We start from the raw sequence: 60,948 nt of genomic DNA, 5'->3' as shown, positions 1-60,948 counted from the left end.
TCATAGTTCATGAGAATAAAACCCCCATTTATTTGCATTGAACTATGCAAACCTGCTACATAAAGTATATACATTCAAGTTTTAAGATTTCTTTTTAGTGTATAATGTGTAGTTTTGCATGTGTTCAATCTCAAGAGTAGAAACGCTGGAACAAAGTGTTTGGATTTCTTGCAGACCCCTTGTCTCACTCCTGCACCTCACTCAGTTCATGTCAGTGGAGCATATGCAGAGTCACAGCCAACTTATGGTGAATTTCTTCTTCTAACTCTTTGACTTGAAGCTCGTGACTTCGTCTCGGTTGTTGGTTTCGGTCTCAGAATCTTCAACGTCAGCGTAAGCACCATCCTCGGATTCTGCCTTGACTTTCCCTAAAGTATCAAGTCGGAGAAAAGTGGTTGTTTCCTGAGCAGCACTGTTAGCTGCCTCTCGATCATTCGCCTTGCTCGGACCCAAATCTTGCTCTCTGTCAGTTTCTTCCTCTGATTCCTCCTCATCTTCCTCAGCCTCATCTTCTCCATCGGCTGACTCTCCCTGGTTTGCTCTCCAGTCTGGATTGGGTATCTCACTTTCCTCCTCCTCTTCTTCGAAGGCATGGACGCTGTCTTCATCATTATCTCCATTTGGCATGTTAGCACTTTCACACTGTGATATATTTGTCTGTCCGTCATTATCTTCGTCAACATCTTCCGCTGGTTCGTTTTCTTCATTCTTCTCTGATATTTCCTCCACATCCTCATCTGGCTTCAGCTCCACTACATCATCAGCTTCTTGATGCTCTGCAGCAATGTCACCTTCTTCTTGTGTTTGTTCGACTTCGTCAGGATTATTCTCTATAACCTCCTCATCTTCTTCTCCAGTAATTTGATGTCTGCCGTCAGATTCATCCTCAGTGTTGTCTGCGGTTTCTCCAACCTCAGAGGCACCGTCTGCTCCAGATTCTTCTCCGGCGTCACCTTCAGCAATCTCATTTCCCACTTCAGTTTCTCCCAAGTCTTCCTGTGCTGTTTCTCGTTCTTCAGTCTCATTTCCTGTTGTTGCAGCCTCTGTGTCATCTTCACCTCCAGACTCCTCTCCACTTCCAGCCGATCCCTCCCTTTCATTTTCAGCCTCTTCAGACTCCTCACCTTCTACTAGTTTCTCATCATCTTCTTCTTCACCTTGTTCTTCTTCTTTAACGATGTCTTCGGTGACACTGTTTTCTGCATTTGTTTGAGATGCTTCCGTCTCTTGAGGCTCTTCAGCCGATGCCTCTTCAACTTGTTCTGCATCACTTGAATTCTCATTTTCATCCGAAGCCACTTCATCCTCTTCTCCAGTCTTGTCTTCTCGTGCCGTTTCATCAACTGTTGAAGAATCCTCTTCTCTTTCGGTGTCTTGTGCATCTGTTGTTGCATCATTTACTGATTCATGATCATCCTCCTCCTCCTCCTCGCCGCTAGCAGCAGTTTCCTCCACATCTTCTGTTGTCCCTGCTTCTTCATTGTCACATTCATGATCAGTTGCATCTGCCTCATCTGCTGCATTTTCCTCTTCAGCTTCAGTGGCCACAGCAGCTTCTTCTTTCATTTCACCATCTTTTTCTCCTTCGGTATCATTTGCATCTGTTGTTGCATTGTTCGATTCATCAGCTTCCTCATCATCATGCTCTTCTACAAGTTCTTCTCCGTCTTTGCCAGCTTCAGCTGTGTTTTCAATTTCCTGTGAAGTCTCATCGGCCTTGTCCTCCTCTTCCTCCTTCTCCTCCTCCTCCTCCTCCTCGCCACTAGCAGCAGTTTCCTCCACATCTTCTGTTGTCCCTGCTTCCTCGTTGTCAGATTCATGATCGGTTGCGTCTGCCTCATCTGCTGCATTTTCCTCTTCAGCTTCAGTGTCCACAGCAGCTTCGTCTTTCATTTCACCATCTTTTTCTCCTTCGGTATCATTTGCATCTGTTGTTGCATTGTTCGATTCATCGTTCTCCTCCTCTGATTCCTCCTCTCTTGTAGATTCAGCATCAGCTTCAACATCATCACGCTCTTCTTCAAGTTCTTCCCCGTCTTTCTCAGCTTCAGCTGTGTTTTCCATTTCCTGTGAAGTCTCATCATTGCTTATGGAATCATCCTTGTCCTCCTCCTCCTCCTCCTCCTCCTCCTCCTCCTCCTCCTCCTCCTCCTCCTCCTCCTCCTCCTCCTCGCCACTAGCAGCAGTTTCCTCCACATGTTCTGTTGTCCCTGCTTCCTCATTGTCAGATTCATGATCAGTTGCATCTGCCTCATCTGCTGCATTTTCCTCTTCAGCTTCAGTGGCCACAGCAGCTTCTTCCTTCATTTCTTTTTCTCCTTCGGTATCATTTGCATCTGTTGTTGCATTGTTCGATTCATCGTTCTCCTCCTCTGATTCCTCCTCTCTTGTAGATTCAGCATCAGCTTCAACATCATCATGCTCTTCTTCAAGTTCTTCTCCGTCTTTGCCAGCTTCAGCTGTGCTATCAATTTCCTGTGAAGTCTCATCATCATCCTCCTCCTCCTCCTCCTCCTCGCCGCTTGCAGCAGTTTCCTCCACATCTTCTGTTGTCCCTGCTTCTTCGCTGTCAGATTCATGATCCGTTGCATCTTCCACATCTGCTGCATTTTCCTCTTCAGCTTCAGTGGCCACAGCAGTTCCTTCCTTAATTTCTTTTTCTCCTTCCGTATCATTTGCATCCGTTGTTGCATTGTTCGATTCATGATCGTCTGTGGCTGATTCATCGTTCTCTTCCTCTGATTCACTTTCAACTTTGGAGCTTTCCTCTCTTGCAGATTCAGCATCAGCTTCTGCATCATCCTGCTCTTCTTCAAGTTCTCCTGCATCTTCAGTTGTTTGGCCAGCTTCAGCTTCAATTTCCTGTGAAGTGTCGTCATCATTTGTGGGGGCATCCGTGCCCTCTGCAGAATCCTCTTCACTGCTGGCAGCAGTTTCCTCCACATCTTCTGTTGTCCCTGCTTCCTCAGTTGTATCTGCTACATCTGTTTCCTCTTCAGCTGCGGTGGTTTCGGCAGCTTCTTCTGCCATTTCATCTTGTTCTGCAGATATCTCATCTTCAGATGCTACTTTTTCAGCAGCGTCAGACTCATCTCCACTGGTGGCTGGAATCTCTTCTTCCTCCGCTGCATCATCATTGTCAGATTCGTGTACAGTTGTTGCTGCAACATCAGCCTCCTCTTCTGCGCTGTTATCCTCAGCTTCATCCTCACTTTTGACAGCACTATCTGTTTCAACAGCACTTTCATCTTCGGCAGCTGTTGCTTCATCATTGTCTGTAGCTTCATCTTCGTCGTTTGTGCCAGCAGTCTCTTGTCCATCATCAACTATCTCACCCTCAGTGGCCACATCTTTGCCGGTGTCATCTTCAGATGTTGCAGCCACATCAGACTCTTCTGCAGGATTTTCATCTTCGACCTCTGCGAGCTCTTCCTTTGATTCATCTTCACTTGTGACCTCTGCCTCTTTTTCTGTCGCCGACTCATCTTCAGTTGCTGCCTCTTCATCTGCTTCCTTTGAAATTTCGTCACCTGCAGCATCATTCTCGTCTGTGGTTTCATCGTCATTCGTGTTGGCGTCTCCGGCAGAATCTTCAACATCACTGGTGACAGGAGTCTCTTCTCCATCGTCAACCATCCCTGGTTCCACAGCTTCTTCTTTGTCAGACTCATTTTCACATGTGGCCGTTGCATGACTTTCTTCTGCTTGAATTTCATCTTCAGTAGTCTCTACCTTTGAATCATCTTCACTGGTGATTTCTTTTTCCACAGCCGGCTCATCTTCGGTTTCTGCATCTTCAGTTGGTTCTTTTGATAAATCACTAACAGCAGCTGTGTCACTGCTCTCATCTGCAGACTCATCTGCACTGGTGGAAGCAAACTTTTCTTCATCACTTTTTGTTTCCTCCTCCAAATCCTCATCTTTTTCCTCTCCTGCATTTTCGTCTTCGGCTGTGGTGGCTTCGGCAGCCTCTTCCTCAACTTCATCCTCACTTGTAGCAGCAATCTCCTTTTCTACCACAAGCTCGTCTTCTGATGATGCTTCTATAGTTGGTTCCTTTAGCAGATCATCATCCGTGGCTTCATTCTTATTCATCTCAGGATCATCATCACCACTAGTGGCAGCAGTCTCTTCCAAGTCTTCAACTGCCTCTTCCTCCACAGCCTCTTCTTTGTCAGATTCATGTTCGTCTGTTTCTGACACATTGGCTGCATCTTTATCTTCTGTTGTAAAGGCTTCAACAATCTCTTCATTTTCTTCGGCAGTCACGTCTTCAGTTTCTGCTTCATTGTTTTCATCTGCCGAACCGTGTTCACTTACGGACGCAAGATCTTCTGCATCATCACTCGCCCCCTCTTCCACGGACTCCTGTTTATCAGACTCATGTTCATTTGCGGATGCCACATCATCAGCTGCATTTTCATCTTCAGCCTCTTCTTTTAGTTCATCTTCACTGGTGGCAGCAACCTCCTCTTCATCGTCAGAGGTCACCTTTGCCTCATCTTTGTCAGATGCATGCTCAGCAGTCTCTTCTGTCGTAATTGGATCTTCAGCATTCTCATCAGCACCTTCATCTTCACCTGAGACAGCAATCTCGCTTTCTGCAGCCAACTCGTCTTCTCTTGTTTCCTCTTCGTCGGGTTCTTTTGATGATTCGTCAGCTGAGGCCGTGATACAGTTCTCATCTGCAGATTCGTGGGCTTTGTTGTCAGGGATCTCCTCTTCATCATCGACTATCCCCTCTTCAACAGCCTCATGCTCAGAAGTCTCCTCTGCTGCAGTCTTATCTTCAGCAGTCTCTTCAGTGCCATCATCTTCACCCGTGACAGCAGCGTTACTTTCTGCAGCCATCTCGTCTTCCATTGCTATCTCTTCATCTGGTACTTCTGATAATTCTTCAGCTGTGGCTGTCTCACATTTCTCATCTGCAGATTCCTGAGTTTCAGTGGCAGGATCTTCTTCTTCATCATCGAGTGCCCCTTCTTCCACAGCCTCATCTTCGTCAGATGCATGCTCCACTGCAATTTTATCTCCAGTGGTCTCATCAGTGCCGTCATCTTCTCCTGCGACAGGAATCTCACTTTCTGCAGCCATGTCGTCTTCCAGTGTTTCCTCTTCGTCTGGTTCTTTTGTGAATTCGTCATTGTTCTCATCTACAGATTCATGTGTTGTGATGGCAGGGATCTCCTCATCATCGATGGTCCCCTCATCTTTAGCCTCATGTTCACTTGTAGCAGCTGCGGTGATCTCTGCTGCATATTCATCTTGAGCTGTAGTGGCGTCCACAGTCTCCTCTTGAAGTTCATCTTCATTAATGTCAGCAATCTCATCTTTAGATAATGATCCTTTTGCTGATTCATGGGCTGAGGCTGTGTCGTCGTTCATATCTGCAGATTCTTTGTCGGACTGGTGTTCAGACACATTTTCACCTGACTGGTGACACACGTGATCAGGTTCTTCCTCTTCTGCAACTGCAAGGTCTTCTTTGGCGTCAAGGAGTGCTTCATCCCCCTCCACTTCTCTTATAGCTTTGGCAATAACATTTTCTACAAGCGTCTGTGCTTCCTTTGAGTCAGTATCATAATCAGAGTGATTCGCACAGTTGATTGCCTGTTTGTTGCCAGGAGCATTGTTCTTCATCCCCAGAATCCTCTTCAGATCAAAGTCCATGAGAACAGGTGCGATATTCATGACTTCTGCAGGAAGTGGTGGCCTTAATGTTGTTTTTTTCTGAATGCACGTTTCACATGGACATTGATCATCACTCTCACTGCGCTGGTCACTGTACGATGTGCCTGTTGCTGAATCATCGCTTCTTTCTGCTTGCTGATCAACCGATTGTTTGAGCATAATCTTCAGCCTCCGTCTTCTCTCTTCCGCTTGTGTTGTCGAAGTACGTGACCTCGCCTCCTTAGGAGGTCTCGGCCGGCCTGCTCGACCTTGGATTTTTCTCAATTCTCTGTCTATACTGCTTTGGATTCTTCTTTGGACCTCTGTTCTAAGTTCGCTTATCATCATGTCAAGCTGTGCATTATCATCCAAGTTCCATCGGACTTTGAACTCTCTCATTGCATTGATATAATGCATCATGAACTGCTTCTCTATTCTATTTAATAAGGTCAGAACCCAAACAGGATCAGGGTCTTGAGAAAACCTCTTGGCTAACTCTGCTCTCTCCGTGAGGGGAGGACTACCAGAACTGGTGTCCTCTCGACAATCTGTTTCAGCTTCCTCAGGAACTTTTGGGCCACTGCTGTCATTTCCCGAACTCTTGCTTGAGGAGGGTGGTGTTTCAGGTAGTTCTCTTGGACTATCGTTATTTCTAATTGTGTCATCTGTTTCTGGATCGTCGTCCTTTGGTTTTTCCTCATATATTCCCTCTACGTCTCCCTCGGGTGTACTTTGTGGACATTTGTCTGCTTCCCCTTCACCGACTTCTTGTACTTTCCTTGCATTCGCACCGTCGCTACTCTTCCCAGAGCCCGTGGAGCCACTGTTGACATCCACGCCAGAGGAAGACGTATGATTGAACTCGTCATCCACAGAATGGTGGTCATCCTTCTTTGAAATATCTTCACTTTCTGGAGGATCACAAAGCCAAAGAGACTTAAGAATATTCATCAGCTCTTGGTATTGTAGATTCTTTTCATTTGCATGCTTTGGATCGTAGTCGATTAACTGTAACTTCACAAGGCAATCCAGAAGACCTTTGGCTGAAGTGCTCAGTTTGCGTCCGTACACTGGAGAAACTTCCGGTAAGCTGTTACATCTGTTGAGCTTTGGACTCAAAAGTACTTTCATCACCTGTACAGAAGAGTGGAATATTTTCGAGGCATCTTCACTTTGAGTGCAGTTCGTATTTGCATTTGGTGCCTCCGTGCTTGTTTGGCAGTCGTTTTTCATCCCTTCATTTGCATCGTTTGCATTCTCAGCCACGGAGTGATTATTGCTTTCACTATCCTCTATTCCGTTGATTCCCTCTGTGACACATTTCTGTCCATCACAGTCCTCACTTAGTTCCTCCATGTCATACATATCTCCATCTGTAGTTATTGATTTCAGCCATTCGTTGACGACCTGAGTCGGGGATGCATTTGGAAGGCTAGATGGCACCAGATCAAACTCATCGCTATCTGCGTTCTTCGGTCTGCCTTTGCTGCTTTTGTCACTTCTGTTGTCTGTGACACTCTTGGTACCAAAGGATTCTTTCTCTGGATGTTTGTTTCCATTGGATTTGTGTTCACTCTGACATGCGATAGGAGTTTTTGTGTCTGCCCTGCTTGACTTGCTTTTCTTAGATTGGCGACTCCTTTTATCGATTGTGTCTTGTTTTTCTTCCTCGTGAAAACCAGATGTACTCTTGTTTTCAGGATTTACAGCGTCCTCTTCAGGAACATCACCAGCTGTTGACATGTCCACTTCCTCTTTATTTTCATCATCTTCACCAGATCTTTGAGATTTCTTGGACAGATTTGACTTGACAGATAAAGAACTGTGGGTCCGACTTTTATCTTGTCTGACTTCAGATGTTGTTGAAATTTTTGAACGTGCTGAAACCCTTGACTTGGATGTGCTTAACTTTTCGGATTGATTCGATTTTCTAGACACAGGGCTGAGTGTTCTGTCCTCCTTTTCACTAGTATTTTCATCAGCGGTCACATCAGAGGCTCTGGATTTTCTTGATCTCACAGACAAAGCTGTCTTCTCTGACGTGGCACTCGAAGCTCTCTCCGATTTCTCTTCGACATTTTCTTCATTGGGAACATCAGGACTCTCAGCGGGGAGTAATTTGTTTGACTTTGAAGAATTATTAGATTTTGCTGATTTAGTTGACATGGCAGTATTTGTTCTTTCCTCAGCCTCTTCATCTTGTCTGGTCCTTTCACTGGAGGTCATGTTGGACATGTTGGACTTAATGGTTCTTGCAGAAATGTTTGACTTCATTGACAAAACACTTGGTGTCCTCTCTTTGGTGTGCGTTTCGGCTGCCTGTTCAGAAATGTTTGATTTCCTGGACCTCATAGACAGATCAGACCTTGATGATTTGATTGACATTGAACTTTCTGTTCCCTCGTCAGTGTCTTCGCAATCAGCCGCAGTTTTCTCAGCTGATATTTCGGGGGATTTATTTTCAGGGCTGTCGTCTTCGGTAGCACCATCTTCAGGAGGAACCTCAGAAGCTTTGGATTTCTTTGATGTGGCTGAAATGTTGGACTGTTTTGACTTTGCTGATTTGATGGAGTTATTGCTTGGAGCTCGCTCCATATTCTCCTCATGATTTTCTTCCCCTGGAGCGTTAGACGCTTTCGAGTTTCCAGACTTTGACTTGCTTGAAATATCGGACCGTGTTGATTTCACAGATCTGGCTGATTTAGTTGACACGGTACTTGCTGGTCTTTTCACAGTTTGCTCATCATTTGCACGATGTTCTTCTTCACATGCAGCACTTCTTGATGATACTGTTATATTTGATTTGACTGACATTTCGCTGGACGACCTCTCCTCACTTTCTTTGGCATTTTCTTCCTCATGATTGTCAGTGGAATCCAGACAAGCTTTTGCAGGTTTCACCGAAGTGTTTGACTTTGCTGACATTGCACTTTTGGCTCGCTTGACAATTTTTTCAGCATTATCAATGTTTTCTTTGAAAGTCACAGATTTCATAGTAATATTTGATCTGACCGACCTAGATGACAAGCAACTTGATCTTACAGACATGGCCGACTGTGTGGATATATCTGACATTGCGCTCTGTGGTCTCACTTGACTATCGTCTTCACTACTCACTTCATCAGAGTGACCAGAACTTTTGTCAGAACAAACTTCAGAGGCTTTTGCTTTTGCTGAAGCATTTGACTTTGCTGATTTAGCGCTAGGGGCTCTCTCAGTGGATGTAGCTGTGTCATCAACAGTAACACAAGAGGTGTGTGACTTAATCGATCTCTCGGATAAATGTGACTGAACTGATTTCGCTGACATGCTGCTTTCGGAAGCTTTTGATTTCTTCGATTTATTAGAAATATTGGACCTTGCCGATTTGACTGACATATTGCTTGAAGCTCTCTCGACTTGATCAGAATCAGGAGCGTTTTCTAATTTTACAGAAATAATTGACTTTGCAGACATTACACTCTCTGCTCTGTTCTGAACTTTTTCCTCATCATTGATCCCATCAGGAGTATTTTTATCAGGATCTTTAGAAGCATTCGATGTCATAGATACTGTAGAATTGTCAGCTGGAACATCAGCTGAGCGTTTTGACCTACTTGATCTTGCAGAAACATTTGACTTGACTGAATGAATTGACATGGAGCTCACTGATCTGCTTTTATTGGGCTTGTCTTCATTTACCTCTTCAGGAGTATCTGTATTGTTGTCAGAGGGAATGTCCGAGGCTTTTGATTGCTTGGATACTCCTGAAACATTTGACTTTGCAGACTTTGCAGATCTGACGGACATATTAGTTGGAGCTCGCTCTTCGTGATCAGATGTATTTTCTTCCGGTGGACCTTCCTGTGCTTTGGACTTGTTGGATTTGTTAGAAACACTTGACTTTACAGATTTAGCTGACATTGCACTCTGTGCTCTTTCTTGAGTTTCCTCTTCACCATCTTCTTCATCAGGACTGCCATTAGTTTGGGCAGAATGAACTTCAGAAGCATTTGATTTGACAGATTTTGAGGTAGCATGTGACTTTGCTGACTTAACCGACAAAGCACTTTGTGTTGATAAGACTGACATGCTGCTTGCTGTTCTTTCTTCCGTTTGCTCTTTGTCAGTTTCCTCATCAGATTGTTCTTTAGCGGGAGCATCGGTAGAACATTTAGACTTATTTGATCGAGAAGAAATATGCGACTGGGCTGACATTGAGCTAACTGCCCTCCCCTCACTGTCCCCTTCCACAGTTACCTCTTCAGTTTGGTCAACACCATCTTCCAAAGGAACTTGAGAAACAGTTGATCTTTTAGATGTCGCAGAAACATTAGACTTTGCTGATTTCATTGATTTAACAGAAATATTGCTTGGAGCTCTCTCTTCAGCTGGGCCATCCTGTTCGTTAGACATTGTGGATTTGGCTGACATTGCACTCTTTGCTCTGTCTTGAGGTTCCTCTTCATCGTCTTCATCATCAGGCATGCCATTAGTTATGGCAGAATGAGCTCCAGAAGCAGTTGATTTCATAGACTTCGTGGACGCATGTGACTTTGCAGATTTCGCTGACTTGCTGGAAACATGTGACCGGTTTGATTTGGCTGACATGCTGCTTGCTGCTCTTTCTTCAGTTTCCTCTTCTTCTTCAGCTGGACCTCGAGCAGAACTTTTTGAACGACTTGATCTTGCAGAAATGCACGACTGAGCTGACCGGACTGACACTGAGCTTGTCGCTCTCTCTTCCGCCTCCTCAGTTTCTTCGGAGACCTCGCCACAGTTTTCGGAAGGTGCTGCAGAACCTCTAGATTTCTTGGACCTTGCCGAAGCATTCGACTTTGCAGATTTAACAGATGTAGTTGACAGATTGCTCGGAGCCCTTTCTCCGTGCTCTGCATCATCTGCAGCCTTATCTCCGGCTGAAACATCACTGGGCTTCGACATGTTGGATTTGGCAGAAGTATTTGACCGTGTTGATTTGGCAGATTTGACCGACACATTTGACTTTGCTGATTTCACTGACAGGGCACTAGGTACTCTTTCTTCCTCATCCTCTCTACCTGAACCGTTTGATCTCGCTGAAATGTTTGACTTGGCTGATTTATCTGACATGCAGCTTGGTGATCTCTCAGTAGTTTCATGTGCAGCATCCCCTTCATCACAAACATCACCATTACATTTGGGAAGAGCCTGACTAGCTTTTGATTTTTTAGATGCTGCAGAGACATTTGACTTTGTTGATTTTGCCGACATCGCGCTTGTTGCTCTTCTTGTTTCCTCAGACTGATGTTTGGAGGCGTTTGACTTGATTGACATTGCAGACGATTTTGACTTGACTGATATTTCTGAACCGGCACAGGATGCTCTCTCCTCAGCATCATCACTTTCCTCAGCTGAAACACAGGAGCTTGGTCTTTCCTCTGCCTCATTGTTGCAGCTTGATGCACTTTCTTCGCTTTGCTCTACATCATTTTCTTCCTCAGGATCACTTTCTTTATCAGGAACTTTAGAAGATTTAGATTTGCAAGATTTTGCAGAAATGTTTGACTTCGCTGATTTTGCTGACTTGACTGACATTGTGCTTTGTGGTCTTCCTTCAGATACATTAGACTTAGCTGACATTGCACTAGTCGCTCTCACCGGGGGTTCATCTACATCCTCAGTATTTACTTCACTCATGTCCTCGCAGCCCTTTGACTTTCTAGATGCTGCAGATACATTTGACTTGACAGACCTCGCAGACGTTGCACTCGGCGCCCTCTCACTTCCCTCATTTTGAGCAGACACTGTGGATTTTTCAGATGTATTTGACCTTTCTGACATGCTGCTTTGGGCTCTGTGCTCATTTTCCTCTGAATTTACGTCTTCTTGTTCATCTGCATTTTTAAGACTTTCAGAGGTTCTAGATTTTCGGGACCTTGCCGATGCATTTGACTTCATGGATTTTACGGACATTGTACTTGGAGCTCTCTCCACGCTGTCCGCTTCCTCCTCCTCTTCGTCAGCTTTATTCGAGGACACACTAGGTGTTCTTCCATCTGCATTTTGCTCTTCCTCAGCATTTTGTTGAGCCTCTATTTCAGAGTGTTCAGATGTTTCTTCATCTTTGGGCTCAGATGCTTTCGAACGTGTAGATCTTGCCGAGGTATTTGATTTAGCTGACATGACACTTGGCACTCTGTCTTCATCTCCAAGATCCTCTTCAGCTTCCTCTTCTTCCTCAAGATTTTCATCATCATCTTTAGGTGGAGCTTCAGAAGTTTTAGATTTTGCAGAAACATTTGACTTCACTGACATTGCGCTTTGGGCTCTCTGTTCAGTTTCGTTCTCATTTTCTTCAGCTGTATTCTGAACGCTCTCCTCTGCAGATTCTTCTAATTTTGATTCAGCAGATTCCTCCTCCTCATGTTCTTCATCTGGTACAGGAGAGACTCCTGATCTCTTTGATTCATTTGAAGCTTTTGATTTGGAAGACATGGAACTCAATGCTCTTTCATCATCAGCAACCTCCTCTGATTTACATTCTTCATCTGCCACCTCTGACTGCAGTGATTTTTCAGACTTAGAGGATTTTACGGAAATGCTACTCGAAGGTCTTGCTCGTGTTTCTGTGTCATCGTGAGATTTGGACTTTGTTGAGGCATTCGATTGAACTGACATGGCACTTGTGGATCTTTTCTCCGCTACATCCTCTGACTCTGTACTCTGTTTGTCTTCAGACTTATTTGATTTAACAGACATGGCACTTGACTGATCTCTTTGCGTCTCACCTTCTTCCTCATCCTGGGCCTTGGTTTGTCCTTTTGTATCATTCTCTGATACTCCGCAATGACAAGTGTGTAAGGTTTTTGAGTTCCCTGATTTGTGAGAGGTCACTGATGAATTGGATGATAACTGCTGCGTTGGTGAGCCTTTATCTGACCCTGCAGCCTCAGTGGTCTCATCCATTGCAACTTTACTATTCTGAGAAGATCCTCTTGATGCACTTTGTGGGACATCATCAACCTCATCGTTTTCAGCCTCCTCGTGGTCTGTTAGTATTTGTGAAGAAGCACTAGGGGCAGATCCTGCTCGATCTTCTTGCTCTGAGGATTTGACCTGATCATTTGGGGAACCGTCAGCACACTCGTCACAGTTGTCTAATGTGGAGGATTGCACATTGCACTTTGGTGAGCAAGTGCCACTCCTGATGGTGCAGTACTCTACAGTTTCAGCTGCTTCAACGGTCTGGGTTTCCACCACTTGCTCTGCATGGTCCTCACTTGATCTAGACATAGTTTGCCTTTCAACCACCGTCTTTCTAGAGACCATCGTATGCGAGGATGCACTGGAGCTGGATGTTCGAATGCAGCGACCTGCTGGGATATTATTCCAGATGTCATAATCCTGACAGTGACTGTAGCAGTGAGTACATTGAGGTTCCTCTGCATGTCTCTGGTAACGCCTGGTGATGTAACCCTCATCTTGCTCAACAGCAGAGAGGTTTTCCGACTCTGAATAGCTTCTATCACTAACGTGTGCAAAATGTGAGTTATTGAGCCCTTGGAGCAGCTCAGACGCCCTGCCTGGCTTCTTTTTTACATGTGTTGACCAATGTAGTGTTTCGTCATTTTGGAGTCGGAAGCGCACTTTCATTTCCATAGACAAACTCCCGTCTTTATTGACGCGAACCTGTTTCTCTATATCGTCATGTCTCAGTCCATCACCGGTGGGGGGGCAGGAATCCATATTGTCTGGAGAATTAGTTCCATTTGGTAACGACTTTTCAGACGACACAGAGTGGCCGTTGGATCTGTTGTCAGATTCCAGGTTTGAATTGGTGACACTTGTCTTTGTTGGTCCTTGATTTGTCATTTAGTAAATGAAGGACAGGAATAGAGACAGAAAAAATACATAGAAACATAGAATTAGATGTCTTGTATTAGTATCGAGGAAATGTGTCAAAAAAGCTAAATCTTTTAAAGTAATCTTTTCTCCTACCCTCGTGTCCTTCAGTGCAGCCATGGGAGCCTGACTTCCCACTCAATTTCGGAAGTTTGTCATCAGATGTTTTCCTAAAATTCTCCATGATGGAAGGATGAGAAGGCTCACGTCCCACACAGACAAGGACGCTGGGGCACTGAATGAGACTCTGAACATTGTCGATCTGAAACAGAAGAACAGAAGAGTGGGTCTGTTTACTGAATGAACGGTAACAGTCTGAATGGTTACACACACGTTTGATTTGAAGCAGTTTGCATTAAATACCTTTGACGTGACATAAATTGAAGCAGTTTAGGGATTTTAAAAGGAAGATTGACGGCTGATATTGTTTTGATATAAACCCAACCTTTCACTATTTTTTCAGTTTTTATAAAGTTTTTCTTACAAAGACACTGCTACACTAACTTTTGAAAAATTACTTGTCAGCCTATCTGGGCGCAGTAGGTGGGAGCAAAAAGGATACAGAACAGTAAGGAAGTAAAAGAAACACCTACTATTTGCAATGTTCCTCATTATACAGGAGGTCTATTTTTCATGTCTTTCCTCAAAGGTGGACATTTGCCACCATATAGCTGAGTGCATATTTATGAAACTTGTCATACTGAGGATTAAATGCAGTATTGGTAAGGTGCCTGTCTTTCATGGTTTGAGCTTCTGTTGCCACTTTCTCACATCTCAAGAACTTCTTGAGATATCGGCAATTTCTTCAATTTTGGTGCAGACGTTCATTTGGAGTCATGGATGAACTGATGAAAATCTGGTGGTCAACGTTCAAGGTCACTGTCTTCTTACAAAACACGTTTTTTGGCCTTGTGAACACCCACATCTCAGAGAATTCTTTTGAATTTGGCACAAATGTTCACTTAGACTCACAGATTAACTGATTAGATTTTGGTGGGCAAAGGATAAGGATACAGTGGCCTCACAAAATATGTTTTTGGTCTCTTGAACTTGATATCTCAAGTCTGCCTTTAGGGAATTTCGTCATATTTCGGCCAGTTGTCTATTGGACCTTAAAGATTAATAGATTAGATTTCAGTGGTCAAAGGTCACAGTGACCTCATATTTTTGCGAATGCACCTGGAGGGACTGAAACTGCACCGGTTGGCAGATGAATACAACACAAGGCTGTAATTCCAGTTTAAAACTCAAATAACATCCATTATAATATGTTTTATATGTCTAATAATCAACTTTCAGTCTGTTGTTTCTCTTCCCAAAATAAAGCACTAACATACAAGGAACATGTGACATGTAGCCAGTATGTTCAAGGTATGGTCGAGGTATTGTCTCCTCATTTGTGCTGTTGAGGGCTCTAAATCCCTGATGAGGAAGGCTCTGAGTCAAGCAGTGAGTCAGGACAAGATAATCCAGGATGATCTCTCTGCAACTTCATCAGATGACGGCGCATTCTTTCTGCATTGTCACAAGCAGGAGCGGCGGGTATTGCTCAGTGCTAAAACAAGCTTGCAAGCTTGAATGTGTAAAATTTGTTGACTCAACGTGACAGCCGGGCAAACGCTGTGGTCTGAAAATTGTAACACAGCATAATCACGTTGCTTTATTTTTGCTTTAGGACAACTCCTACTCTTACAATATATATAATACAACAGCAACACAAAGTCTCTCTTAAGGTTATTAACGAAAGTGGATTACTGACATCATGCAGGTGGGAAACGAGTCTCTTTCAATGATCCTGCTGTCCTACTGTCCGTGTGTGTACTGACTTGTTTCCTTAAAATCTCCAAACATTGGCCTAATAAAAGTATCTCTGTATTTCGACTGAAACTCTAATAAAATAATATACTGTATCTTTACTGTGGGTGATTTTTACATTTTCAGACACTTTAAAAGGACACAGTTTAATATTATTACACTTTTTATGTCAAAAATTGATTGTTGGACATGTAGTTTTTTTATTCTATATATTAGAATTACAAGAAAGCATAGATAATCAAACATTAAACCAATATTTATGTATAATTTCTAACTTTATTCTATATGTGGTTTAGTAGTAAGAGTGTATAGGGCAAAATTGTATAAAATACTGCTATTTCTTTTTATTTTATTTATGTTAGTATGTGACACTTAACTAGAACACTAGTTTTTTCTTCTGACAGCTCTGAAACACATACAGAGTCAAATATTGAGAGTTTTGTTGATGTGATTTCGCCGTTGAGCGTTCGGTTTTGATGACGGTGCAGTTTTGAATTTTAAATCCACTGTTGCTAAAGGCAGATGAATGGCTTCACCGTGGGCTTTGTGTGACCACGGTGAAGATAATGAATTACCACAGTGGAAGACACATTTCTGAGACACCTCTGGTATCAAAGCAGGAGACTGGAGTTTCAACGTTGACCTGTTTCTCCTCCCTCAAAAATAGCTCTGATTTGACCAAGATTAATGGGATTCTGAGAGTATGTGTGTGTGTGTGTGAGAGGGAATATCCCTGTTTTATTCCCTCATGCACACACTCAAAATATTTGTCCCACTAGATTTACATTATAACAAAGTACCAAGTGGAAACTAAATGAAAAATGTGTATGTATGAGTATATTTTTTGCGTACATGTCTCAAGATGGCGTAGAAAACAGAAATTCCAGCAATGCTTTTGCACAGTTTTTAAAAATATGGTAACAGTAATCTATAAAAATACTTGAAAGTAACATACTTTTTAGGGTATTCTACTGCTAAATTATTTAGACAAACGGAACTCATAGTACTACTGTTCATTTCAGGTTCATCCTTCCTTTTCAGCTCATTAAACCACAAGGGAAGGTTTAAACTTCCCCTCTGAAAAAGAAGTTTCCTTTAGTTTACTGAATAAAATGTCATACAACCACAGCACTCCCAAACTCTGCAGGAAGAGAACATCAAAGTAAAAACAACACGCCAACATATCTTTATATAGTACTACTAGTTCCGGGTGTGAATGACCTCACCTTGCGGCCCTCCGGAGTGTAGAGCTTCCTGATGTGGTACTGCATGAGCTCAGAAACTTCCTCTAAGAAAAGCCCGAAGCTGCGTATACTCCTGTGGTGCAACGCGATGGTCTTCCTGACGGAGGGGTCGCTGTTCTTCACCAGTATCAGCCTCTTATTGTACCTGTGATGATGAATATGTCGGCCACGGCCTGAATGCGCCTCATCGGGCCTGGCTGGCCTCCCGAGGCCACACCGGTGTGCGTGGTGGTGATGCAGCGAGTGAGTTTGATACAAAGGTAAAACCTGCGTCTCTAGTGCCTCCAGGGCCTGGGCGTGTCTGTATTCAGAGCAAAGACAGCACACTTCCAGAGGTTCATGGTGGGCCACCATGCCATGTTGGGGGATCCTGGGGAGGCGGGTGCCCGACTTGTGGGAGCCTTCGCCTCCGACAGCGTTGAAGCACTGATAGCTGCGTTTGTGGGAGGACATCGTGAGAGGAAGCGGCTCTGCTCTCGACGAAGGATCTCACGTCAGCAGACGTAGGGGGAGGTGACAGGAGGTGGTCATGTTTCTCCTGGGCTGCCTAGGAGATGGTGGTGCACCGCACATCTGCATGGCTCCCATTCATCCCAGGCTGAAAGAAGGAAAAGAACAGAAAAGAAGGAGAAAGTTGTTACCTGGTGATATTCCAGCACAATTGATCGCTTAAATGTTTTAACTAGAAGGAGGTTCTGAGAGCGCATACATCCGACTGGCTGATCTCTCTCCAGATGGCTCTCTCCAGACTGTGGCGGCCTGCCATATGGTCATTTGTCCTGCTACAGTTTCATAACTAGACGCATACCTCCGCCAAGGCCCAACAGTCACCTTGAATTCAATCAAGCTGGACCAAATTTCACACACTCGTAGATATCAGTTGCGTAAATGTGCCTGATCTTTTTTCTCATGAAGATCCATTCATTATTCCCTAGTAAAATGTTTAAAATATTAAAAACGCCCTATATCGCTATGTGTAAGACAATGAAATCCTGGATCTGCCCCCTGATCCGGATCCACGCCTAAATTTAAAGCGTTCTTCCCTGACTCCACCACATCCTTCCACCGAGTTTCCTTGAAATCCGTTTGATTGTTTCTGTGTAATCTTGCTCAAAAACCTACAAACCAACAAACATAACTTCCTCGGCGTTTTGAATGCAAAAGAAACAAAAAAAACGTGTTGAAAATGGCCTCTTTCTCCTCGTGCAACTTTATCCTTGGCTAACCTGTGCAGACGATCAACTTTAATTTAGATTTTATGCCCATTTTAGCTTTTCCTGGTAGCTCAGCGTGGCACCTGGGCTTCTTTTCTAAAGAACTTAAGTCTGAAGTAGCACCATAACATGTTTGATCTGGGCTGACATAAGGCTTCTCTGAAAAAGAACATCCAACAGACTCCTTTAAGGCTGTGGGTGTAATCAGTAGTGTCTAGTGCATGGGTTGGCAGTTTTATTCTTCTAATTCCACTAATCAGTTACATCCTCAGATAAATTCAAATTCTTATCCTACTACCTAAATGCTTATGGGTAATTATTTTACTGGGATTATGTCAGACACTTGCAAATTCAAATACATTTTTTTGATACAATTTCTATTTTCTTTCTAAAAACACATTTATGAATAGTTTCAGTTTAGCCGTACGGACAAAAATATCCAGTCCAACAATAATCTTCATTTTTACAGCTGTTAAAATCAGCATGTTTAGGAAGAGAGGCATGTGACACGGTTATTACATGTGTACTGACTGCGGTGAGGATCAAGAAGTAAATGGAGACAGGGATAATGAGGATAAGGCCCCAAATAAATCCTCCAAGTGACTTTAAATAACGAGCTTAAGTCCCTGCTGTGGCTGCGAAAGTGGACATTACCTCAGCGCTTGTGGCTGTCACTGGAGAAAACGAATCCTTGGCCAGTTTGTTTTATCTATTCCTGCAGTCAATAATGCAGGGATTACCTACGAAAAAACAGAAATATCTGCAATAAGCATGATGTATTCTTACTGAAACAATGCGAGGAGGTAAGGGAGAATTCATTGTGGCTTGATGAAGCACAAGCAGAAATAGGCCAAGCTTGACTGACACCTATACAGAACAGGTTTGGCTGTTTTCCTTGTTGTTGTATTAAAAATATTGTCGCCACGCAGGAAGTATTTTTTTAGCTGAACATTTTCGACGCCGCAAATATGTAAGTGATTGATCATTACACGTATTCTTCTATGTCATGCTGCCAACCTTTATCCTAAAGTATTAAGTTCAACCAATACCCGTTTATAGTCTGCAAATGCATTTCCATGATCTTAGAATATAACTTGAATAGAAAAGGTTATTTCAGATAACATAATGCAATATTATGTAGGTGGATTCTAAATCAGTTAACTGGATTCAGAGCTTTGAAGACATTCTTCTTTCAAGTGAGGTCATAATATAATATATTTAACAACCCATCAGTAAAGAAGCCCTGAGCTGTATAACCAGCTGCACTTGAACGTCCGACACGGATGCATGACGCATGATCACATGGATTATGACCCTATGAACAAGCCAAAGCACAGCAACAGATGTACATATAGGAAAGACAACACACTTATACACAAGAATATGATTTCAACTATGTTTTTTTACGTAGGATGAAAATTTCATAGGTACCAAAGTAGGTGTTGGGTAAATAATGAAAGATACAGGGAAGGTTTTTACTTATACGTGAAAACAACTCACTGCTGTGCACTAGGCAGAGACCGTTATTCTACAAATTAGGTGCAGCCACACAAATTGAGTGCCTTTTTCTACTCAGTGGATTAACAAATGCAGAAAGTATCATGCGTTATTCACCAGAACCAGGAAACATATGTGGCCTTGAATCCTTAGAATAATGCGTTTTATCCCTAAGGTGTCAGGTTTGCCAACCGAGGCTCCTAAAAGAGTTCAAACAAGGAAAATAAAAATCACATCCTGCATACAGGCCAGCCTGAGTTCATCCAGTTTAACACAGACTGTATTGTATCCTTTCTGTGCATGAGTCAAAGGAACAAGCTACTTCAGAGGAACTCTTAAATTGTCACTTCATTTGTGCCTTTGCAGGTGCAGTTAACAGTGGCATCCTACATAAGTAAAGTGCAGAGATGAAGCAGCCTAAAGATACATTATATACAGCATGGTACTTACATGATCCACAATGATGATCCAGAGAATAAAAGCACCAAAGGGAAGATGGTTACTTCCAAAGCCACAGAATGTGTGAGCTGTAAACTCCCACGGAAACACGGCAGCAATCACAGGCTGAGAAAACCAGAGAGCAGTTCAAAAGCCTCCCACCAGAAGCGGGCCTATACCTTCTAATCAGGTGCATGGGAAGCTAAGGATAGACTGAAAAGCCTCGCTAATCACTCAGAGATTGGACTGAAATCTGCTGAGGCTTTGGACACATGACTTGGACTTCACCATTGCATAAAGGGAGTTAAACACCCTTTTAGAAAGCAGTGGGAGACTCAGGGACGGTCTATGACTTGGCATAATGCTCCTTCTTTTAGCTGCAACCTTTCGTCCTTTCACAGGCCGTTATGTGGCCTTAGTTATGGGTCAGTCTCTAACGTTACATATCAGTCAGGCTGTTGGTTTATGTGTTTTACGCAATATATTTCAACATATACAAAGTTTGACAATTCTATTAATATTAACCAACTTGTATTCTTATGATGATGATATGATTAAAATCACCTGGTGTTTGAGCAAGAAAAAGACTTCTTTGGCTTTTTTTTTCTTTTTCTTTTATTTATTAGGGCCCGAGCACCGACGGTGGGAGGCCCTATTGTATTTGGAAGGATTTGTATTTCCCTTTTGGGGCTTTTTCAGGGCCTAGACATGCTCAAATCGTTACCAAAGTTTGCAGGGAATTCAAAACCCCCAAAAGTTATTGTATTCTGGAGTAATTGTATCTCGGACATATTTGGTCCAATCGAGTCCAAACTAGACATGTAAGACAAAAGTCCCGGCCTGATGACATCGACACAGAAATCATGACTTAAAATCACAGCGCCACCTGCTGGAAGTGACATGTTTTATACTTTGATGCACTGCTCCTGGCTGCTTTACAATATACAGCTCATAAGAGCTCAGTCAAGTCATTGGATCATGGTCAGAATTGTGACATTTCCTCAAACCGTGTAAACATTGAGGTGCGGCGAAGGTTCATCCTTCGCCAAAGGACACAATGTTGTCATAACTCCAGTGTGCATTGTCCTATCACCGCCAAACTGATGTCTCATGATCAGAGACCAAGCCTGAACAGCTCTATGTGTCAATATTTCCTCACTGTCATAGCGCCACCTACTGATTCGCCATAAAACAGGAAGTACTTTGTAAATCCAATCTGCATTATCCAACCGGCTCCGAACTACTGACCTATGATCACAATCCTGACCTGCACAGCTCCATATATTAATATTAGTGCAGGGTCATAGCGCCTCCTACTGATCAGTGTGCTAATTAAGTTGTTGTAACATTGTCCAATTGACACAAAATTGCTCACGCTACATCAGAGCCCCTACTTGAACACAGCTATTAGTCTGTATGTAATAATAGTGATGGCGCCACCTACTGGCAACAGGAAGTAAGCTTTGTTTTACAACTATCATTCGATTTACATAAAATTGATGTGATGTGCAATTGATAGCGTGGACCGTTATGAGCAATTAGCAGGCAAGGATCGACATCGCGTGACGGACGCAGGAAGTGAAGCATTTATCCTTGCCGCAGTGCGCAAAACACATGCAACGCAGAGACGTGCGCTTGGTCATTGATCGCTCTCTCCACTAACCGCAACAGGCTTCAAAATGCCTGTGCTCGGGCCCGTTAGTGCTACAACGTAGCCCTAGTTATTATTATTATTATTATTATTATTATTAGTAGTAGTAGTAGTAGTAGTAGTAGTAGTAATAGTATTTACAAGAAAGTCCTTCTCTAGTTTTTGCATATTTAAAAAAAAGAAACTATACCTCAAAATGTACTTCTACTACAGCATTACCTGAACTGTGTATTTTATTTTATTAATATTTTATTTTATAATCAATATTAATTTGTTGTATTTCTTATTGTAATGCACTATGTAAATGAGCTTTTAAAAGTGCTATATGAATCAAATGTTCTCTAATATCTAATATTACTGTCGTGGTAGTAGTAGTAGTAGTAGTAGTATCATTATTATTTTGAGTTGTTTGGCACCTTCCCACTTAATGAGATTTCATATTGTGTTTCAGTTTCCCTCAATAAAACCAGCTGTCTTGTTGAGTGAGGATATTCATCTGCCTCAGTCTACGTGTGCCCGACGACTCAACACGTTGTCAAACCGTCACTTTCACACAACTCTTCTGATTCCTGTGTCATGTCTTGCAATCATCACCGCGAAAACAAGAGCAGCTACAATCAAGACAATAAGTTGCCACAAGGATCAAATCCACAAGGCAGCTTTAAAACTACCTGTTTTAATTTTTAGGACACTATGATTCTAATGAGAGAGGCACTGCCCTCATTGGCTTATAAGTCAGCGGCCTGGCTGGCACCGACTCCTCAGACAGATTGTTGAGGCAAAGCTCACAAGGTCAAAAACGCCTAGTCGTACATCTTACACCCGCATTTTTAACTTGTGAAAGGTATTTCATAATGTGCTTTCCTCTTCTGAATATTACTCGGGGTCACCTCAATCTTTCCGAGCACAAAAGAGCTGCCACGGGATACAACGAGGGGTCGCCCTTATCAGGGGTTTACAGGCGGCGTGTCCGTCCCTCTGCGGTGATGTGGGGAGTTTCTAGAAGTGCTTAATCACAGGAGCACCCACTCCCACCAATCCAACACACATGCACAGAGGGGAGAGCTCTCACGCTGCCGTCGGTCTTAAGCCTTAAGGAGCTTGAAGGTCATGGAGGGGTGGAGTTGACTCGTGGGAGAAAAGAGCAAAGACCCCCTCCTACCCCCTGCTGGGTCATGACAGTGCATGAGTGACTCAGAAGAAATGCCGAGGACGTGGTTTTGTGCTCGGACTGCTGGGTTTTCCTGTGTGAGGAAGGCACCTCCCCTCCTCAGAAGGAAACTTAAAGAGCTTACGGTCAGCGTGAGTCAGCTCTGTGCAGAGTCGTCATGAAGACAGAAATGATTTATCTTCCAATTAAATGTCAGAGTTTTTGAAATAGATAGTTTTCAAATACAGGGACTTTACCAGTCCTTGTGAATACATAAACAATCCCGCCATCAACCACCAGCCTCTCAGAGCTTTAAATGCCCAGAGGAAATAGTTTCTCAGCACTCTGCGTTAAATTGACTTAGATATGAGTAGTATTTTTGCCTCCTGTCAGCAGTCGAGGCTGCACCATGCGGATGTGGTCTGGATCACATTCACAGCGGGACGCCCCCCCCAAGCTCATCATCTGTCCAGCTCGCACGTGTACGCTGATGCTCAGGCTTAGCACCCCCCCCTCCTCTTGGCTGCCGTTAAAATATCAGGGCTGATTAGAGTGCAACCTGCTGCGCCATGTTAAGTCATAGTCCTAAGCGTTCGGATGTTGAGGCCTTGATGGCTGACCGCAGTTCAAAGTATTTTATAAGTCTGATATAAGATCCGTGTTGAGGTATTGAATTATCATTAAATTTATGGAATGCAAGTACCCAAACACCAACTATATCCATTGTTCTAATTAAACGCAAACAATACAAGGTTGCAGGACTTAAAATGAATATCTATCTTCATTTCATAAAGTCATTTTAAAATGCGAGTTATTTATAAAAACAAAAAAGAAAACATCCATCAATCCCTGCAACCAGAAGAAAAATAGGAAAAGGCCGTGTCCGTCCATGTTAAATTAGACATCCTGAATGAATATAAGGAACAAATTCATGTCTTCATCCCGAGTATAACAAGGAATGTATGTGAAGAAGGAGCTGTGCCAATGGGATGGTAATGCGTGTCCAGACGGGCTTTGCCTCCTGCAACTCTTTAACCTTAACCTGGCACAGGGAAGTCACAGCTGAGGGAGTTTAAATATAAACCAAGAGAAGGAGCCATTTACACACACAGCACTTTTACATTAATCCCACAGCAGCAGGCCCACACTCTGGACAACTCCTGATTTACTGCTGCAAAGAAACTGTGGAAAACACCACTTTGACTGATGTGTTGTTTATACCTATTTGCAGATTTGTTTTATTTATTCTTTGAGTGTACAAATCCAAATTTGATGAACAAATCCTAAATCTAAGGTGTCACTAACACACTTACACGTTGGTGTTGCATCAAATGTTAAATGGGGTTTGATTACGTTTGAAGAATGTTAACCTGAGGAAACGCTTTAAAATAAAAACAATATATTTGTCAGAAGTGGGATTCGAACCCACGCCTCCAGAGGAGACTGCGACCTGAACGCAGCGCCTTAGACCGCTCGGCCATCCTGACAATTGAATCAGCAATCGAACGAAGGTTTCAGAAATAGTTATAATATAATGTATATAAATTATTCATATTGTGACGAATCGGCGGTGAGTTCAGCGGTGGATTTCTGTGTGAGAATAAAAAAGCGACAGTCCAGACAGACATTATACAGCCCAGACTCTACATGGTGTTCCTCAGGGGAGAAACAACATGAGTCAGAGTCACTCACAGCCTCTTCAGGGTCACAACATGGTCACAACACAAGTCTGAGCATTAGCTCGATGCTAATTTATGAGAGCGGAAGGCTGCTGTTCCTGTCGCGGCCGCTAGGGGCTGAAAGATTCAAACTATCGAGCCAAAGGGGAGCTCAGGTAATTCTCTAATTTATAGTGATTCGTCACTTTGCCACCAAAATTAAATGACTTCATAGAGAGAAAGAAAGGGTTTTGAGTTTTTTTTAAATTCTTTTGTGGTATAAAAGTTAGTGATCATATGTCTATAAAAATTAGCAGCCAGACTTCAACGTACAAAAGTAAAGAAAACAAAAGTATTCAGCCACTAAATCAGTCATTCACTAGACAAATATTAGTGATACAGTTGTAGCTGTGTTGTTTGAACATGTTTCAGTGACATTACATGGGTTAGAAGATGGGTAGAAGATATCGAAAAATACACCGTACAATAAGTGGCTCCCAAAAGTGAGTTCAAAGTGTCTCGATCTCCCTCTGGTGGCTAGCTGCAGTATAGGTCATAAATCCTGCCTCCTCCATGTTAGCAGATGTTATATGGACCAAATTAGACATTTAAAGCAGCCAAGAATAATAAAGGTTAATTTTAAATCTTTAATTATGATTTCTTAATGTCTTTTTTTATTTTGCACTGGTTAGCTAATTGTATTGGTAACACATGGCCTGCACACACAGCAAATTAAGAGACTAATTGCATAACATTGATTGATGAAGGTTGTATAGTAACTTAACTTGTTTTACGTTACTGTTTAATTTCTATGCTTGTCTGGAGAATTGTTATCTCACTACTAAGCAGAAATTGGTCAGTTTATAAATGGCACAAGTTAGCTTGTAAGGTCATGGGGCTTTAGTAATGAATGAGTTGTTATAGAGTCTTAGTTCCTGACACCTGGGAAAGCTGGCCTGTGAAAGTGCAGACAGGGTAATATTTGCAGAAGCAGAATTCACCAAGCGGTGGGGGTCAAGTCTCACAGTGAGAAGTCTGATGAATGTGATTCTGGAAAATGTCTTGATATGATTTGATTTTCTCACACGTGCTGCATTGCTGCTGTTTAGCACAGTGGGGAGATGTCTACTTATCTGTTTGCATGTCATTATAATTTGGTTGCCTCTTGTTGGGTGTTAGTAGTGAGCAGGTCTTGCATAAGTTAGCACTGATGGTATGTGAGTTTAGTCTATGTGAGTCTGCATGTAGGTTACAATGTGGATACGTGACTGTTGCCGCTTGATTTGCTTATCAGAGCTTTTAAGTCATCACTGCTCTTAAGAATTCCGCCATCTGTAATAAACATATGCCCATCCAGCTTATATCCTGTTTTGAACCTGTCAACATGGTACTTTGGTTGAAGTGTCTGAACTCTGGGGACGACAGTGTGAGTCATTTCCATGTGTCTCATTTTTGATGTTGAGTCTTTAAGGAAACGGGGCCGAGCATCCAGCAGGAAGGGATTCCTTCAAGCTCCGACATCAACAACATCCCGAATATTACACCCATAACGTAAGGGTCAGAGGAATGGGAGTGAGCATGGAAATTATGCCAGAGTGACCCGTTGCCAAGGTCAGTCAGGAGCATTCTTACCAGAAATTTTGAGTGTAAACAGAACACATCAAGGCGGCGGAAATGGTGTGTGTCATGGCTGACGTACTTCATGTCTGAATAAGCAGCAGTAAATGAGCTGTGTTGTTCCTGTATGAAGGAACTTGCATCACCGTAAGATCTTACACGGTCTTACAGTTCTCGGAACATGGCTGATTGAAATTTTTATTCCGGATATGTGGGAACAATACCGTTAACTAGAGTGGCACTCAGAAGAGGGCATCAAGCCACACCAAAATTGCACACTCATCGATATTAGTACTCAACGTATGCCAGATTTTTCATCATCATATCCCCGGGGAAATCAGTGAAAATGTCAGAAAACATCTTATAACATTAAAGAAAAAGCCCCTGCCCCTTTTTCCAGATCCACGGCAACATTTTTGGAAGCTCATGACGTTTGCTGAAACATTTAAATTGGAATGACTCGCAGTATGACTCAGAAGCTGTCATCAAGCCACCGGCTGGTTTGTTTTGTCTATCCTCCACAGTAGCTGTTAGAAAAGGGCTCTCTCACTCCGGCGAACTTATACCATCACTCATCTAAATCATTAGTGCGTCTGCTTTAGCAGGATGCACGCTGAGTAAAGTCTGCTGGTGCAGGGCGAAGAGGCCAGGTCCGCGATGGCAGTGTGGAGGCATTCTAAAATGGAAAAGAAGGGGAGTGACTTACGATCCAAGCCATGGAGTAATGTTTTATTTTGGAATGTGGTTTTCATTAAAACATACAATACGGGTCCCTCAATCAAAACAATAAGAACATAACTAGTTTGATGATGTCGAGTAGCAGCATGTGCTGATGGGGATTGTTGTCATCACCACCATTGCAGATGAAAATCTGCCTGAGGTGATTTATAATACTTTTATTCACATTACGCAGCAAATGGCAATGATCCATTACGAGTGACCAATTCAAACAGTGGAAGGAAAAAATTGCTGACTGGCTAATTGGCTAGCAGTGTGTTTTGCTTTCGTCAATACCGATATAAAAATAAAAAGGTGACTAAAATGAAGAGTCCCATAACCTCGAATAAAATTTGAGGTTTTTCTATTATTGTAAATATTTTTGATAATGTAAGTAAACAAATCAACAAAATATATAACAGAGGTCTTATCGCTTCTAGACATTTTAATGAAGAATTGTTACATATTATATCTTTAAGCAAAAAATTATTAAGTATTGATTAGTAAAATGTATAAAAACAACATCATCTCAGCTCCTCAACTTATATAAATCCCCCCCCCCACAGACACACACTTTGCATGTTTTTATAACATAGCCATGATTAAACATGGCTGCCAGAATATGCAAACATTACATGAAATATTGTAATTAGCTAAAACGAGAATCAAAATATAACAATGGCTCTTCCAGTTATTCCCACAGTACAAGATCACACACGGACCAGATAAGGATGTTCTTTCTCTTAAATGGAGCCACCACATCGCAATTAGGAAGCACAATAGGAGCATCCTCCTCCACATTGGGGTGAAGAGTTACACCTCCCCTGGGAGAATCTAGAGCAGTCAAAAACAAGCCAAATAGCGCTGCAGCATAGTGGAGACTGGTGCAAGCAATGCTATCAGAAAGAGAGAGAGAGAGAGAGAGAGAGAGACCAATGCAGGTCAGGCCGTAAAAATAGGACATGCGCTGTGATTTTAAAACACTTCTTTTAAAAATAGTAAACCAGCCTCAATGTGTTTATAGAACTTTTTAAACCCAAGTTTTTTCGCACTGTTGTCAGTGTGGGTAAAATTAATTCACAAGTAGAAAGCTCTAATTGAAGTTTTTTCACGGGGGAGTTAACTAACATGCACTTGCTTCTGGAAGAAAGCACATTTTTCAATCCTGTTTTGTACATTCTGCAGCAGAGCACAAGCTTTCCTGCCTGCACTGGTTTGGTAATCAGGGTGCGCTTATGGGCAAATGGAAATCTAGCCTTCTCCTTCCCCGGGTTGGCAGCCATGTGCTGGCCTCCCTCTGTGCCTTTGCTGGTCGCCTGTATCTGCTTAGAACAGGTGCCGGATCCTGTTCAGCTGCAGCATTCACAGCACAGGTACGGATGGGAGGCCCTTGGCCGCTCGCACAGTCCCCCAAGTTTTCCAGGGGTCCCCATCTGCGTCCCCGCACATCCTCTGCCACATGGCACCTGTCCCTCGACGAGTCTGGTCCATTCTTCGTCCGGCGACGTACACGCCTGCCCGCCACCCCACACTCTGCCTGTTGTTGAGCCACAATGAGATGAAGAATAGCTGCACTCCATAATCCCTTGCTGTGAGTGAGTGTGTGTGAGTGTGTGTGTGTGTGTGTGTGTATTTTGCTGTCTTTTCCCTGCTTTGGCCAGATTCGGGGGCCAAGTACAAATTGTAAACAGGTTATTATGCTGCTGTAACATACTCCAACTGGAAATGCACTTTAGTATTTACTGATGTAAATGTGTCTTCATCCGTCACACACAGTAGTTTAATTTGGTTTAAAGTTCACTGCTCGTCGGCTGATGAGGATGTTGTAATGGGTTTGTTGTTTTCTATTTGCCGGGCTTCACAGGAAAAGGTATAATTAGAGTCACGTTGCTGCATTCAGGTGCAAAACGTTATTTATGACATGAATGCAATTTAAATGTAGTGTGTTCACAATGCAGCAAGATGCAGCAGCTCAGTCACACACACCTTAGCATGTCTATAGTTTGCAGGTTTAAAGGGCATCTCTGTCATATGCACTGATAGGCCTTAGTCACGGAGTTCAAATCAGCTACTTCCTCTCGACCTATTCAGCTAATACGTGAAGAACGTCATGCAGCCGGAATGGTCGACCTGCGAATATGATGTGATGGGACGCTCCGTCGCCAGCTACACAATAGCACGCTGCACCAACCAGACAGTCGGCCTCCTCCGCGCCTCCGGAGGACACGATATATAAAGTGATCAGTGCTCACCTCAGTCCAGGCAGATGGATAATACTTTACACAGCTGTGCAAGTTCCGGGCCCCCCCCCCGTCCACACACACCGAGCCGTACGCCGTTACCTTGACAGTTGGTGTTGAGTTAGACCGCCGACTTGTTTGTTTGCCCAGGGAAGTGACATGACGGCAGGGGAGGAAATAGGAAACATAACAGACTACCTGACAGACTCATTCCACGGGCTTGACCTGAGACTGGAACTGCGCCAGCCGGCAATCAGAGTGAAATAACAAGAGTTGGCTCTTTTGTTTGTTCAGCCTATATCCTTACATTCGCAAAATATTGCATATCTTCCTATACTGCGAGTGCGTTAAAGATTCAATTCATCAAATTAAGGAGTTTATGTGCTCCCTTTACCTGGAATTCCTGCAAATGCCCATGTGTGTAAAGTGTTAGGTTTATGTGCAAAATAGCATCACGCCGCTGTTTGTCGGCACATTATATTCTCCCTCTTTTCTTGTTGATTTATTGCAGCTAAAAGAGAAGCAACGGCTGCAGTCTTCGGTTTTCATTGGTAGAGTCTGACTAAAGGTTAAGATGACAATGAGTCGACTTCTAGGGAGGAAAGGATTGAGGCTGACATGTTGAGTGCTTTGCCCTCACTTCCCAGAAACGAAAGAGTCACAGGATCCGCAAATCTCTGTAGGACTCATTTGAGCATTTCAGATAAAGGATTTTGATGCTATAAAATAAATACAAATATAGGTATTATTATTATATATACTGGTCAGTCTTTCAATGGAGGCTACTGCGTATATATATAATAGCTGCCTATTATAACAGTTCCTGTGGTTTTAAATTTTTCAGATAAGTTGTTTCTGTTTAAATAAAACAAATACACAACATGAGTACATGTATTAACAGTTAGATTATCTGAAAAATGCATGGTCACACAGGTTAAAATAAAACTGTGGTTTTTTATTTGTGAAATTATAATTTTATACTGTTTTCATCGCATTTTGTCTGGTCGAAATATTTTGTCCTTGACCCAATCTCCATAGTGGCCATAATGATTTTCTGAGTTGTGTGGATGAAAGTACTATAAAATACAAGATTGAATAGGAATAATATGATGTAACGACGTTCTTTTCTGCTCTTTATGTTCAGGTATAGCACCTCAACTCATGCCCGACGTGAGGTTCTTGTGTTGCCATCTAACGTCCGTCTTTGTCCTTGTCGCAGTTACCATGTCCTACCCTGCGGAGGTGGACGTGGTTGTTGAGACATTGCAGAGCGTCTCTTTACCAAGGGAGTCTGCGGCAGCGCCCTGACCTGACCCCCGACAACTCTCGGGCTGATGCTGCACCGCAGAGCACTTTCTCACCCTACGAATGCCTGGGGCACCACCCGTCCGGCTCCCTCATCCAAAATATGGTCGCGCTCAAATGGACCCTCCGCAGAGTTTGGAACCCCTGCAGGCACAAAGGGTAATGATATAACCCCAAAGACAGGAGCCCAATATGCAGCCTGCTGCAAACATTGGTGCATGATGAATGTTGTCATTCTGGTCAGTTTAATCACAATCACATGTGTTGGACGTGTTTCAAAGCAGCATGATCATGCTTTGAAATGAGAATCACACAAAGCTCATTTTTGTGTACATTTGTTCACAAGCGCTGTTTTCAGAGAAACAAACATGTGTTTTTGTTCATTACTGTGGATTTTTGCGCTGTGGTCAAGGTACAGAAGGCCAGGTTGACAAATTCTCTCCTGGTGGGTAAGTAAAGACGGGTGAGTAAGATGCTAATCAGCACGGCCCCTGTTTCCTCCCGCTCACTGAACAGCGGGTTCCCTTCCCTCACTCTGGCTCTTTAATGCAGGGCCCAGCCAGGGCCCAAACATCCTGACGGAGAGAGGCTTTTCCCTTATCAGCCAGGAAACACCGCTCCTCTGCCACATCCTTTTTACAAGAAGCACGACTCAACCGTTCCCAAAAAATGCAGGAAGACCAGCCAGACTCCAGGATTTGTCAAAAGCCCCCCGAATTCCTTTTATCGAAAAAGAAAAATTCAAGAGAACAGAGCGGGTGAGGAAGGGGAGGAGTGGAGAAGGAGAATCGTGGGGGGAGAAAAAAATAAAGAGAGAGAAAAATGAGGAGCATGTAAAACAGTCAACGAAGGCCCGGGATTTATTTTTTTATTTATTTCGCACAGATTACGAAAGGTCTGCATCAGCAAGATACAACATGGGATGAAGGGGTGGGGGTATAAACGGGAGGCGGGGGGTTCCAGAGACTCCTAAGAATGGCACCCAGAATAAGACTGTGGAAAACAAAGGACGGTGGAGATGGAGGCGGCGGTGGCAGCGGCGGTGGCTGCGCCTGTTTTACACTAATCCTCTGAACCGGGATGAAATGAAAGCGAGAGGAGACGGATGGAGAAGGATGATGTGATGGAGGGTGGAAAGAAGCGAGCAGGGGAGTGGGTGTCAAATGCTAGACAGAGCCCGAAATAGAAGAATACGTGGTGTGACACTGGATTCAAAGACGGACAAGTAGCACATGCCGGTTTTTCAAAAACTACTAAGCAGGAGTCCTACTTTCTTTTTATTCTTTTTTATTAGGGAATGTGATTGTATCAATTACGTATATATCTGCTCCTGCACAATGACTTTTAAGCGTATCAGTTATCACCAATATTCAGGTAAAATAATAGAAAGGATTTGTAGTGGTGTTTTGTCTGTGGGAACATTATCCAAGCAGACCTGCAATAATATAAAAATTGACCTTTATTTTAAATTATTGTCCTTCACAAACCTAAATCAGCATACAGTTATAGTTACCATTATTATTTTTCATCATAGAGGTTATGATTATATATTATTAAGTACTGGAGAAGAAGTATAAACGCCTTTTTTTCCTCTTCATTATACACCATCTTGATAAATTGCATAAGAAATGTCCAACTAAAACCTCATTCAATTACAACTACTGAGGTAAGACTCCCAAACTAATGAGAGCGGGAACATATGATACAAACATTCGAAAGGAAAACGTTGATAATAGCATTACAGGTAGCGTTTAAAGCGAAACATCGAAGGACTTAAATTAGCTTCAGAGGAGCATCTGTACACGTCCGGGCGGCAACAGTAACTGGTGACATTTACAAGTGGACATTTACAAGTCTTTTTTTTTTTTTTTTTCACGGTTGTTCTTCTGGTTTAGAAATTTCTCGACAGCAGGAGGTGACATACGATAGTTTTAGTGTCTGCGTCCCTGAGGTGTCCATCTCCCCTTCTTCTTCTTCATATTCCTCCAATTGCTCTTTGTTCTTCCCTCGGCTCTGGACAATCATATTGCTCAGTAATCAGTTCCGGTTTTAATCATGGTGGGATGAAGTTGCCCGTAGATGCTAATAACAGGTTTTGAAATGACTTGTACGAGCTCAAGAAATCTTTATCAGCACCCAAGTGCAACTTTATCCCAAATGTCCTCACCCATTTCAAACCCTGTAGTGTCTGATCAGTCACAAGTATGATGGGTGCTGTCACTGAGCTTACGAGATGCCATAGTTGTTGTAGTAGGCCGCTGTTGCGTCTGCCAGCACGGAAATGAGGCTGGTTTCTGCGGTGCTACTGGGACAGGCAGTGGCAGAAGCGGAAGCAGCCGACGCTACCTGGATATGTCCCGTAAGAGTCATGCTGCCGACCTGCTCGGGGTGGAACCCGGCCCCAGTGGAGTTCAGGTACTGGTCAAACTCATTGCGGTCCACCTCTCCCAGCAGCTCTGCCTGGCTCAGCTGGTCCAGAGTCTCCAGGTGGCCGTGTGTCTCCGGCGGTGGGGACAGCTGACCCAGATGGCCCTGGTGGTGCCCGTGGTGAATCTGGGGGAAAGATGAGGGGCTGTAGTAAGACAGCGGAGGGCCCGGCATCAGTCCACTGCCACCTCCAGTTTGGGACAGGTGAGTGATGTGGCTCATGCGTGGGCCTCCACAGTGGATCTGGGTCTGAGCGTATTCGGTGTGGTAAGGGGGTGGGCTGCCCATGTGTGTCTGACTGTGATGATGCTCATCGGGACAGGAGGATGAAGAGCTACCAGAAGAGTAATAAGAGGGGGGGATGTGCTCGTGCTCCATGGCATCCAAGGGGGACATCTCGGGAGGAGTGGGCAGGCCGTATGGGTAGGTGTCGAAGCTACTGTTTGAACCGGCAGGGTCTCTGAAGCTCCTGACGCTGGGCAGGGCCGGGCTGGGGATCGAGAAGCCGTGATTAGGGCTGCCCTCGTCTTTGTCCAGGGGGTGACAGAGGGCTCGCTGGTCGGGCAGGGCATTCTGATCGGGAGCCAGCCCACTCAGCAGGAAGCCGGGGTCCACCCGCTTGCAGATGCGTTTCAGCTGCTTCTTCCTGCGAGGCCGATACTTGTAGTTGGGGTAGTCCTGCATGTGCTGCACCCGGAGCCTCTCTGCTTCCTCCACGTAGGGCCTCTTCTGCGGGGGAGTCAGGGCCTTCCACGACTTGCCTGGATAGAGAGGAGACAGATTTATATGCTTTAAATTTGAGCTAAAAATCCTGAATATGATTCAACAAATTAAGTGATCTACTTCTTTATTTAAAAAATAATAATTCCTGTCTATTTTCTTTAATAACCCAACATTGTAATGACTGAAAAGAAAATTCTCACAGTCTAATCATTTCTATAACTTGTAAAATAACTGTAAAAATATTCAAAAGGAAATGTTTTCAAAGTTGTTGGCTCATACTTTGATATTTTCCTTCATGTGAAATAATTTATATGAATAAAGGTGGGATGAAAAAAGGTTTACTTAATGGCTCTACAGATAATGGTTACTTTAAAACGGACTTTACAAAAAAATACAATAAACTTTCATAGACCTTTTCTGGACTCTTTAATTATTTTGCAGTTGCCTGATAATTACCACAAAGGAAAGAAAAACGGGAAAAAAAGCTCTTAATCGAAACTTTCCTATAACTTGATTATCCTAAGATGATCACAGATTGTTGTTTACGCGTGAACTTTCATTCCATGTCAGAGCTTTCCTGGCTCAGGCTAAAGAGGATTTCCGATTTGCGCAAATGATTTGGAGCTTGACATTAAACCCGAATCAAATTCAACACAAGATAAATGCACTTTATTCTTTTCTCTGTCTCTTAAAACTGAGATCTCAACGAATTTCATGGTGCGTTGGCATGAACTTTCAAATTCAGGGGATTTTTTTTACATCATGGAGGCAAATTAAAGCTTTGTTTCGGATGTTTTCTTTTTCTTGATCATGTTAGAGGTTTGTTTAGATTTCTTTTTTGCATTTAGGCGTCGGAAACTAAACTTAAAAACTTTTGTGAATCAACCGAGGCCTGAAGGGAATTTTCAAGTATGAGCATGTAAAGTAGCGGCGGCACGAATGGCAATAATAATAATAATAATAATAATAATAATAATAATAATAATAATAATAATAATAATTCTCACCCAACATCTTGCTGAGCTCAGCGTTGTGCAGGTCCGGGTTTTGAACCGCCAGCCGCTTGCGCTCATCTTTGGCCCACACCATGAACGCGTTCATGGGCCGTCTGATCCGCGGCTCCGGCGCCTTGTCCGCGGGGGTCCTGTGCGGGCCGTGCGCGTCGGACACGTCCCCGTCTCCTGGAGGACACTCGAAGGACTCCGGCCACGACGAGTACGCGCTGATGAGGGCTGCCATCTTGCGCGTTCCAAAAAAAAGTTTTGAGGTGCGCTTCGCAGTCTTCTCTCGGACAAGTTGTGATTCCCTCTCTGAGCTGGGATTTAAAAAAAGCTGGAAAACTACTCACGCAGCTTTTTTTTAAAAATAAGATCCAGTGGTGTTTGACTCACTGGAGCTACAGGCTGCAGTCAGATGGGGTTTTGGTTGCAGCAGAGCGCACAGATGATGGGCTCAGGCAGCGGCTCCTCCTTGTGCGTAATGGCTCAGTCGTTCCTGGTGGATGCGGGGGGAGCGCTTTATATTTGAGGAGCAGGTTCCAGGAGAAACCCCGGAGGACTCTCAGCTCCTCCTTGATTGCAAGTTGAGCCCCGTGAAAGAGGAGAGAGGAGAGAGAGAGAGAAAGGGGAGGGAGAGAGACTTCACCACTAAACTGACCCCACAACAAAGCAACACCACACACTGTCAGATCAACTACAACAAACATCATAATCCAGAGCAGCTCATGATTCTTTTTGAGCTACTGATCATCAAATACTTCTTATCAACCATTAATTGAATCAGTTTGTCAAAAAAAGAAACAACATAGAAATCTTTTGTGGTGACAGAGAGCCAATCTGCAACTTCATTTCTGTCTCCTTGTCAACAGGGGAAACTTCACCTGACAACTTATCCAACCTGTTCTGCAGTGACTCTGCACATCTCCAGGTTCTCACTCCCAAGTGCGTCACGGTCTCCACAAAACACACGAACAAATCTTCCTTTTGTCAAAACTTTTTTACAGAAACTACAAGCCTCATCTCTTTCTCAATGAAACCAAAATGGCTTCTTTATTTAACAGTCCGGGTGCAGGTCAATTTCTGGATCACACTGCGGGTGAGAGGAGAGATACAACTGAGCCCTCACTACAAAACAAATCAGTTTCCTTCTGTGGCCATATCAAATCCAGGAGTTCCTGTTGACAGGATACTCTTGGGCTGCAGCCATGAAGTAGCTCTCACACACACTCACTCACTCTCTCTCTCTCTCTCTCTCTTTGCACACACACACATGCTCCAACCCTTGCTTCTAATCACTTTTCCCACTTATTCCTCCACCATCATGCATCTTAAGCTGTAATACACATCCTTTGGTCACTTGTGCCTGCAGCACCCATCAAACTGAAGTGTCAGCTCCAGCTCTGTGTGAGACTTGCCCCCCCACCCCACAGGAAGAGGATACGGCACCTGAAGCCACAGATTGTGCGTGGAGCAGCACCACCAGTGATATATAGGGGCTGCACTTCCTCTTGCTGGGTCTGACTGGGCCAGCGGGCGATGATGAGCCGTCAGTGAAAGTCAGCACAACAAGTTGAGAGTGAGCTGATGGGAGAAAAGTCAGCGAGACGTGCAGACTGACTATAGGTGCGAGTTTCACATCATATTTGCAATTTGTGAGTTTCAAACACATTACAGCTCGGTGTTGGGGGGTTTCTGAAATGACTAGTGCCTGTATGTGTTAATCACTGTGTGGGTGTGAGTTGTATCTGCCTGCTGTTGTTCAGCCTTTCAGTGGAGAAGACATGTGGCTACTGCAGTTTGGAAGAGGGGGGGGGTTGACTTCATGTACATGCTGCATGAAGGGAGATTTCACTATAGCAACAAGCATTGAGAAAAAACACTTTTTTTAGGATTACTCTATTCTGTCGAGTTTTCAAAATAAAAGTGAGTCAGTAAATGGCAGTGGTAGGTGTGACTTTTAAATGGAAAACTGTCTTGATTGATCAACTAATGCACTTTAATTGAGCAAAAATAAAGGCTGAGATTCTAAAGCCATTTCATCGTGTTGATCTTGTGGTTTGTCACTGTTGCAACCACTGGTACACATCACTGTCATTTGCATGAACTGGTTCAAAGCACATCACTGCGTCTAAGAAGAAAACCCCCTTTGTTCAATTTTTGTTGCAAAAGCTTTACTGGGCGAGTTACCACAATACTTATCTAATCTGTCGTCGCTTCGTACCAGCGGCTAACATACATGATCATCAGAGAATATTCTCACGGTCACAAATACCAGAACTAAAAATTGTTATCCACGCTTGGCATGTTTAAAAATGTTTTACAATCACTTTTCCAAAATCAATTTCATTGGTCTTGGAATGCGCCTTTCATTCCCATATTTTATTTTAGCCACAGATTCCTGTTTCTATGCGTGTTCTTAGTTTTTTTATGTTTGCCTTTTGTTATTTTTTGAAACTTTTTCACTTCATTGTTGCCCATCTTGACCAGGACTCTGGGTCAATGGGGCCTTCTTATTTAAATTAAGGATAAATAAAAACAAAACATGGACCAGCGGTTATTTGAGAGTTATCTCCAGCTGACTGTAGTGTATGACAACATGAAGGAAAACCAGCCTCACAAGGGAGATGCGTACAGTGACACTCAGGTTCCATTGTCGTCACACGATGACAAATGAACCGGTCTGATCCCGCAAGGTTTTTGTTACGGAGAAAACCCAAAATAGTGACAAGGAATGTTGTGCTGTTTTCGATGTGCAAGACTGGACGGCTGTAGTTTCCTTTTTCCTCCTTTGACTCACACCACCCACTGAACATGCTGAACGTGACTGGATTGTTAGAGTTTGTCAAGTCAAAGAAAAGATTTCATAACCTCGTAAACAACACGGAAGTTGAAATGGTGAGTGTTGTGAAATTCACCTATATTTGGATACAAAGATGCATGTGGGCTTACTTGGAATTTCTAAAGATTACATTCACACCTGCTCAGCTCCTGCATTTCTCTTCTCCAGTCTCCTATACATTTTTCATAAATCTATCTATAGAGGGCAACAAAATTAATCAAACAAACATGGATAAACCTTTGGATTTATTTAAAAGGGGATTTGCTTACAGCTCATGAATCTGATGAGAAAGAGGCCAAAACACCATCAAATTACATCTGTTCATATAACATCAGAGACTCATTTCAATGTGCTTCTGTAGTTTTTAACCAAAGCTAAAAACTGTCACTGTGTTGCTTTGCTTTAACAATATGAAGAGATCTTGATTGAAGAAATCTGTTAAAAAATAGCTGTTGGCAAAAAAAGATGGAAACATACAAAATGATAGCAATTGTAAAGACGACAGACTGAAAGGTTCTTAAAAAGTTGGTAGAATAGTAGAAATTTGATTTTATTCAGTCGACATATCACAGATTAATCAAATTTAGCTCACTAGGTTCATGAAATTATTAACCCCCAAAAAGTTATGTTTTCACCTGTGTCTGTAGGATTATGTAAGTTTCTACAAAACTGGGTGGAGGCTTTGGACCTTCGCCTGTTCACCAATTCAATTTTGGTGTGGATTTGGATTAAAGGGCTGATCCAGGATTTCTTTTTTACTTTAAGATTGTTCTGCCTTGACAGAGGTTGAGTTCTACCATTCTAGTTGTAAAGACAGAGAATAAAGAAATAGGGTCGTTAGAAAATTTGAAGCGATAATTTAACATTTTTGAGGTTATATATGCTTGTTTTTTGTGACAAATGAGAAAGTCACTGCCATGGTTTGTCCACCAGTACAACTTACTGGCTTTACTGGGCAGCGTGATCAAATATCAAACCCCTTTTCTTCTCGCTGTTGAACAGGTTTTTAGGTTGATTAGCTCTTAAGACATTTTCCATAAGTATGAGCTTGAAGACTAAAGGACTCATCCATACCCCTGACTCCACCTATTCTTGATGTTTCTTCTTCTTTTTTTTAGATTTCTTCTGCACTACCACCTCTACAACATCGCCCTCCTCCTCCTCTCTGTGTTTCTTTTTCGGAACAACCTCCGATTCTACAGTTTGATCGTCAGATGGCTCGTGTCCATTGAGTAGCTCGGTTTCCTTTTTGTGTTTTTTAAGCTTTTTCTTTTTGGAAGGAGGCTGCTCCTCACAGTTCTGCTCCACACCAGAGGTGGAGCTGCAGTTCTCGGCTGAAGCTCCTTCGTTTTCTGCCATTTTCCTCTTTTTCTTCTTCTTTTTACGTTCCTGCTCCTGGTTCTCGTTGTCTTCCACTACAATGGGAGAACTACAATTGTCTTCTACCACTTCCAACTCATTCGTAGCCCTTTTCTTCTTCTTCTTTTTCTTCTTCTTGGGCTCCTCCGCATCATTGTTGCTACTGTGGATGGGTTCCTCGGATGGAGTTGACGTCTCGCTGGTCTCTGCGTCTGCCCGGAAAGCCGCACGTGGGTCCTGTCCCCGAGCCTTCTTTAGCTGAGCCATTCGCTGCGCAAAGTACTCCTGCATAGTGAGCGTACTGGTCACAGTCTGGGCGATGGCCTCCGTATCCAGTTCGGTAGTAGCAATAGTCACCTTCTCCTCCGTCTCCGCCTGAGAATCACTGCTGGTGCTCTCCTACACCAAAGACACACAAAAGACAATACAGAGTTAGGATTTAATGCAGCATTTAGAGAATCTACACAGAAATAGACAGCACACAATGGTTCGCCCAGAAGCTTAAGTGATCGTCAATCAACACAAAAAGACAAACCAGCGAGTGAAAAGAGAAAAAGGATGCTGATGTAACAAAAAGGTGTTAAAAGGATCAACTTAAAATAAGCATCAAAGACATTTCTCATCTTTCTCTTGCAGCACTGAAGAGCCCCACGCATGCAGCTGTGTCCTTGCACATTAATCTCCTAAGGGCCGTCCCTCTGTAAAGGCTCCTCAATAGTAAAGAAAGCTACAGCTGAGACTTTCCCATCTGAATGAACCAATGCACTTGGTGATATTTATATCAGTAGATCGAGATCAGAAAATCGCAGAATGCTCTAAAATACTGAGCAAAATTTAACAGAACACAATCCAGATTTTAAGGAAAATCCTGAATGACACTCCAACTGTTCTACAGTAAATTACAAATTGGAGTTTTTATGTATATTTTCTTTCAATGGCGTTTATGTTGCAGTTTATTTTTTAACAATCATATTTTACCGTGTTGTCGGGTAGAGCATGCATGGACTTAGAAATTCAGCTTTTTAACCAAAAGCACTCAAATATCGTCTTTCCACATTTTCACCGTGTATAACACTTGAAATAAATGTATTCTTTTATTTTTTTCTTAGTTTTGACTCCGTCGTGTGTTAGAAACGTCAACACAACCCCTCGCTTGCTGTGAATTCTCTGGACATTCTACGAGGGGGCTGGCAGGAGAAACTCGGGAGAATGTCCGGAACAACTGATTTGGACATTCGCGTTCTCACGTACAGCCCCTCCGGATAATTGCAGGAAAATATCCAGACTTCGGTGCATGTGTGAAAGCATGTGTCATCGTGAGATCTCTCCCCAGATAACGTGACTTGATTATTGATTGTGCACTTTTTCGCTTTTGTTTTTGGGAAAATAGTCTATGCCGTTTTAAAAGTGGAAGCTGTTCAGTCTGGAGGCGATCGCTACGCTGACAGTAAAGGTTGAGAACGAGAAAAAGGCGGCGCTCATTCATTTGTTTTGGTTAAACTGTGTCCAATCTGCGGAGGTGAGTCGTCTGTTGACCAACTCATCTCTCCGACCTTCAGGCTCCACATTAAACAAGACCAACTTTACAACTGTGGAGCACAACATGATCCAGATTCTAACTCTACAGCAGGAACAATTTGTCACGGTGCCCCTGCGACCCATTCGTCTTCATTTTCCTAACGGCCTACTCAATGCATAATGATTCGTCCAGAAGAATACCGAGGCTCCTCCTGAGAATCGCACTAAACAATGCGGCCGCTCTGTGTATTACCAAGATGACCAAGTGGACGGCATTTTTCAGACCATACAATTGAGAGAGATAAATTGAAAAATGCGGTCGTGTGGAAGTCACCTCATGGTTTGGCCTTTGAACTTTTACATGCAGATTACACTACTTTGACCCTCAACGCTGATTGAGATAGACAGGCTGACTGATGGTTGGGGAAAACAATGTGGATCTGTAGATGTAGATCGAACAAGTCTTGTGGGACATAAACCGACTTAAATACAGACATATGCTTTAAGCTCCCTCCAGGGCTTTTAGTATACCACATCGGATTTTGGCTGATAATTTGGTTCCTCATTCTCAGAAAAAAAAAGTTTTTTTTATAAAAAGCAGTCGCCAGGGACATCCCTGAAAACCCTGTTTCATAGAAGCCATTTGTCTTAACCAAGTAAAAGTCAATACATTTCCATAAGGAAAATGACCATTGTTTTTGCCGGTTAATATATTGATTAATATGATCTTTTAAAAAAAGGTTGTTCTGCAACTATAAAAAGGCATAAATTATCTCTCGTTGGGCTTTGAATTATACAAGAAAAATATCATGAAAGCCAAACTGATTTGATTGATACATGACATGATAACATATCTAAAGCAGATAGATTCAGAAGCCTCACACTGATATGAAGGACACAACTAAGTTTTCTTTAGAAAGAAGCCCAACTTCTAACAAGGGGGACGAGGCCCTTCAGGTGAGGTGCCATTAAACAAAACCCTCCAACTTCCCAGAGAAAATCTATACTCCCAGTTACGGCACAATGGCATCCACTCTGCTAGGGAAAGTGGCAATGGGGCTTAGAGCTGACCGCGCCAAACAACATGTAACTGGGATTTGGGAAGATGGCCGGGGGCCACTTTAGAGCTGCCTGTGAAATTACTCTCAGGAGAGGCAGAGGGTGAATGAGAGGAGAGTGACTGAGAGAGAAACATCTTCTTCATTTGGGGAAAGTGGCTGGAACTTGGTATGTGGCTCATCCTCACTGCCTGGGGATCTCCATTAGACTCTGATCCAGCAGGGGTAAAGTGCTGTGCTGAGCACAGGCTGGTCACACACATACAGTGTGGAGAGAAAACTACAGATCCAGTCAGTATTACCCACAACCCTGGAGATTTTTGTTTGGCGAGTGCCGAGGGCAACGTGTCACTAAGAAACAACTCAGCAGTAACGCTTCAGATCTTGTTTCTCGATTTCCAGGTGTGTGTTGTGTTCTGCAACCTGATATTATCAGTCACCATTACTGTAGGAATTTACTGACGACAGGAGCCTTTGCATGTTGAATGCAGTAGATAAATAAGAAAATGTGAAAAAAATTGAACTAAAATGGTGTAAGAATTCTGAAATTAATACTAACTTTGACCTCTTGCAGAATCAATACAGGGCTCTGAATACAAGAGGTTAAGCAGTTTTCATTTACTGAAAACAAAGCAATTGCTTGATCAGAACGTTGACTACTTAGTCCCACTCACCAAACAGAAATACGACTGAATAGTAGAAGTGATGTCACTGTATCAAACGCACCAAACTGTCGTTTCTTAAAAAGATTTAGAAGTAGTTAAAAACAGCATTTATCTCTTATATTAAATGACCTAAAGTTTGACTGTACTCTTCATTCTTGTTATGGTCTAAGTTATGCACTTATTATGGTTGATCATACGTGCTCACAAAAGTTATATAGTGCAAGAAAAGAGAGAAAGGGTGCAGACTGGGAATGAAACAGACACTTTTACAAATCAGTGTACCATCAAAATAATTTGATTCTTAGGGTGATATTTGAGGTAGTTAGTCGCTTTAAGTATTCAGACTTTAAACTAAATATAAGTGAATAAATCAGTCATTACTGCTTCTCTTCTTGTGACTTTTCTTCTGTGCAAACAATGTAATGACACACCTGTATTGTATTTACACACCTTAGCTGCAACTGGACAGCCAGTGGACAGACCAGACCAAATTATTTGTTCTTAATTCAGCCATATGTTGGTTCTCACTTTTTAAAAAGGCAGCTACAGAGGGTCTTCAAATACACACAGTGTAATTAAGTCATATTTGGGTCTATATACATTTTTTTAAAGAGTAAAGAGCTTGCTTTCCATCATTCTACATGCACTTTTAAAGAATTTGAATGAAACTCCCAGCTACATCTCAAAAAAAGGATTTAACCACTTTACAAAATCTGTTTACATAATTGCTGGAACAAGAGAAGAATGAGTGGAAAAAGACAGCCCCGGCCTCCAACACAGTGGGGTTGAGGAGTGGAGGGTTGGAGAACACACCTATATCCAGCCGTGTCTACTCCTCCTCCTCCCAGACCCAGAACCCCAGGAAAAGGATGCGCTCAGTGCACTGTGTGCAGGTCTGAGATAAGGCTCCTTCGGCAGTGGAGAGGTCTGGCTGGCTATCGGGCCCTTCCTGTTCTGCTCTCTCCCCTGGCGGGGGCTGGGGCTGGGCAGGGAACACAGGGAGGGCCCGCAGAGGGTCCGAGAGAAAAGGAGAGGGTGGGAAGACATTCAACAGGCCGCCTCCTTCAAGACACTCCAGTTCTATCTGTCCCTGCTAATGTAGCCAATGGAAAGCCAATAGTGAGACATGTGCCAAGGTGCCAAGACATGGAGGCCAACACATTCAGGAGGAGAGTCAGGCAAGCCAGCAGAGGGATGATGGAGAAGGATCTCGAGAGTGCATGAGAAACTTTCTCGACACAACAAGCTCGGCAAATAATTTATTGAACTAACTGATTACTGAGCAGATCTGAATGAATTAAATTTATAGAGCAACCAAAACTACTTTTTTGCCCTTACATGCAAAATGTTAGAACAAAAGGTGAATTAATGTATGTTTAGCAAAAGTAGTGCTTTGTAGGACTAATTCTACAATCGAGTGCCATTAAATAGTGGCAGAAGAAAAGTTGAAGTGCCAGTCAAACCTTAAATGGGGAAAAACTACAGAAGGCAATGAAGCATGTTATTTATGTTTCATGTGTTTAAGGAACATTATAATCTCATCATCGCTCCACACAAATCTGAGGTCTGCTGCTGCTTCAGTGGAGCATAAGTTTGAATGGACATTCAGATCACGATTTCTGTGCATTGTTAAAGTATTAAATGCATTTTATTTTCCCTTATTAACAAAACAAGTGTCATATGACTTAACATTAAACTTTTGCTGGCAACAGTTTCTCAAATATGCAGATTAACTTAAGTACTTATTTTAAGAAATCCATTTGAATTGTGAGCATTTCATTTTAATAGTTACTATGAAAACAGGTCTTGTAAAATTGTGTAGCAAAGTGAATGTGGTTACTTACAAAAAGAGTAAACTGAGGCATTTAACACTATCTGCAGTATTAGGTTTTTTATGTATAACACAACTGACTGGTAATACTTTACTTATTTATAAAATAAACTGAAAATAAGAACTCTGAATCTGACATTTAATTTAAAAACCAGGCTAAAGCCAAATCAAATAAGGGCCACTGATATGGTGAGTGGTTAAATTCAAGACTTAAATTCAAGATTGGGAATTTCACTTAATAAATCTAACACAAGTTATTAAAATAAATGAAACATGTGCAAGTAATCAGCAAAAACTAAATTCAACCCCTGGCTCGTATGTTAATTTGCATCCGACAAAGCTGCAGTTGCTCATTTATTTTCTTAGAAACTGCCTGTTTGCATTACTTGTTTGTTTGTTTGTATTTTTTCCAATAAATTCTAGCCAATATTGGTTGGGTCTGTAATTGCACAAGTGTGCCCTCATTGTCCTGCCACAATAATAAATTTGGCTATACTCGAGGTCTATGGATCAGGCCCTGATTAGCCAGCTGTCTCCCCTGATGAGTGCGCACAGGTCCAGCAGCCCATCCTTCATGGGCCTGACGTGGGCGGACAGACAAACAGGTGAATACCTCATTCCCTGGTAAATAAGCAAACTCTACCTTTGACCATCCAGATTGTTAAGTAACATCACTACTGTCAGAGTCATTCTAATATTTATCTTCCCTTTCTGCAGAGATAATGACGAAAGAAGCAGGAAGGCTCTATAAGGATGCACCATAAGTACTTTTAATACCACACATGGAAGCCTCTGCAAAGCAATATATTTGCTAAAGGCGTACTTTCTCTGTGTAGTTAAGACAAACACAAAAAATGGGTTTTGAAAAATTGCACTATGTGCCCAGTGCGAGAACGTTTATCATAAGTAACAAATGAAGACAACATTATGCATGCAGCGTGACTACCCTGCGCTGGTTCAACACCACAAACACTTGCCGACGAAGCCCCCCTCAAGAGCACAGGGGTCCCCCCCCCACCCCAACCCCCAACCCCACAGCGGGAAGATACAGTGATTATTTTCACCAGCTGTGATTTATTAGATTAAAGAGTCAGTGATTAAACGGTAGTCGGTGGCTGTAAACAGCCGAGAGGACTGGAAAATCTTTGGGCGGTTAGCTTCACTAGGCGGTAATTGCTCTGGCCCCATGTATTCTCGCACAGGCCCGTAACTAAGAGACGGACGCGCTCTTTTTCCTTTTTTTGTCCTGCGCTAATCTGTAAGTGTCAGCGAGCTGGCATGGCCAGGAGGGAGCAGTCCACACAACTGCCAGGGAGGTAGGTGGTAAATGTGTGAGTGAGAGTGTGTCGTTGCAGCCGGGAGGAGGGGGGGGCGCTTGGCGGGTCTCGATATTTTCGGCGGTATTAGCAAAAGGGCCTGTCAACAAACGTGCTCAAGAAAGGGAGAGCTTTTGCTTGATGCAATTAGATGTTATCTGAGAATGAATTAGCGCGCCTCAGGTTCACAATGAGCCCCGCTCCCTGCCATGACCACATCGAGACGACGCATGTTGACACCAGTATCCCCTTTCAACAGATAAACACTGCAGAGTAATGGACTGAGATGAAAACAAAATCTCCTATTTATACCTTCAATTCAACTGTGCAGTGAAACTTAACAGTAAGTGAGGAATGATCCCGTTAGTGAAGAACAAACAGGAGAGACACTCAGACTATAAGCTAAATAAAATAAAGCTGCTAAAAAAAAGCTTGAATATAAATTATACTAACATGTTTAAGTTTGGCAACAATTATCAGTTTATATTCTCATGATAGAAGTCAACACATGGGAAAACATTAAAAAAATGTCTCTAAATTTGTATAAAAGCCAAGTTAAATAAAAAATGTCTCAAGATTAGAGCAGCTTTTGCGATGGCAACAGATGCTTTTGACACACTGAGAAAATACAACACTTCCTCAATCCATTGTTCACATGTCTCGGTATTAGTTTTCAAAGCGTGTGTTAGACACGAGAGTTACACAGTGTTTAAATCGAAGACGCATTCTGCTTCTGCGCTTTCAGCTGAGCACAGAAGACGCCATGCTGACGCATCTGCCAAACGCTCTGGCCCCCAACTGGCGTCGCCCCCTTCCCCATATTCCTTAAGATGGTGGTATCGGGGGAGCCCCTGCTGACGTGCGATCCTTCATGTGGACGATGCGTGGGCAGGAAAAACTCGCAACAGGTGCCACCCGAAGAGGCTTGATCCTCGGCCCTTTGTGCCCGAGCAGGAGTGGGAGTGGGAGAGGGCACAGGGGTCACACTGACCTGGGAGCAGGGTGCGCCATACCGACTGTCTGACTGGAGGGTTCAGACGTCATAACAAGGCTTGTACCAAATTATGCTCGACCATTTTTCTTCCCTGACATGTTAAGGGAGTAAGCTAATAAGACGGTTGAGTCAGTAACAATTATGAGGTTTTTAATAGTCAAATAGTTGTAGTTATTAATTCATCATAAAACTTAAATACCAAATAGATATGAAAGATATTTTTTACTGAACTGATTAAGGAGTTCAGTCTAGTCTTCATTTAGAGCTTACAAACTGAAGACAATTCAGATAAGTCAGCACAAAAAAAAAAACATTTCTATACTGAAATCTAATTCAATTTTCTTTAAAATTAATTATCGCGTCTGAGTGAAAATGTAACCATCTGATGCATGGCCATTCAATACTCAATCATCTAAACCTGAGATGAGTTAGGTGTTAAAAATGTGGCTCTACATTCAAAAGACAATAAAAAAACAGAATAAAAAAAAGATAAAACAGAATTTTGTCGATTTGAACGCACAAAAAAAGATGTGAAAGAAAATGTGGGTGAAAAAATAAAACTATGGCTGGTTTCCACCTTTCATCTGAGCTGGCGGCTTTAAAAAATGACTAACTTTTGTTGATGTATGAATCGGCGGGGAGTCTATTTATCAGCAGGCCCTTTGCGGTCGCCCGCTTGGGTCCCTCAAGTCACAAGCCGCGTCGCTCCCCTTTGACTGATTAATTAGCCAATCAGAGGACATTTTTCACTGGGCGGCAGAATGGTTTATTTCAGCTAATGCCGGGCTTTCGAGCCGAGGCCCGTTGGAGCCTCGTCGGCTCTTTCGGCCTGCCTGAGTGGCCGGGCAGAGGGGCAAGGGAGATAAATCAAGCTGGGCCGGCCCTCCATGTGGCTCCCCTAACTAAACCCCCTGAGGAGGGCACTGAGAGCCGGGGGTGGAGGAGGAGGAGGAAGGAATGGGGGGGGACGCAGGACGGCCAGGGGCACTGCTCGCCCGCCGATAAGCACAGGGAGCACAGGGCTGCCAAAGTGCCTTCATTTAGAAGTGGCCGGGGCTTTTTGATATCTCGGCAGAGAGGGCCTGTCGTTTGTCATGTTGTGAGTAATTGTGCTGAGGGGCACAAGAGGAGGCAGGAGGAGGAGGAGGCTCGCAGGCGTGGGATAGGTGATGGATAACAGAGACCTGTGTAGACGGACAGGTGTTCCACCGCAAGGTGATAACCCTCAGCGGTCAGGGAGTGTAAATAATGGTTTAAAGCACACATTTTCAGGTGGCTACATGAATGGGTGGAAAGGCTGTCATCCAATGAATAATGTTAGAGGAAGTGATTCATAAGAAACAACAAACCTAAATTTAGTAAGCTCCTCCTGTTATTTCAACATGTCAGGTCAATCAATATTTCTTATTGTTTATATATAGAATTATCTTATGAAGATGCTACAATAGCAAAAAAAAGAATCAGAATTATTCAGAACTGATACCATTAAGTCACAGCTTGGCAGTGTAATCTATGGACAATAAGACATAACTTAAACAGTGACGTGTACAGAACCCTGTGTGCATCCTACATGAATGTAAGGAACACACACACACACACACACACACACACACACACACACACACACACACACACACACACACACACACACACACACACACACACACACACACACACACACACACCTTCTATTTTCACTTGTCCTCTATAATTGCCCATGGTTCATGTTCAATTTAATTCAATGAAATGTCCATCAGAAGAGTGCAGCCGCGACAGTGTAAAGAATATCAAAAGAAACGGAAGTAAACATTCAACATCTAAATATATAAAGATTTTAAACTTGAATGTGAGCACGCAGTCAGGACCTAAGATTAGACAGACGATTTTTATCTTAAAAATCAGAATAGAGGAAAGTCAGTTTAGTTTCAAAACACATACATTTTAGAAAAAAACTGAACTATGTAGTAACTTTTTGTACGAGTTTCACAACATTTTTAAGTGACCATTTTATAACGAGTAGTTTTGCCAACTGTGATTGGAGACAACTGCCATTAAAGGATGATGTGCTGTTACTGGTGAAAGGAGCCAAACCATCAATCTCCCTACCAGGATTTAATCCATTGTCGGCAGCACATGTCCAGCAATGGGTCAAAGTCTTTTTGTGTATAACGGCAAAAATGAACTAAAGGACAACTCACCATCCCAGGATGGTGTAAAATTTATGTTGGCACCATTCACCACCACAAACATGTTTTGGTTTTTAACATTACAATTACTGAACCTCCAAGGCCTTCAGCAGACCCAGAGGTTTAGAGTAGAAAATACTTAAATACATAAAAACTTATTTTATGTTCTTGCAGATTTTTTTCCGTTAAATCAGTCAAAGGTGGCAAGGGTGGTTAATACCACATTTTTACTTCTTTACACTTTAACTACATAAAAGACGGCGGTTTAGAATAAACACGACAATAGATGAGTTAGTGGCCCTCTAAATATAACCAATTTATACAAAGGGGTTTATAATCTGTCCCATCTGCTCATATGTTCTTTTCAACACATCCAGTGCTGCCTTTGATGAACAGAGGCATGTGGGACTGCTGAGTGTGGCGTTGGTGTGTGTGTGTGTGTGTGTGTGTGTGTGTGTGTGTGTGTGTGTGTGTGTGTGTGTGTGTGTGTGTGTGTGTGTGTGTGTGTGTGTGTGTGTGTGTGTGTGTGTCTGCATTTCAGGGAGCGTTGTGTGCAGCGATAAGAGGCGAACAGGAAGCACATCACTGCAGAGGAAGGAAAACCCAAGCAATGGAGGAGAGGAGGGGTGGCCAAGGTTGTGGAGGCAGGAGAGACAGCAGTGAGTGGTAGGTGAAGTGGTGGAAGATTCATTGGGGGGGGGGAGATGGTGGGCATGTCTGCAGAAGGTGATCCAGATCTGGTCGAGTCTCCTGGAACTCAACTTGTCAGATATGTGATAATTTGAGCGGTGACAGTTTGTACAGACCCTGAATTAACTCGTCCGACGAACCACAGCTCGCAAGTTTTATTCTGTCACTACATAGAAAACACATCTGACAAGTACTGAGATTATTGCACGTGTTGCGCTTCTTTTTGTGCTGGAGCAGTATGGCGGACGACTGTAAGCACAGATCAGCGTGAGCCGAGAGTTACCGCAGAGTCATGGACTTGCTCACAGGAGATCCTGCACAATGCCTAAAGCTTGATTGGTCCATCACCCTCCTTACCTCTTCCCTGCAACCTCAGATGTTGCTGGGCTTCAGCGCGAGGCCTCGAGGGAAGCCATTGTAATTGTGTTCAGTGTTTTCGATATGGTCAATGGTGTCCCTCCTGGCTGAAAAATAACAGCCCATAACCAAACGATTAGGGAGAAAATGATGGTGTGTATTGCCTGCATTTCCAATGTTAATCAGCTGGGGAGCTGTGGCCATTGTGATGTTATGGCTCGGCACCTGCAGGGGAATAGAGAAGGGATTTTTCCTTTTTCCGTACAATTTATGGATTTTAAGATGCCAATTTCTTCAAGCCAAATGCTGGAGATAAACAGAGGAGGCCAGCGAGAGGCTTTTCTGTCCCTCAGTCCAAAAGCTACATTCATCATTGTCCTTGTTTACGTGGACAGCAGAAGTTATGACAACAAAAATAAAGGGGGATTTATTAATTCATAAAAAAAACACATAAAAGTTGTGTGTGTCTATGCCATATCTCGTGTCTTTACAATTAACATTCCACAGTTTATGCAAAAGCAAAAAGGAAAAACAGTCCCATCTGTTATCCATTGGTTTTTGATTTAAAAGCCAAAAGGGACATACTGGGCTCAAATTCAACTTGCACCTGTCTGAGCCTTTAAGCTTTATTTCAAAAGCATGAGGGCCAGCACAACATTTAAAATGGCAAAGTGACATTTGAAGTGACCAATCACCGATTGCCAAGAGCAAAAAAAAAAAAAGTCAACTTTTTTTTTGCAAGCATCATCATTTCCGATTTCTGCACAGCTCACCGCAATTTTGATTTGTCTCTAATAATGCCCGCTGGCGTGTGAACGCTCCAAGACAAGAAGCAGAGAACTGGGGAGGAGTGTGAAAGAGAGAAGTAGGGGGTGAGAGTGCAAATCCTTTAACTGGATTTAGGTGCTCTTGCCGCCATCAGTGGCCTGCTGGCTGTGTTAAAGCTGCATGCTGTGACATGGCTTATCTGGGGCCACGGGCTGCTCAGGAGCTGCACCCTGTGGAGGCAGGAGGATGACATGATGCTGCAGCAGCCACTGATGGAGGCAGCAGCACTAGCGGTGATCCTTAATTACCAAGACAGAGGCAGATAAGCTCGAGCCACCTGGCCAGAGGTATGCCGTCTGCTCCCATGGTGCATGATTTGATTTTTGACTTGGTTTAAACAGATCTGAGGCCTCTCGTCAAATTCTGACAAATACTGGATTGGTACAGAATCAGTAACTTAGATCTTGGATTAGAAATATTCTGTATAATTCATTTGTCGCTGGACAAAATGCATTTTGGCATATGCACTAAATCATGCATGCTGCCGATTACTTAAATGCTTTGCGGAATCATGAAACAAATCATTTTTCTTGTCATGCTTCAATGTTCATGCTACAGTAATTTTGGGTTATATTTTTTAAGCTTAATTTTGTATTTTCTTTATAAATGTCTTATGTTTTCATTGTTTTATGATAAAATAAACGAAGTAAAACTATATTTACAGATTGTAAAGTGAGCTCTGTACAAGTGATCAACCGTTGACAGGATTAGTTCTTGCAGAATTAGAATGTTATGGATCAATAACAAAATATATTTTAGACTAAAAAATGATTTGAGTGACGTATAAAATGTTCACATCTTTTACCTGCTCTTGTTCTTTGGTAGATTGTGCTCTCTTTCCAAAGATGCAATTCAGGTCATTTTCACTGCGGGAGGACAGGTCCTTTCCTAAAAGAAGACAATTACACAAACAAAGAATAAATCATACAATTAAAAACTTGGAATATTGGAAGAAATGTAAAATAATGCGAAATCAGTACCAATGTATCAGAGATTGTATAGAAAACCCAAGTCACATTTTCTTGAATACATTAAAAAAAACAATAAAAACATCTAGGGGTGCAACTGTTTGAACCAGTGTGTGTGTGTGGTGGTGGTAAAGACAGGGGAGGTTTGCGTGGCTCGCTTCTTGCTCCAGGGATAAAACGGTAAAGAAAAATAAACCAACGACAAGGTCTGCCACGCCACGCCTCCGGATTCCCATTTTCAAGGCAGGCCTCAAAGACTCCTGGAGCACACAGTCGCCTGTCTCAAGCCCGGGTCCTGTTCGTACAGCTGCATCCTCTTCCTCCAGCAGGGCTCTGATAACATTTGGTTATTTATTGCTTTTAAACCTCTATCTCACCAACTCTTGGCTTTGAAAGTCACTGCACATGCAGGTTTGAGAAGTAAAACCGAGAAAGTATGCTGCAAAATAAAATAAATAAAGAGGGGTGTGTGTGTGTGTGTGTGTGTGGTGTTTGTCGTCCACCGGACTGGGGTCAGGCATGAAATTATGCCCAACATGACTTTTCAGGAAGTACTAGTAAAAATTCTCAGGCTTTCAGGCTATAGTGCAAACAATGTTCTGATTAAAAGGAGATTAACTCCATTTTCCTCTTAAATGTTCAGTGGTGGCTGGATGATATGCAGGCTGCTGAAGTGTTAGTGAAAACATGCTGGTTTCCACAGTAACAGTTGAAATGGCAACAACTGTCAACCAGTCAAACCAGACCAACAAACCAGTGAAACTGTAACTGACAAATACATAAATGTGATAAGTAGAAAAAAAAAACTATCTAATTTCTTAATAGATCACAGTAAGATTGATGGTGTTGAATGTCTCCAATGTTAAACACAAGCATTTTAACCTGTGTCCATGTAACGTAAATATCTGTTTAGTTAAAAGCACAAAAGGGGCGAGTGACAAACCAGCTGCACGGCACAGCGGATGGAGAGCTGTAGTTAAACTCTGCATCAACCGCCCTCGCTGGCCTGACAGGTGATAGATGGAGGCAGCAATTAAAACTGGGTTACTGGTTTATGTTGTGGGCCCCCGGTCCTCAGCAGTGGAGAATTTGGTGCTTTTCCCCACAAACAAAGGTCATCAATCGTCAGCGCTGGCAGTCAGGGAGCCAGCGTGAACAGGATATCGATAAAAAAGCAGAAGAGAGTGAGGAGGAGGCCTGCACCAAGATGTTTGGTGGGGCTTCTCAGTGATACCTCAGTGCAATGCTATGGCAGCCGCAATATGTTTTTTTTTGCAGATCTAATATCAAGGGAAATAAATCAAAGGATAAATAGAGTAAAATATTTAAGGAAGAAATTGAGGAGGTTTGTAATAACTTCAGCCAAAGAGGTGTTTTCATCAGCATTGGTTTGTTTGTAAGGAGGACGACACAAAAACTACTTAACCGATTTCTATGAAATCTCGTGGAGTGGTGGGGCAGGACCCATTACCCATTGGTGCGGATACAGATCAGGGGGCGGATACAGGATTTTTTAATACTTCTTTTAACATTGTGAGATACTGTGTTTTGCAACGCGTGTGAATAAAACATGGATCTTGACACAAAAAAAATGGTGCAGGTCACTATACAAGTCTGGATCTAGTGGATTCAAATGTGGAGACTATTTGGCCTTGTTGGAGATAAAATTTCTACCGAGTGCCCTCGTCATTGCTTATAAACTACACGTTATAATCTTTTTAATCTGAAAGAAGACGAATGACAGATATAATGGTTGCACTTTGCCTGCTCGTGGTCGTACCTCTGCACACGCAGAACTATGAGAGTAGTACCTGACTTTTTCTATCTCTCATGTAACCAGCTTAGCAACGCTAAATCTATTACCAAGCCTTAACTTGGCAACAGCTTCATAGGCGAGGAGCCGGTCGGGGGAAGCATGCAAACAGGCGTGGCAGGTTACCGGTTGCTGGGTAACTCTTTGGTGACCCAAGCTGATCCAGACCACAGGCCTCAGATGATCAAAAAGATAAAATGATGTAAAATTAAAAACAACAACTAGATTCTTTAAGTCTGACTGTTTGGATCAGACATTTCAATTTCTCACATCTGACAGGGTCAGAGTCAAAGTTTAAGCCTGTCGGATCACGTAAGGCAGGCGGAGAACTGAACTCTCAAGTTTCATATTTAGCTACGAGTCGTTTATGGAAGAACAATAAGTGCCAGTGTCCCTTCATGCTGCATGACAACTGTTGCACGCATCTTTGAGTGGAGATAGGTTAAAGTGGTATTATGTTGCTAAACACAGCCCAACTGACAGGTCTTCAACTGCCTGGATTTAATTCCAGTGAAAACATTCCTACCTGCGTTTCCCCTCTAAGCTGTTTCCCTCTCTGCTTTCTGACAGTCTAAAAATAAAATAAGAGTCATGAAACAGCAGCATCAGGTGCTAACTGCTCAGTTGGTGGTGATAATGGGAGGGATCTCCTCAAATGGATTACAAGTTAAAGCCCTGTGGGATCAGACTTTATTAGTTGGCGACAGGATTGGGTACAAGTGCATCCTAATGCAAAGTTGATATAAGCACTGAGTGCAAATTCAAAAGTTCAAAGGTGAACGACAGATAAATGATGAACAGAGAATTGTCTGAATCACTGCTGTTGTTTGTGACCACTTCATTTCTACATTATATATTTTTCCAGGACTTCTGAAATTTTGTCATATCAAGTTGTATGTTGAGTGAGAGCAGAAAAGGGGCGGGCGGCAGAAAATGAGAAAAACAAGGTGTCATCTTCACACCCCGAACACCCGCGCTTCATGTCTTCAATGTGACTTGGTGCATCTCATCTGTCAGTAACATGCTTTTTCTGGCTCCTGCCAAATTAAGATCACAAAAACAGGGTGAGAGGGTCTGGGGGGGGGTGGACCGGGGCCACATTTTATCATGTGGGGTCATCTAATGGCTTGCACAGCCCCTGGGAGGTGTTGTTTTTGGGTAAACGGACAGCAAATGGACATGCCAGATGCCCCAAACAGGAAACAGGAAGTTGCTGTTGAATGACGTAAATATTAAAAGCGCTTCCAGGTAAGGCAAAAGTTGAGAGATTCCGTTTTCCCCCATCTATGCTGACCTCATAAATTACTGATTCACTACTTTAACATGTGTGCATATTTGATCAGGGCCTTGCAAAATTAGCGTCATCTAAAAAATATGTTGGGAGTTTAAAAAAAAGTGCAACAAATAACAGATGCACACTCCGACAAACTTACAAAGACATAGCTCATGTAGTCACTAAACTATATTGCAGACTCAAGTAACATTCAGCAGTAAGATATGGGCTTGTGGTTATTCATTTTGCTCTCCAGTGGTCCTGAACACCAAATTCCTCCTCGTGCCTATCGGTGTACAGGCCTTGACCAGCAAATCTTGACTTCCTGACGTGTAAAGGAGTAATGAAAGTAGAAGGGAAGAGATATTAATAACCTCCCCTTGCACTGACCGGGTCAACTGACCCAGCGCAGGCTTGACAGGGCTCTGATCAGCGTCGGCGGTCCGAGCCAAGAGCACAAGGTTCAACGAGGAGTAAAAGGAGGCCGTCTGTCCGTCTGTGTGAGAACATGGTACGTGGGTGTGTATGTGTGGAAAACCAAAAACAGAACATCTATTTTAGTTTGTGGTGGAAGAAAAAATAGCTAATGCAGCTCTCAAATAAGTTCCTGGTTCTCTTGAAACTGGTTTAGATGAATAAATACATTTGAACAGATCCGGTCTGGTTGAGTTTGTTGCAGGATGCTACAAAAACCATTTAACAGGTAATTAATATCATGACGTATCAGAGTGAGAAAAGTAAACTCTGCATTTAGCATTTTCCTAATCCATGTTTATCCCCCTGATCTGTCTTCTCTCAGCTCACTAAGACAAACCCACCTTTGGTAAACTTCATGTAATGGACCCTCTTTTTGGAGGTCTTGGATTTCTCTTCCAAGCTGAAGCCTTTCTGTTCATCCGGTGGAGGGTCTGTGGATAATAACAAAAACATGGTCACATGTAGTTACACATTTTAAGTGTTCAGTATGATCACAACAAACCTCTACCAACTCCTCTATAACACAAGTCTATATGTGATTTGTCATCTGGAACTGTAATAATGACGATATTATGTGACGGTGACTATTTCCAAACCTTTGCTCTACTAAACGTGGCACTGTGGCACCCTCTACTGTTCAACACAAGGACCAACCAAACAGAGGAAGCTGCACGTCAGTACTTTGGCTTTGTTCAAACACAGAATGATACAGAGTAAAACTTTGATGCTCTGGCATCACCTGGCAAGCAGAGCATTCTTTTCATCCCTGTCTCTACACAACACCATAAAGACTGAGGGATATGCAACTACTTTGGTGGTGCATGATCCATTTCTATATTACTACCACCCCCACACACACACACCCCCACACCCCCCCCCTTTGGACAGAGCACAGCTGTACACACCTTTGCTGTTATTTTGACCGTGGCAGTTGTTCAGCTGAGCTAGCAGCTCATTGAAGTCATCTTGGTGAGCAATCCAGTTGTCCTGGAAACACAACAGAAAAGGGACACTTCAGTTTGACAGTGATGTGACTGTTTAGTGTTTGTTTACAGACAATTTCAGACCAAGTAAAAACTGGAGCTAAATGTTGATGTCTAGATTCTAGACAGCATCCATTCCCAAAGGCTTGGTTTATTGTTCCCTTTCAAGTTGTCAGATTGATGCTAATACTGGTGAATGACAATGGAGTTTTAACCAAGGATGATTGGGCGGAATGAGGGTGGATGTACACCAGGTTTTATATTATGCTGCTACTGATGTTGTGTTATGTGAGCTTGTGGGATGTGTGACATTGTTTTGAAGCATTTGCACGTCTTATCGGCTGTTGAGTTTCATCTTTATGTCTGTGTCTCACCCGAGTGTGACACAAATTCCCCCTTGAGGACAATCAAGTCATCGTTAAACAGCTTGTGAGTGGAACTGCCATATGTCTCATAAAACCCGGAGCACTGAGCTGTGAGTACGCCGGCTGTGCATGGTGCACAGTTTGTAGTTAAAATGTTTGTGCAATTAAGTTATGATGGCAGCAGAAGGAAACAACACAGATAGAACTGCTGCTGTTTGCATGAAATATAGTTCGAGTAAATAATTTGGTAGATAATGAACTTGCACTATGGAATCAGTCCTGGAGAAAAACTAGTATAATGGTGTTTTTACGTGAGGTATTAACTAAAATATCTTAGTATCTGTGCAGCAAGAGGGTCATTCAAATTCATACTGAAATAATTATAGCGTTAAAAGAAAGACAGCAATAAGCCTAAGAAAAAAAATAGTAGTAGGTATTCAAGAACTTTAAATACAGCTGCTCACATCACATAAGATGCTCGTGTATGATGTAAGTGTTAAATGTACTCACCTCATAGCTGGCACTGGTTCCAAACCCATAGCTGTTGTTTTTAACTTTTACTTTGATATGGTCGGTGGAGCCCTGCTCAGTCCTGCCCAGGCCCTGAATATAAAAAGGACAAGACATGACATGTGACATTAACGTTCACTAAAAAGGCACCAGAGTTAGCCCAGCAGGAAACAGCACAGACCCACACTTTACCTTGCCCTTGGACCAGCCCATTCGCTCCAGCATCTTCTGGCCAAATTTGGACTCATCTTTGCTCCAGGCGCTGTTCCTGGGGTCAACAGACCACTTCTGTTTCCTCCGGGCTGGAGGGAAAACAGCAGCATTATTACACAACAGTCAGCCAGCACAATATTACATAAAGTGTCCGGAGAAGAAACTCGCAGCAAGCAGACCATGGTGAGACCATGTAAACACACACAACGGATTACTGTGCAGAATCAAGATAAGGAACACACATGTTCTATCTGACATAGAAACTAACGCACAGCTGTTACACTCACACTGTTGTATAACCCTGTGTCTCAATCATTTCAATACACATTTGAAACCCTATACTGTGTCAGTGGTTGCACGGCCTCTTAAAGCTGTGCTGCTTTATCAAACCGTCATAATGTCCACACACGCACAACTAGAAGTGTGCCTTGGTTAAACTTTAGCGGTTCATCAAATGTGTGGCCAAAGTATTATTTACAGTTAAGAGCATAATCAGGCAAAAACATTCAGACTCTGGTGTGTATATCCTACATCCTTGTTTATATTTGGAAGCTAGACTGCAATTAATGTTATTTACGAATGGAATTTATACAAAAGGTGGAGAAAGTATCATCATAATAGATTGAAACCGATAAATACCTAAATATCTTTAAAAAGCCAATACAACTAGTAAAAGTCAGATTTCCACTGAACGACAATGAGTTTATTGTGGACGATCACATCAAGGCGACACACCGGGTTTCACTGGGTCGGTATGAAGGGTTCCTGAGCTCAGATCAACATGAGAACTGGTGTTTAAATGGTGGTGGTATGTAAACACAGGGACTGACAGCTGCCGTCCTCTCGGGAATAAGAGACGAGACGACGAGGACACAAAGCGCCACAGCTGAAAGGTTTGTTAACAATAAAGACTGCAAACATTCAGGCTTTGAGGAGAAAACATTTAGCTGTAAATGAGCGACAGGAGATAAGATGGACAGCTACAGGAAACACGTGTCCACTCAGAGTGCCGTGGCTAGTGCTAATGCTATCTACCCGGATACTATAAAAAAACTAGTATATACTGAATGTTTTCGGATGAAAAACTCTTGACAGTGAGTAGCGGCGGGTTTTAAGAACACGTAACATCGCATTAAACATTATTACTTTGAAGGAAAACAGGAGAATATGAATGAAAACTCTGGAGGAAATGTACATACGCTCAGCGAGCATGGACATCCTGGGGTCCTTCACCAGCTTGAAGGGAGGCGAGTAGGCTTCCGGTAAAATGCCTGAAGATAATGTTTGACCACGCGAGGTTTTTTTTGTGGTAAGCATTTCCTTATTAAATAAAACTCAATCTGTGACATACAAAACAATTATGAAAGGGTTTTTATTCTTATTTTATTTCAATTATTGGTGTTATCGCTGATTTTATTTGCAGCGCTGAAGGTAATTATTTTTGCCAGCAGAGAGCGCCACGTGCGCATCCACACACGCACGCACACAGGGTCACTCAGGTTCAATGAACTTACGACGACAGTCTGACACTGTAACATTATACACAAATGAAGCACATATGGACAACACATTGAGCAATAACTATTTACTCTGTCTGTGATACTTCAGTCGTTTATTAGAGTTGTGTCTGAGCTGTACTGATGAAGTATAATAGACTAGAATAGAATATATAAACAGTAAATCATGTTTTTTATATATATACAACACAGTTACCAGAGCATAAAATATGCACTAAATATTTGATTCATGTTTGTAATAATCTTATGACATGTGAGTGTGTGTGTGTGTGTGTGTGTGTGTGTGTGTGTGTGTGCGCGTGTGTGTGTGCGCGTGTCTATGATCAGACTACATCAGCTGATATCAGCCCATTGAAATATCAGAGTCATGCTCTACCCAAAACTAACAAAGCAAACACAAACAAAGCACCTGTTGCACAATGACTTCTTGCAATGTGCGGCCATCCAACTTTTCTACCCGACGCATGTGACATGGAATCGAATGTTTTGGTAGTTGTTTCCAATACTGACAGAAGTATCACAACCACTCGTGATCATGAACATCTCAGTACAGTGCGTATAGAGCTGGGAAGTTGCTGGTATCATTTGATCACTGCTTCTGACGCTCACATTCGCCTGCAGTCTCAAAACCAAGAAGCTCTTGAGGGTGACCGCTTTAACCACCACAGAGCAAAAAGCTGCAGCTGAGATACCCACCAACTCTCTTCCACTTGACTCTAAAAGTGTTATTATCTTGAGCCTGTAAATACCACAAAAAAACACACACTAACTTAGATAAAGAAGCAGAAACTATAAAGCGATTGTAGAAAGATTTAACTCCCAGATAAAGGACGATAAAAGCTGCCACAGTAAAATCGGCTGAGTTAAATAGTTGGAATTGTTGTAGTGACAGTTTCTTGGACGTTACAGGACAATGGCTGCTGGGTTTTCAGGTGTGTAGCAACCACATCTATCAACGTAATTATCCGACTTTAATTAAACAATGGTTCTCTCCAAGAGCTGTACAGTAAAAAAGTTGTTTCACAGGTTTAAGTGATGACTGGGACTGAATGTCCCAAAGCTTCTGGCAACATTTCAAAAAATCTGCCCTGAAAGAATGAAAAAAAAAAAACCTTCAGTTCTCTTATGACACAAGTGTTAAGTCTTCAACAAAGAATAAACATGTTTTTTATTTATGCTGAATAAATATTATCTATAAAATTTTTCCCTTAAGAAAACCATTTTTTCAACATTTTTTTTTTTTTTTATTGGGACAGAGCCAATGTACCAAGTTGATATTCTTTTTTAATACCTTCATTAGACAGATCTGCTTTTACTTTTTATTTTTCTTAGACAAATCTAAGTCTAAACTACAAATATAGAAATATAATGGTACCACTTAAACACAAGTCAAGCTCTAATCACTTATTTTTTTGTCAGCTATTAAACTAAGATGTTATAGTTTTATGATTCCAAACCCACTTAATACTAATACAAATAATGAAATGATAATAATTACCACAATATTAATAATAGTTAAAGTAATAATAATAAATGTTACAATGGTAGTTAAAAGAGGTAATGCAGTAAATAAGACTAAAACTAAAATCCAACAGGTTATAATGATTAAGATAAAGCTAAAACCATCACTGTTTCCTGTACTGTCCCTCGCACAGATTAACTTAACTTTATGTGACGTGCCAGACCCCAACATGGTTTTGTGTCTATAATGGTGCAGGACTAAGTTGTGTGAATCTCTAATCTCACCCTAAATCTGTGGTTAAAGTTACCACCTCATGGACGGGATTAGGACACGGTTGTGTAACAGGAGCCTGGAAGGGATCAGTGACACAGAAGGGAGTCAACTTATTGCACCTGGAACGACCTACAAGGAAGCAGAAAATAAAGCTCCTGGTATTCTTTGGTATCACAGCGCCTCAACCTGCCATTCCTGTTTTATTTGTATTTTTCTTTCAATTAATCCTTTTGTCTCAACCAAGCCCTTGTGTCAAAGCCTTCGTGGCACAGTGTGCAGGTCAGATCAGGTCAAGCACTTCATTCAAAATTCATAGCCCATGTAGAGATCCCTGATTTAAAGAGCTCGTAAAAGTGACCGGGATCCCAGAGTCAAAATCGATTTTCTGACCGTCCTGTTCCAGACTGACGGAGCGGGGAAAAGGACATTAGATGTTTGGATAAAGCGTTTCCTAAATGATAAATCAATAAAAAGTTAAGGTCATACTACAGAAGGTACCAAAAAAACACTAAATCACCAATAATAATAATCAGAATAATAATAAAATAATAAATTAATAAACAAAAAAGAAAATTTGTCATTAGAATCATAAAATCTTCTTCCTTTCAATATTTTATTTGATATTATTTCAACAGGTATAATGATATATGATGGATATAAAGAGTCATTTTTAACACCCCCCCCACAGGCTCCACATAAGATACCTATATTTAAAAAAAGGGACTATAATACATATTTAAATTCATAAATAAAATGGAGAACAGGCCTTTCCCTCCTCACATATGAATTAAATAAATGATAAAACATAAGAGCATATTTAATGAGGGTCCTGTAAATGAAATAACATTTGTTGACATGTATTGTATGGTGTGAATATCAAAAACAAATCTTAAATAGGACAGAACCTTCTCTTCACCTCTGTCTTTCACACGTGGCCACACACGAGGACCACAGCAGACTGTACTGGCTGAGCTGCCGGAGCCTGTGACTGTTTATTGAGTGATATAATGTACAGCATCAGCCTTTACATTTTTCTTGGGGCCCGAGGGCGGGAGGATGGTGGTTGGGTCTTGGCCTCCATCCCCATAGCAACAGGTTTCCATGTGGAATAACAGCTGTGGCACAGAGCATTATGGCGTCTGTGGCCCATCGCCCAGCAGCAGGGCCCTCACCCCCCCACCCCCCCTCATCTTCTTTATGTCTCATCCTTCACTTTCTGCCTCGGC

The 60,948-nt window shown here is 42.5% G+C and overlaps 3 protein-coding genes and 1 non-coding gene across 4 annotated transcripts; all 4 read right to left on the bottom strand.

The window, feature by feature from the left end:
• Window positions 1–261: 261 nt before the first annotated feature.
• rp1l1b (rp1 like 1b) lies at window positions 262–18,532 on the bottom strand. Its single transcript, XM_047338190.1, has 4 exons — window positions 18,461–18,532; window positions 16,575–17,190; window positions 13,630–13,795; window positions 262–13,490 (listed from the first exon to the last, which is right to left on the bottom strand). The coding sequence occupies exons 2-4, from the start codon at window positions 17,043–17,045 to the stop codon at window positions 262–264; spliced, it is 13,866 nt and encodes a 4,621-aa protein (XP_047194146.1). The 5' UTR covers window positions 17,046–17,190; window positions 18,461–18,532.
• Window positions 18,533–23,946: 5,414 nt separating this feature from the next.
• Window positions 23,947–24,029, bottom strand: trnal-cag. The gene has a single exon. It is a non-coding gene; the product is annotated as a tRNA-Leu (tRNA).
• A 7,320-nt stretch (window positions 24,030–31,349) lies between these two features.
• On the bottom strand, window positions 31,350–34,788 carry sox7 (SRY-box transcription factor 7). Its single transcript, XM_035144581.2, has 2 exons — window positions 34,237–34,788; window positions 31,350–33,267 (listed from the first exon to the last, which is right to left on the bottom strand). The coding sequence occupies exons 1-2, from the start codon at window positions 34,466–34,468 to the stop codon at window positions 32,306–32,308; spliced, it is 1,194 nt and encodes a 397-aa protein (XP_035000472.1). The 5' UTR covers window positions 34,469–34,788; the 3' UTR covers window positions 31,350–32,305.
• A 2,504-nt stretch (window positions 34,789–37,292) lies between these two features.
• Window positions 37,293–57,741, bottom strand: pinx1 (PIN2 (TERF1) interacting telomerase inhibitor 1). The gene is made up of 7 exons (XM_035144171.2): window positions 57,670–57,741; window positions 56,450–56,559; window positions 56,258–56,350; window positions 55,305–55,386; window positions 54,741–54,830; window positions 50,674–50,756; window positions 37,293–38,824 (listed from the first exon to the last, which is right to left on the bottom strand). Exons 1-7 carry the CDS (start codon window positions 57,686–57,688, stop codon window positions 38,153–38,155), a joined length of 1,149 nt encoding a protein of 382 aa, XP_035000062.2. The 5' UTR covers window positions 57,689–57,741; the 3' UTR covers window positions 37,293–38,152.
• Between the last annotated feature and the right edge of the window lie 3,207 nt (window positions 57,742–60,948).

Source organism: Hippoglossus stenolepis, chromosome 20 (genome assembly GCF_022539355.2).
Source record: "Hippoglossus stenolepis isolate QCI-W04-F060 chromosome 20, HSTE1.2, whole genome shotgun sequence".
Classification (NCBI taxonomy): Eukaryota; Metazoa; Chordata; class Actinopteri; order Pleuronectiformes; family Pleuronectidae; genus Hippoglossus; species Hippoglossus stenolepis.
The sequence above is the reverse complement of the archived record's forward strand: the minus strand, read 5'-3'. Positions and strand labels throughout refer to the sequence as shown.

Bases quoted from the DNA above. Each gene is read 5' to 3' on its own strand.
- rp1l1b (XM_047338190.1), bottom strand. From the start codon at position 17,045: ATGTCCTCCCACAAACGCAGCTATCAGTGCTTCAACGCTGTCGGAGGC. The intron at 13,796-16,574 runs GTGAGGTCATTC...CTTCTGTTTCAG, and splicing joins ACACTCCGGAGGGCCGCAAG to ATCGACAATGTTCAGAGTCT. The intron at 13,491-13,629 runs GTAGGAGAAAAG...TGACAAATCAAG, and splicing joins CTGCACTGAAGGACACGAGG to GACCAACAAAGACAAGTGTC.
- sox7 (XM_035144581.2), bottom strand. From the start codon at position 34,468: ATGGCAGCCCTCATCAGCGCGTACTCGTCGTGGCCGGAGTCCTTCGAG. The intron at 33,268-34,236 runs GTGAGAATTATT...CTCTCTATCCAG, and splicing joins TGAGCTCAGCAAGATGTTGG to GCAAGTCGTGGAAGGCCCTG.
- pinx1 (XM_035144171.2), bottom strand. The intron at 56,351-56,449 runs GTAAAGTGTGGG...TTTTATATTCAG, and splicing joins TGGGCTGGTCCAAGGGCAAG to GGCCTGGGCAGGACTGAGCA. The intron at 54,831-55,304 runs GTGTGTACAGCT...TATTATCCACAG, and splicing joins CGGTCAAAATAACAGCAAAG to ACCCTCCACCGGATGAACAG.